Source organism: Chroicocephalus ridibundus, chromosome 1, assembly GCF_963924245.1.
Source record: "Chroicocephalus ridibundus chromosome 1, bChrRid1.1, whole genome shotgun sequence".
NCBI classification, from domain to species: domain Eukaryota; kingdom Metazoa; phylum Chordata; class Aves; order Charadriiformes; family Laridae; genus Chroicocephalus; species Chroicocephalus ridibundus.
The window spans coordinates 95,078,013-95,137,050 of NC_086284.1; the positions used below are offsets into that span (position 1 = coordinate 95,078,013).

At 42.4% G+C, this 59,038-nt stretch overlaps 2 protein-coding genes and 1 long non-coding RNA gene across 4 annotated transcripts; 2 read left to right on the forward strand and 1 right to left on the reverse strand.

The window, feature by feature from the left end:
- Positions 1–7,744: 7,744 nt before the first annotated feature.
- LOC134519470 (uncharacterized) lies at positions 7,745–8,799 on the reverse strand. The gene is made up of 3 exons (XR_010072231.1): positions 8,668–8,799; positions 7,998–8,124; positions 7,745–7,884 (listed from the first exon to the last, which is right to left on the reverse strand). It is a non-coding gene; the product is annotated as an uncharacterized LOC134519470 (long non-coding RNA).
- On the forward strand, positions 8,453–25,225 carry XK (X-linked Kx blood group antigen, Kell and VPS13A binding protein). 2 transcript variants are annotated; one of them, XM_063343702.1, is made up of 3 exons: positions 8,453–8,828; positions 17,315–17,577; positions 22,751–25,225. In XM_063343702.1, exons 1-3 carry the CDS (start codon positions 8,584–8,586, stop codon positions 23,575–23,577), a joined length of 1,335 nt encoding a protein of 444 aa, XP_063199772.1. In that variant the 5' UTR covers positions 8,453–8,583; the 3' UTR covers positions 23,578–25,225. The 2 variants fall into 2 exon arrangements, with proteins under 2 accessions (XP_063199772.1, XP_063199781.1); XM_063343711.1 differs by having other exon boundaries at positions 8,623–8,832.
- Positions 25,226–38,136: 12,911 nt separating this feature from the next.
- On the forward strand, positions 38,137–58,728 carry LOC134523898 (cytochrome b-245 heavy chain). Its single transcript, XM_063353445.1, has 13 exons — positions 38,137–38,238; positions 41,081–41,176; positions 42,610–42,720; positions 44,103–44,187; positions 45,446–45,591; positions 46,405–46,595; positions 49,797–49,926; positions 51,181–51,273; positions 52,728–52,981; positions 53,271–53,433; positions 54,272–54,418; positions 55,688–55,812; positions 56,497–58,728. The coding sequence occupies exons 1-13, from the start codon at positions 38,194–38,196 to the stop codon at positions 56,621–56,623; spliced, it is 1,713 nt and encodes a 570-aa protein (XP_063209515.1). The 5' UTR covers positions 38,137–38,193; the 3' UTR covers positions 56,624–58,728.
- Positions 58,729–59,038: the final 310 nt, after the last annotated feature.

Genomic DNA, 59,038 nt, shown 5'->3' on the forward strand with positions numbered 1-59,038 from the left:
ATGCACCCAGTAGGTTTTAAAAAGAGACCTGCAAAAACAGGTCTTCATGCAGCGATGCGCTTACTGGGGAGGGTGTCGCAGACATGTCACTGCACTGCACGAAGGCAAAATCTGGGATTTTTAACGTAAACCACATCTACTGGTTCTAGTAACATGTATTAGAAATACCCGTATCTTGGACCACCTTCATATGCATATAATGATAGTTATGTAGATAGCTGTGTATTCAGCCTGCAGTTTCTCAGGTTCATTTCAGCTAGCGGGGTCCCATGTGTGCAAATGAGAACTGAATTTCACCCTTCCTTTCAGAGCTCAGTCTGTGGCAAGGAGCTGGTCTCCTCACTGATTTACTGTAACCGTGTCACTTCTTCTCAATACTTTCCCTGTCACAGGGAAGGTGAGTGGAGCCATGGAGAAGACTTGGATCGAAAAGTTCTGTAGCAAAGATACAGCAGGCAGATGCTTTCTTCACGGTACAGCATTACTAGATAAGTATTGTTCAGTGATACAAAAGCTTCCTTTAAAAATTAATTACTTATAGCAGCATTTCTGAACAATAAGATACATATTTCTGAGAATGGAAAATCCATTTCCTTGATCAATTGTTCACGACAAACCCTGCAAACTGAATGCAAACCTTGGATGGCATACTGATCTTAAGAAAAACCTGATAACAAAACTGAAAATTGCCTCTTTTCCTGGTTAACAAAATAACGTATATGCCCAAATGATTTGTAGCTATAGAAATCGATGGGTTGCTCAACACTAGTTGCACTAGCACTTAAGGTTGCTGTTTTATATGTATTATATATGTGACACGGTACTTGAAAACTAAAGAAAATGCCAATGTAGATTTGTACTTAAAAAACTATAAAATCAATATCTGTACTTTAAATATATTTAGTATTTATTTCTTTTTATTTATATGCGAATAATGTAATGCTATTACCTTTAAAGACAGATTGGGAAGTATGTCCCAGTATGTCAAAATTTGTTATGACCAGTATGTCAAAAATTGAAGTTCGGGTGAAAAAGCTGACGTACATGCACTGCCAAACAATGCAGTCTCTCTTCCTGCATTCTCAGCTGGAGGAGATTACAATTTCTTTATTTTTAATGCCTAATGGATTAAAGTTCCCATTTAATTTCAGTGGGCCTTGATCAGGCTATAAGTTGGAGCCAGGTCTTGCAATCCTTCTGCATTTTAATACAGTAATCCCATTCCTACTTTTGGCGCTGTTATTTTAATGAGATGCTTGCATTGTTATGAGCTGCAGATTAGGATTTCTGCTATTTTGCCTTGCACTGTGCAGCTCTAATTAATTACTTAATCACAGAAGTAACCATATTCCATTAGTGACTAAAGCAACGTATTTCTCTATCAGTTTGTCAAGAACGTAGGGATTTTTTGCTGAATGGAAATGTTAAAATCAATATGCAGTCATTACGTGCTTATTATTTGTGGGATAAAAGGTCTTTTAAGAAAGCCATTAATATCACTTACTTTGTTACTCTGAGCAGTGAGATGTGTACGCGTAGGATGATGTATTTCAAAAGGAGGTATGTATGTGAGGCTAAATCAAAAAGTTAATGGAGAAATGCACGTGCTCTGCCCAGCCATGCTGAAAGGCTCCTGTTAGAGCAGAGCGAAGTCAATTGTCAGTAGTGAAGATCCTAAGTCCATTAGGGTTTTAAATCTAGTTGCTTCCTGTAATGCAGGTGGCTCATATATTTCATAACTGGAACCTTTTTAAGAAAATGTTTAAGGAAGGTAAAACTTGGCCTATCCACTTGTTCCCTGTGGTCAGTAGCTTTTCAGCCTCAATTTTTATTGTAGGGTAACGCCACTCAGCTAAAACACACTAGTAACAACATTTGTGCCATAGCATTTAGGTAGCTACTGAAACTGTATTCTACCTTATTGTAAGACAGAGAGATCGGTTCTGCCATGAACTAGGCTTAAGCTGTTGCAATCCTACATTTATTGCCAATCCTTTTATTTAGAGATGCAAACATAAAACAAAAACACCTAGTGTTTTGATAACTACACTGTCAAAAAAACCCAAACAACTCCAAGCTGAAGCCTTAACAGAATCTACGCATATTGGAATAGTAAGCATAACCTTTTAATTTTCTCCCCAGTGCCTACTTTTTAATTATCAGCGGGCCACAACATTTAATTGTTTCCAGTTAGTTATTTCTCAGGAGATGCTTGAAGAAGAAAATCTTTGCCAAAACCTCAATAAATCTAGAGCACAATAAATTAATGCTGTCAGTTAGATCCTGACCAAGTCATGAATGCTGATACTGTGACATGTACCACATACATGTTACAATTTACCATAATTGCAGTAGATAAAATCACTTCATTTTATTATGCTTAACTTCGAATGGTCATGTTTGCATTTATCTTTAATGTAATTCTTCACAGATGCCAGGAAATATACATTAAGAAAGCAGTGACAGTTTTCTAGTGGTTTTCACTCTGTGTCTCTTTGCAGAATTAATTCCTTCTGATTTATGTTCGGAGGAGACTCTGGTCTGCTCTGTGTTGTGTTCAACAGCAGCCGCAAAACAGATCTTCTGTCTCCGCAACCCTCCTCCACACATGAAGCCACGTGTTTGGCTTCATTTGACGCTAATCCTGTGAGGAAGAAAATCATTATTTGACTAAGAGTTAGTCCATTCAACAGTGAGAAAACCCATGCAGACACCCAGTTTTCAAAAACTAGGTCCCGAACATCTCCCTGCAAGTTAGGCGAGTTCAGCACTGACTTCAGCAAGTCTGTTTACTGACACTTAAGATCAGTAAGAGGAACTTAAACATCCAGTCTCATGGGATACATCTTGTAAAATCTTGGAACGTAATTATTCATCTGTTTCATCAGACACGGCAGTTTGAGCTCATTCTTAGAGCTTTGTGGCTTTTCTTACCTGACCCAGCTGGGTTAAGGTGCTGTAGTCACAGCTTCTGAACACAGTGTACATATACCCCAGGGCTCTTCTGAAAATGCCAGTGATGAAACGAGCAGGATCTTTTCATCTTTTTCCTCCTCTTAATTGTCTGTCTGCTTTTTTTCCTTTGTACTATATATGCTGTTACATACATGCTGTTGCAGCCTTTATTTATTGCTTTTAAGACATTGACAGGAAAGTAACCTGAGCGGAGCTGTCAGAACTTTTCAGTGTAATAAAAAAATAAGGTCCTTTGTGTTCCCTCTTTACTGCTTCAAGAAATCAATCACGCGACCTTTGCTAGACATTCTCAGTGGGATGCTGTCTCTTCCTGCTCCCGAATTGGGCCCTAATAGACTGAAAAAGTGTATTCCTGAACAGATTCTGCCATGTGACGGAACAAAAGACTGTGTTACCAGAATCTTGAGAAGCCTCTTTCAAAGTGTAAACCACAAGTTACTACGTCACGTTTGCACATTAGTTTCTTGACTGTGTTTAGTTTTTAAAGTGTAGGCAATAGGAATTTAAGCGATACACAAGTCTTTCTGATTATGCTGTTAAAGCAAAGAGGATGCGCTGTGTGGATATTGGTGCTAATTTGTGATGTACCTGTGTTTGTGTGGTGCAGTTTGTGAGTAAAGCTGTAGATTACATATCAGCGTAAGGAGCTATATATACTAGTCACGACTTTTGGTAGGTCATCCTTAGATTACTGTCATGCAGTTTGTGAGATACTGTGCAGTTTGTGAGTAAAGCTGTAGATTACATATCACTATAAGGAGCTATATATACTAGTCATGACTTTTGGTAGGTCATCCTTAGATTACTGTCATGGAATAATTTTAAGGGAAACTAGATCTGTAACATCCAGATTTAGTGACTTCAGGATTCATGGAGCCAGATGCAATAAGTCTAATCGACAGTACAGTTCTAACAAATATATCTTAATTTTTTCCTGCTACTCACAACTCCTCAGCATAACAACATACTCTTTTTGCGCCACTGCTTTCAGTATCTGCTTTGTTTGCATTGTTGTTTCTTTCAGTTTCCCTGCCTTTCTTTCCCAACCTATGCATAACTTCAGAAGGCTGAAGAAGCAGCCCAGGTCTTTTGTTCTTGAAAATAAGATTGATTAATTTTGCTTAAGCGGGGTGTTCCACTTATTTGCATTACATTATTTTATGCTCCCAGATGGTCTCCTCTCACTCGCTCTGCAGTTTCCCACCTGCTAAGGAAAAATCATTATAACGTGTAACATCTGTCACTGATGTTTTACATCATTAAATAAAACAAGAGAGAGACTTTCCGGGGAGCATGTTAACTTCTTTCGTATCTCGATTCTATTAAGACAATCAAAACCAAGTGAAATGGCTAAACATCCCAAAATACATGTTTAAATAGTTCTGGGAAATAGCACAAACGAATGCAAGTAAAGTGGTCACCGTTTTTGCAACTCTGTGAAATTAAATAATGCCAATTTGATGTTCTAATAATAATTGTATGGACATGTAGAGATTACGCTAAGAATACTGATCAGTTTTTAAATTACCGTGGAAAAAACAAAATGGAGGTATCTATCTGATGTGTTCAGAAGCACACACAGGTGCAATATGTGCAAATGGAAACTTTCGTAAGCAGTCAAATTTTTGTACTTGACATCCTTATCTGCATATACAGTTATAGCATCTGCATATAGCATACTGCATGTTTTATGCAAACAGTGACCTATTTTAGTGTATGCATGCACTACATGCATAGCCTTGTTACTCGCACCTATAAGATCCATGGACAGAGTGCATCTCTGAGGTTTGCCAAGTAAATCTCAGGTGCAGTAATCTTCTCCTACATACCTTGAATATTCACTGGCATGAGTGCATATTCTGATCTGTAGGAAGATTAGTGTATCAGGAATAAGAATTGCCCTGTAGATTTTAAAGAGTAATCTTCCTTTGAAGAACTACACCGATGAGCAATTGCTGGCTAACAGCACAGACTGGATTGCTCTGAGAAGACATTTCAGTTTATAGAAATATGTCCTGGACTAAGTAGCAAGCAGCAGAAAGCTAAGAACTAAGAAAATGACCAAAAAATCACATTACTGAGGAAACAACGTACTTCAAAGCCATAAGCCAAAAATGCTCAGGGCCCACAAAACAATACAGCAATTTGGGGATGTGAATAGGCATTTTCCAAGAGAGCACAGTTTGCTTCATTGCACAGATAGTGGCATGGTGCGCACTGTACAGGTTTTAGCTGCCTTGAACAGCGCTTCATTGCCATTATAGCAAAGTCATCATATGCTGAAAAAAGCCTGCCTGTGAAAGAGTTGCCTGTAGCTGAACCTACTGCCTACTCCTGTAATTTAATGGAATAGAAGTAGCGTACACTATCAATACCTAGGCAGTTTAAAATAATAGATCCCAGAAGCCAACATGCACCAACTTTTCGACCTGCCATTGAGTTATTAAACCTCCTGACTAACTTGTACTGTCACTGGTGTCACTGTTGGTTCTGTACCCTGTATATTTAAAATTTTACGTCATGCTGTGAAAACAGTCACTTTATAAATAGCAATCTGCTTGAAAATACATAAGGCCATATTTATTTTTAATACTTACAAGGGAGTCCCTTAACTTTGTTAATTGCATGACTCAAAGAGAAGGTGGAGGCATTTAGGTCAAGTACAGCAATACCAACAAAAATGGCAGAAAATTAATGAAAAACTCATTTTGCCTAGTGGTGTAATGATATTTGAATAAAAGATACTTCATAATGCAGTGATATTCAGCAACAGCACTGCATGACTATACATGCATACTACCCAGAAAATTTTATGTAGATGTCCTGAAGTCAATTACATCCCATAGTGAAAGAAAACAAATCCTATTCAAACATTTATTTTTACTTCATATAGAAGAGAAAGGCTGGTTGACTAGAAATAGAACTCTGCTGCTGTCTTCATTACCAGGACCACACATGACAGAAGAAAGATTTCCTCTAACAGTGGTCTGATTTTGCACCGATTTGGCCTCCTGCGCTCATGTTAAGGGCCTGATGTGCCACCTGCTGATGTCAGTGGTGAATCTCCACTTGATTTCAAGCATGCAAGGTTAGGTCCTTCCACACATGTGAAACAGGGGCTAAAACCACATCATTCTGGACCCCAAGCCTACAAACTTTCCTTTACACAAGTCCCACGGAATTAGTAAGGCTTGTTTGTATAGTAAGAGGAAAGCACAGGTATTTGCATATGCAGGGCCCTATTTGATAGCAGTTTTATACCCATTTTCCCTCAGTATTTCTGCAATATACATGAATGCCAATACCAAGGAAAAGTACAGGGAACTTAAATAGCATTATTTCATGTCTAGTTTGTGTGGTGACACTTGATTTATTCAATATATTCCAACATCTTGTGTTCATTTCTTGAGTACATGCTGCACCCTAGATTGGTTTCTCAGTGTAATAGCCATTCGCAGCCATAATATGGTACAGGCCCTTAGAATCAAGATTGATTTGATTCTTTAGAAATGCACCTTATTGTTTAAAAGCAGGACCCCTGCTCTTCTAATGTTTTAAACACTGTGATCTTTCAGAATGTGTTTATTGTATTAGTTTTGTATTGTAGATTACAATAGAAACTAGATTTTATAGCTTTTTAAAAGCAGTGATAATACTAAGCTTCATAGTGGCAGAACAAACTCTGTGTATATCCATATTATAAATATTAAAGTTGTGATTATATTTTGCCTTAAATAAAAGCCCAACCTTGAACAGTATGATTTTGCTTCAGACTGCTTATTTCTGTACTTATCTTTCGTAGTGCTGGCAACTTTTCCTTTTGGAGCTGTCATGACTCAAGGTTCCAAAAGCTTTTCAGTGGTACTGTGTTATCAAAGGTAAAATCATTCGTCTTAGAATTAGATAAAACATCCAGGCTGCGCATAGCGATTAGGTAAAACTACCTCATGGTAGTTTCCCACAAAGTAAGAGAAGACAGGTTGCTTTTGGCCTGTAGGTTAAAGTTTCACACTTAGTTGTTTATTTTCAGCCTGTTTAAATCCCCATACACACGGCCTCTTCTCTTTCTAGAAAGACCCCCTCCATTCCCAGCAAAGGGCATTAGAGCATTAAATTCACCTACGCCCGCCTGTAACAAGGTTTCCATCTTTGCCATCATGAGCTGAGTTCAACTAGGGGTGGGTGCGCAATCCCATTTGCTCAGGTTTGCCAATGCAGCAGTTCAAGAAATGGCCCAAACAAAAGGATACTGGCATTTTTTATATAAACATGGTGACAACCTAAGTTGCATTAATAGCAGACATGCAGAAGTAGCCATTAGTGTAATCCCATTACTAGGCTAATAGCATCTCAAACACTGCATCTTGCCTTCCTGTTGTGCTCCTGGTAGGTTTCTGGTCTGTAGCTAACTTCCTCATGCAGATCTGCAGTCACCTGGGAACAGGCAAGGAGGAACATGATCTATCAGGGCAGGCATCGGAGCCAGCTGAGCACCAACCAAAAGCACCTGCACTGCGAGGAGGAGAGAAGTGGCAGTGGCTGGAGCCTCCCCCTGTGCAGGACACAGGCACCATCTGCCAACCTGCCATGGTACCTCAGCAGCTTTGCTTCTTGCCAGGTCCTCAGATTGAGGATGTTGCAGAGAGACTGCAAAGGCTTCTCTTGCCCTCAGGCTATTAGACCTTTCGCTGCTCGCCCATGCGGGCATCGGTGACACTGCCAGGGTGACCTTGTGCATGTCCAGACTGACTCCAGAGCTCTGGTGGCAAGGGAGAAAGGCACGGGGTGGTCTTCTGTCTCCTGCTGCTGAAGGGGAAGGCCCAGGGATGGCAGGCGAATGCTGCTGGCCAGCAGCGGGTGTCACAGCAGGGCTTTTTTGTCATCCCAGGGACCTCTGAAGAAAAAAGCCTGACAAGCAAGGGTGAGATCCACCTGACAAAGTGGTAACAGGGCAACTCTGCCAGCAGGTTTATTAATCTGGTGAGGAGGTCTTTGAACCAGGTGTATCGGGGGAGGCTTACCAGGACTCGCAGCTCTTTTTCTGCCCTTATCAGATGTCTCTCAGCCTTTATCGCGATTTTCTCCCAGATGCGGGGCTTTGCCCTTGCCTCTTCCTTTCAGGCTGTTTCTCCAGCCTGCCGAGAAAGGCTTAAAAAAAATAAAATAAAAAAATAGAACCTAAGAGCACCCCCACGTTTCCACCGAAAGCCCCCTCCCGCCGTTCAATCATTTATCTTATGGCCACAGGCGACGTGACGAGGGGGGGCGGCGCCCCCTGCGCTACCGGGGACCGTTCCCCCACGAACGCCCCAGCCCCGCCGGGGTCGAGCCCCAGCGGCTCCATGCCTCACCCGAGCCGGAGGGGGGCCGCCGCCGGAGGGGTCCCGCCGACCGACACCCCCCCACATCCCCGGCGCCTTCCCCGCTCCCTCCCGGGCGGCGGCGGCGGGGCGGGAGCGCGGCGGCGGCGGCGCCCCCTAGCGGCCGCCGGGCCGCACCGCGCCTCAGCGCGGCTGTTGGGCGGGCCGCGCCGGGCCGGGCCGGGGCGTGAGGAGGCTGCGGCGAAAACGCGTTCCCCCCTCCCCAGCCCGCGGGTGGGTGTCGGCGATGAAATTCCCGGGCTCCGTCCTCGTCTCCCTCGTCCTCTTCGTGGCCGAGACGGCGGCCGCCCTGTGCCTGAGCGGGGCGTACCGGGCGGCGGGGGACCGCATGTGGCAGTGGCTGACGCTGCTCTTCGCTCTCCTGCCCTGCGCCCTGGTGCAGCTCAGCCTGGTCTTCATCCACCGCGATGTCAGCCGCGACCGCCCGCTGGTGCTGCTGCTGCACCTCCTGCAGCTCGGGCCCATCGTCAGGTCGGTGAGTTACCCCCCACGTCCCCTCCCGCTCCCCCTTCCCGCCTCCGGGGGGTCGCACCGGGCGCCCGGAGCAGCCCCGGCCTCTCTGTGCGCCGCTCCCGGGCGGCGGCGGTGGCGGCGGCTCCGCACCGGTGTTGGCCGCGGTCAGATCCTCCCCGGTCGTGTTTCTGGAGGGGCGGGAGGGATGACTTCCTTCGTAGAGGTCCCCGTAGCCAGGGGAGCGGCGCCGCCCGGCCCTCAGCGGGCGCCGGGCGATGGAGGAGGTGGGTGAAGCCCCTCCTGAGGGGCAGGTGCGGCCCTGGCCGGGGGGGGTGCAGAGCCCGCTCCCCCTCCCCGGCCCCGTGTGCTGCCCTTGCTTGCTACCCGAGCGGCTCTTTGGAGATGGCTGTGGCTGTGCGCGGCTGGTTTGTCCACAACGCGTTACTCTGAGGTTACTTCCACGAGAGAAAGGAAGCCTTCGCTCAGTTTGAAACAGCCATAGTGCTCATCCCATCTGTGCATCTTGGAAATACTACCAGTGCTTTCGGCCGGGCTCTTCTTGCCGAAAGTGAGCTTCTTGCCCCAAATTGCTTTGGAGATTTTTGTCAGCTTCAGTTCAACTTCTGACTGAAAATGTCCTTAGGAAAAACAAGCACACAGATGAAAAGTTACAGAGGTGCCTCAACCCCATGACAAAATATTTGCTGGGGGCTTTCGTTTCAAATTTACGTTCAAATCTCTTCCTTAAAAAGAAAGGGAATTAAATACAGCATCTCTGTAGTAAAGGCTAGGAGAAGTATCCCCAACTTCTTGAAATTCCTGGACAATGCGGAAAAGGAATATTTGTTCACACTAATAAGGGTAGAACAGTTTGGGTGTTACAAAACATCTTACATTTCAAAATCATTGAATTCCTCTATAACCATGGCTGGATTTTATTTTGTTGTTTAACTTACAGCTTAACAGTGAAGTTCTTCAAGAGCTCTCATTTTCTAAAAGCTGAGAACAAAATATGTCCACGTTCTTTGGAAAATAAGAGTGGAACCAAAGGCAAAGCAGCTAGCAAAATACAAATCATGTTCATGACTTTTGTCATTCTAAATCAATTTCTTGAGGTCAGACAAGGAAAGAATGTTGTGTAAAGCTGAAAGGTGTGAAGAAGCAAACAAAGGATGTGAGCAACAACAACAGATTAGAGGATTTTCTTTCTAATTATCTGGAAGAGACATAGACTTCTGCTTTGACCTTAACCACCAAGCATGATTTCACTTTCTCTTTCTTACTCAACATCAAGTTTATCTGTTTTTTACAACACAAGTCTCATTTTGTGCAGAACACACTTTCTGCTGTGTTGGCGAGCTCCCAGCCGCAGTCGCTGCTGTAAAACGAGTGGGCACGCGGAAGCCTTCTCCTCTCCTCTCCTCTCCTCTCCATGATACCGCAGCATAGGAGTCTGTCGCCAGCTTCTGCCTTTCTCAAAGATGTACGGACTTGGCATTTCCAGGAGGTCTGAAGATGTTCTGGAAGCGTTGCAGCATGCCTGTGCCACAGTCCCCACGGCATCATTTAGGCAGTACGAAGTGATGCATGTGAACTTCTCTCTAGACCCAGGATAACTGGAATTATAATTATAAAAGAGGGTATTACGTTCATGCCGCCTGAAAAACTTACTTCTTTCTAAAGGCTGGAAGGGCTCTACAAATTAAGGGGAAAAAATTCATAGAAAACAACCTCTCTTTAGATTCAGGGAAATGTGTCTATTTGTAGGATACAGTACGGAAGCGTGTGAAGGTAAAGTCTGAGATAGACATTAAAGGTATTTTTTCTTTTTTTTTCCTTTTCCTTGTCTCCCTATCCACTGCTACTAAACATTGTTGTATCTGTCGGAAGAGGAAACCATTTGCTTCCCATCAGGTGTAGATCTGCTCTGTAGAAGTTGAAGTGTTTTCAGCAGATAAAATACCTTACCCTTTCCCTACTTTGCACAGGAGGCTTTCTGTCCTGGGTGGACTGGAACATGCACGAGTCGGCATCCCATCCTTTTAGGCAAACCACTGCTCCTTTGCATCAGAGAGTCCTGCTGCTGTTAGTCTCTGCTTCCCCAACGTGAAGCTTCCCTCCGTCCCCCGCATTCGGTCTCTCTTACATCTCACTGGCACAGATTAGGTCAAGGAGGACACAGGGACAGTAGAGCCGCCCTAGGGTCTGTCTGTCTGCTTGCGGCATTGGAATGAAATGTTGGAGAGCCTTTAGGCTGTGTGAGATGGCATGCTTCAACAGAGGGCAGCCTGCTTCGGCTGGCTTTAAAAAAAGCTAACACTAACTTTTTAGCCATCTCTGTTGGGTTTGTGACGTGATACAGGATAGTTCAGACTCCAGTACTATCTGTGCGCTGCTTTACTGACAGCCCATGTATATTGCGTGAGTTCTCTTCATCATCTTAAAAGTCAGACATTTTTATCCCCTTTCTTTTTCCTTTAAGAAGTTAAGTTTAAATTTTGGGGAATGGTTTGAAAACATCTTGGCAGAGAAGGAGGGTATTTAGCTTTGCAAGCCGAATGATCCAGCCTATTTCTAATCCTCTGTGTGACAGGGGTGAAAAAAGTACATTCCCTTACAAAACCTTCTTGCATACCACCACCTTCCCAAAACACCCACGCTCCTCCTGTTCGGGAGGCACTCGCTGTCCTGCTGCTGCCACTGGAAGCACTAAAATTAGGAAGCATCCCTTTTCCTGGAGAGGACTTTTGCTGTACTGGGAGAGTACTGTTAATGCACACTTTTTTAAAATTCCTTCTCCCACTCCTGAAGAGTTTCTCTATATATTTGGAGCAATTTGTAGAGTAGAAATCCTACCCTCCTGGGTGACCTGGCTCTGATCCTCAGGATGTAGGCATGCCGGAGACTCTTTAGAGAGTTGGCTGGAAGAAAGTGACTGCAGGTTTCTGGGCACCACGTGTGATTCCTGCAGCATTTCAGGTCAGTGTCACTCCTTGTGAGCACACTAATTTGTCTGGATGCTTAGAAAATATAGTTGGATACTTTCTCTCTTTTTTTTTTTTTTTTAAAGGAGATTCATTTATCACATAATGTAAATTATTACACAAAAAAAATAACTTAAAATGATAGCCATTGTCAATGAGAGATTTAATACGTTCTTCTTTCCTTTAGAAAAGACCATGATGAGCTTTTTGGCTCGTTATCGGCAGCTCCTGAGCCAAGGGCTGTCTCTTTGTTCCCTGTTCAGTTGGACGGCACCTGTAGCGCCGCCGTTGTCTTGAGGTTGTTGGTGCTGCTACAATTCCAATAAACAATAACTTTTTTTGCTAGTGTGCTGCTCTGCACTTAGGGACTTGTTCAAAATGCAAACAGCTCTTCATGGAGGGTGCCAGAGAAACCCCTGTTAACCTGCTTGCTCTCCTCTATTCTGCAAGCCATGAATAGGCCAGGAGCTGAAGTGAAGAGTGCACATTTCCAACAAACTGAATTAAACAGTCAGGGCTTACAGTCACAAGCAGGGTATTGTACCGTGTGTCTGCTGGATGCGGTGCTTCCTTACTATCTGATTTACTGAAGTGGCGTATCCAGAAGGGACTGGTGTGAACTTGGCGGTGCTTCCTTCTGATACCAGCTTCATGGAGAGGAAAGCTAAGTGACTGCTGGTGTCTTTGAAACTACCATCCCTAGTGCTTTGTTAGCTGAATGCCAGCCTACAGGTTCTTCCTTACAAGGAATATGCAATTAGGAGATGACATCTGTCAGATGCAATTAGGATGATGATCCTCTCTTGTGGGGAAAAAAATCGAAAGCCAATATAATAGGCCCCTATATATAACACTAATATCTGTTTTCCTCATATTTTAATGGGGCAAGGATAGAAACAATAGACTTTTTTTTTTTCTTAATGGGATTGGGCTTTGTTTCTCAAGGCATAAGGAGAAACAATTACATGTGTAGACAGCAGCAAAGTAGATAAGCAGATGCAGTAGGAAGTTTGCATCAAACCGCCAGAGGAGCTGCTGTTACAGTCAAAGTTAGATTCCGTGAGCTGCAGGAAGTAAAAAAAAGAAACAAAAAGCCCAAACCCCCCCGAAAAACCAAACAACAACAACAAAAAATATTCCAAAGCAAAACAACTATAGGCTGAAATTATCAGAGTAATTAATGTTTTGGGCACCTAACTCTGCAGTTTGAAATCGAATAAGCTCTAATGGTGCAGATAATGCTTCAGTCCCATTGTGCAGAAGCATTGTCTCTTGTGGGTAGTCTCTCGTTCCCAGTGACCTGCTTTATAGTTCAGAATAGAGTAGGTCTAAAAACCACTCTTCCTTGTAGGACTTCATTTGGCAGACCTTACTGTAGGAGATTCTGCTAGCTCTAAGCTTTACAACTGTTGATGCATCTCCCTCTTTTCCAGATGGGAAGAATATGCCTAGACCCTCTTCAGGCTTTTTTTTTTTTACTTTATTCTTGAGCAGATGTGTTAGGTGTCCAAGATGCGATGAACAGAAAGTCAGTGCAGATGGAAGGTAGAACAGTGAGTGAGGAACAAATCTTTGTCTGACACAGGTAAGTAAATCTGCAGGACTGATAAGTCTTTTGCACACTTCTCTAAAGAAAAGGAATTAGTCAAAATTGAGTCATTAGAGAAACCTGCTTTTACGTTTGCAGTGAGCATGTGTGGATAGGTCTCTCGAATAGACGTTTGCTCTTGGAGTGCTTGGTGGCTGTGGGAAGTTCCCTGTTTTCATTGCCTGATCCCTCTTCACACCACCATTATTTTGCCTGTGTTTAAATCCCACACATCCATGATTAAGAGAGGGAATGAGATGCTTGCTCTCGCCAGGCGTATAAGGATAGGATTATTCCTCCTACTGACTGTGTAGAAGACTAATGTGTTGCTGCTGAATCACTCTTTGTAGGCACCATCAGGATTCTTGAAAAAGTATAGCTCTTCTCTCTGACAAGATTTGGCAGCAGGGGAGAAAGCAGCACCATCTTTTTCTTACCTTTTAACTTTCACTGTAGAGAGTAGATCTAACGCTTTTTTTCTTCAAAGTAATTTTAGTTCCTTCAGAGCCCGTACTGCAACTGTCATTGCTTTACGTGCAGTGAAACCAGCCAGCTGCCTGCCTTCTGCTGTTGATGCCGTATGAGGATCTGTGGAAAGGGCCCTAAACATCACTGCATTGCAGGAGGTGGATTGTGCGTAAGTTGGGATCTCCCAGTCCTGTTCTTCCAGAGCAGAGCAGGAATGAGCAGTGAGAAACGGGGTCTTCTGGGGAATTCCTTGTTCTGTAATGGAGTTTGTAACTGTGGAGGAAAACTGGCTTGCAGTCATCTTCTTGCATTGTCTTTTAGTTGTGTTTCATACTAAAAAAGAGCAAGCCAATTCATTTAAAGACAACCTTTCTGAATGCACTTCATAGACAAAGTTGTAACATAACACAGGTATGTGACGTGAATTGATTCTTCAAGTGTCTATGCCCCTCTTATAATTTATGACTTAAACATTTAGATTGGTGGTCTTTCTTTCTAGTGTATCAGCTGCCAGTCTGCTCCTGTTAGAAGCTGTTGCTTGGGCAGTGGCATCCACTAGAGCACTGAGTACATTTGTTATTGGCCCCAGAAAGCACGATCTCCAGAGACACTCTTGCATGGGATGGGCAGGGCTCGGAAGAAGATGGGCATCGTTACTGATGTCATCTTGAGTGCTTGTACATACCATTTTTATTGCTCTGTTTTACTGGTCAGTCCCCTTTGGCCCTAAGGTTTGCTCATCAGACCATTCATTTCACATTGCGTTTGCTGTTCTATATGGACATAAAATTTCCCATTACAAACAATATACTGCTACTTAATACCTAGCTAATAAATACAAATCAAATGCTTGCTCCAAAATCCAACATCTTGTTGATTATAATATTTCCTATAGTTAGTAGTTTATGAATCTTATAATCTCCTTTATGAGATTACTACCTATCTGTTCGATGGGCCCCTAGATTATACCTGCTTCTAATCACACACGGCAAGGGTTCAGAGGCTGATGCCGAGATCTCATTTTCCGTAATAGCTTCAGACTTGCCCTTAGCTCATGATGAATAGATGGCTATGAATACTAAGCGAGACAAAAATGTTCTGGGATCTTTCTTTTGGAATAAAATCAATTTGTTGCTTTCAAAATCTCTGTTAACTTCATAGGCTGTTGTGCTTTATTAATTTTTCACACTTTATTTTTGGCTGTGTGGATTCTTTCACATGGAACAAAGCTGGCAGGGACTGAAAAGATTAACAAGGGGAAAATAGAAAGTCACCACTGTGAATGGAGCCTCCAGCACACCAGGCACTTCAAATAGCTTTAGCGATAATAGTAGCTGAAGCCTCGTGAATCAAGAATAGTACTACAAGATCCTAAAACTTCTCTCCATCTAGAGAAAGTGAAATTTGCTAGTAGTCCCGTTAGGGGAAAAAATGAAATCAAGTTTATTAAAACAAAAGTCAGTATGCTTTTATTTGCATTTCTGTCAGTGCTGCTTTACGGTTTGGTGTGTGAGCTTTGTGCTAAAAGGCTCTGTTAGACTCTGACTTGGCAATTGTTGAAAAAAAATCAAGCTGAGAAGGAAATGGGAATTCAAAGTCTCAGACAAGCATAGTTGCGTGCTTTGTGATCGTGAGATAACTTTAAATAGAAGATAAGCCTTATTTGTACATTACAAAAACTTACTGGCCAAATCTGACCTGTCAGAGAGTTGGAGATGCTGCATTCCCGCGAGTATTACCTACAGAGGCAACCAGGTGGAGGAGCTGAACCCCAGCAGGCACTACAGAAGGAAAGGAGACAGCTCAGTCCTCATCAGAGCATGGTACCTAAACAAGAAGAAGATACCGTGCGTGTCGGGCCACAGGAGGAGATGTGACCAGAGCTGGTGCCACACATCGTCCTTGCAGTGGGGGTTTCTCTTCCCTGAGCTTCTCTCTGGGCTGGAAGCCAGCCCTCACCAGTCCTGTTGCTCACGCTACAATTGTTTTTCTTCTTGAAGCCTGTACCAGTGTTAGACATAAAAGAGAAAACAAGTTGTGTCTGCACTGGATTTGGGCTTTTGGGGATTTTATTTTTCGGTAGTCAATGCTATTTATCCTTTATGGTCCTGCTGTATGTGGACTCCTCCACAGCAGGCCCTGTATTTTTAGGTCCCTTATGCAATGTGACAGAAATAGTATTTTTTTCCTCTCTCTTCCTTCCCTTTCAGCTTGTGACTTCATCTGTACCTCAGTAGATCCTTGCTTGGTATTACTTCCCAGAAAAGGTTGACTGCTCCCCTTTGTGTTTTGGGTCCTGCTTGATGCCCAGTCACACCCTTGACACCTTGATACTCAAGCAAGTCTCTTAGAATAGTTTTTCTAAATTTTTTGGCAAACTGAAAATAGGCATTGGAAGGAATTTTTAGAAACTTTCCTTTCATAAATATGTCTGAGGCTATATTATCTTCTTTAACACTCAAGGAGAAAACTTGTCTTCGTTGCTACAGCATTTGCCGCTGTCAACTCCTTTAATCCTTTTCCGTACCCTCCCAAATGTATGGATTATTCTCTGTGCATGGGTAGAGGCAGCGTGTATTACAACAATATGTAACTTATGAATAGAAATGTATGTTCTGACACCACTTTTTCCTTTGGAAGTTACTCTGTGGTAAGTTAGACCTACATAAGCAAGAGGGTTTGGTTTGACTCTGTTTAAAGTACAAAGAACTGTAGTAACTGGAAACTCTGCATCTTCTTATTTAGAATATTTTTGCAAGATTGTGTTGAATGTTCCTTAAACAACGCAATAAACGTAAGCAAACATAAGGGGTAAAGCTCCTATTTCTCTGTCTTTTTAAAAAATGTTAATATCCAGAGTTGTGAGGCTCTAAACTACTTGTTCTTGTTATTGCTGCTAGGGCTTCTTATTTGTGTTTTGGGACCGTTGCTTGGTAAAGCAAGGATTAGAGTCCAGCTGTTTGAGTCCGCTCGTACCCTGAGATGCTCTCCGATGCCTTGAGGTTGTTTGTTTAAGGCAAAGGTATGAGAGCAGGTTTTATTGCCCTGTCACAGATGTACAGATTTCAAGAGAAAGATGTGAGAATCAAAGAAACTCTTCCAACTTGGGTCCTGAGCTGAAAGCCTATGAACATTGTAGTGGATGAGTAATTTAAGGACTTTAATAGGACAGCAGCGAGCAAGGGCTGTTCATAGGAAATAACTAAACCGCCTCCTGTGTCTGAGTACTACAAGCAGCCCAAAGGGCACTGCCAGATTCTTGCCCTCTAGTCACATGTAGTTTGTGTTTTAAAGGGTGAAATATGTCACATTCCAAATTTACCAAGAGGAGAAAACATACAGGCTTTGATCTGTGAACAAATAATTTAGTATGTGATGACTTAAAATACTAAGGAGTGGGAAGACCTATGCTTTTCTTTCTTTTTTTTTTTTCGCTGTTATTGTATTTACTGATTTGCTTGTAGGTGTGTGGAAGTCTTTTACATTTACTTCCGTGCTGGTAGAGTTGAAGAGCCCTATGTCAGCATCACGAAGAAGAGGCAGATGCCCAAGGATGGGTACTCGGAAGAAATTGAGAAGGAAGTGGGTCAGGCTGAAGGCAAGCTGTGTACGCACAGGTCTGCGTTCAGCAGGGCATCTGTGATCCAGGCATTCCTCGGCTCAGCACCCCAGCTCACGCTCCAGCTCTACATCTGTGTCCTGCAGCAGGAGATCACGGCTGCCAGAAGTAGGTAGAGCTGTTGTTATCACCTCCATGTTTTGGTGGGAGGGAGAGGAGAAGGGTCAGCAGTCAGATTTAGCTGCCCTGGACGAGAACCAAACATATTACAATGGGTTTCATCTCTCTGACAGCTTTTGATGGTGATGTTGCTCTCAAGTTTATCTATACCATCATGTTTTAGACTATGACGCTTCCTGTAGCTGCTTGGGTTGCTATAAAAACATTAATTTGATAAGTGGCCATTATGGTATGAGAGGGAGGCAGCTGGACAGACTAAGGAAGAGGGAAAAAAAAATTTGCCCTGTTCCATTTGGGTTTTTGAGCAAACTTTCTGGAAAATTCCTTGGGGTACAGTGCAGAGCATATTTTGCCATGCTGCACTAAAGAAGAACTGCATTCTTTTAGGAATGCAGTTTCAAATATGGACCGAAGACGTGAACTGTCTTTACTTGTGCCAGACTCTGAATTTGGAATCAAAAGGCAGGACTCAATAAGGTGGTATGCAAATGTGGCCATCTCATCTCTGGACACAAGCTGTTAAGCCTTCACCAAGCAGTGATACACCACATGGACTTACCAGGACACATCCCTCTTTACCGTGGGACTCTGCATTTTGCTCCATGATATGCTCTATCTCCTTGAAAAAAAGGTCTTGATTTGCTGGCTGGCTGCTAAATGAAGAACCTACTCCAGCCGGTCATAGGACACCAGCTTTTTGGTTTAAGGACTTTGGCACCTGTGTGAACTAGAGGTGTGTTTCCACTGAAATACCCAATAGCTTTTGTTATATCTCCAAGGCCCTGAGAGGCCAGGGATTTTTACCAGCTTCACAGCCAGGCAGGCTGAGGCTGGGGTGACACTGTAGGAATCTGAATGCTTTCTTCATTTCTGGTGCCTTGGTTGGCAGTGTACCAAGGTAAGGAACTAAGATTATTTTTTTTTTTGGAGAAGCCTTTATAATAACGTCAGTGTTCTCCCCTCAACTCAGGGAATGGAAAACTTTAGCATGCCAAAGGGCAAGTCAGCACATAAGGATATTACAAAAGGTTAAGGTCTTTATACAAAAGTACTTGTTGAAGGTCATAGCAGTAGTTACTTGAAAGACATTGTTCCTGACAGTTCGTGAGTACTTCACAGCCAAGGTAGGCGCTTTGAATACCCATGGCATTTGTGACATGGGATGCGAACAAAGCAGCTGAATCCTTTGCTGAGCAGTGCAATTAGCAAAATTTCCAGTCACCTTGCTGCAGATGGCATTTGCTTGAGAAAGGTCACCTTTTTATTGTATTTCTTGTATTACTCGTGTTGACCTTACTGGTCATGATTGCCAAGGAGAAGCGCTGTATTCCAGATGATCAGTGAATTGCAAATTTAATAACGGTTTGTAACTCCCTATTACTTCTGACTTTTATCAGTCACTGCCGAGGTAAATTCTGACTCACAGACTGGTAAGTGACCTTCTGCGGGTGAAGTTAAACAACCAGAGATAAACTGGCTCACCAGGGAGTGCAGTGAACCCCCACCAGCAAATGCAGTAGTTGTCTCTTGTCTCCCAGAGGCCACCTGCATAGCAGGTGCAATTCTGAAAACATAGAAATCAAAAGGAAAAAAAAAAGGTTTTGGCTTTTTTCTTTAATCAGTGATTTAGGAACAATGGCAATATCTATTAGAGTTCATTTATCAGAAAAACAAGAGTCCTAACCATATTCCTCTTGTGTGTACTTATATTCTGAAATACTGAAACTTTCTGCACTCTCTTTAGCCCGCTTATTTCTGCAGTAATACCTTTTGTCCACCAGTATTATTCAGCCTCCAGAATAAACAGGAATGATGCAGAATGCAGTTTCAGCTTGTTTGTTGTGTGTACATGGGCAATCACATGTATGGGGACAGGACTTCAACCTTTTGATCTTGCAGCATCATCAAAGTAATTTAACAGCTAGTACGGCTATTCCACACTTCAGATCTCTTCAACCTACCTGTTCTTTGACACTGGTCCTCCAAACTGCACACTCTTTTCCATTTGTCTCTGTCATAATTATCACTCTTTTCTTGTATTTTTATTTCCATGTTCTTTTTGTTTTGTCTCCACATCAGTCTCTTATTTTTCTGGATTCCTACGCTACCCTGTCTGCTGTTCTTTGTAAATTCTGCTTGGTCCATGGTAATGAGGTCGGTGTCACCTGTGAACGTAAAGCTGTTTGCCATCATGCTACATAGCATGGTTTGTCCCTTTCAGATCTGTTTGAAACTCGTTATTGCTTCCAGTATTGAAGTGAACAGTTCTGAAAAGAGTGTGCATCCTTGCCTAGCCCTTTGTCAACCAGAGCCATGCTGCATCTGTTTTCTGTATTTCGTGGCATTCATTAATTTCTCTGGATGTTTTCTTCTGGATGATCGGATTCTTGCCAGTGTCTGGCATTCTCCAAAACTGTCATTTTACTGTCTGCCAAGAGTGTAAGATCAAGAGAACTAAAGAGTTGCAAAAGCAGGAGACAAAGCCTCTAGGTTAGTGATGAAAGACATGAAGCTTCAGTGACTGTTTAGCATGAAATGCTAAATGAAATGTTGCTGGATGAAATGCAGCATTGGAAACCCACATGTAATAGCCTAATCTGAGTCCTAGTACTAGCCATTCAGCTCTTTCTTCGGTTACAGTGTAACTGGGAAGAAGTTTATAACCTGTTACAGTATGAAATGCCCAGTCTGACTTTGTAATTGCCACTCCTAGAACAGACACTGAGGTCTCTCTTGTCCATTTGGGCTTCGCCCTGTACTAAATGCTTCAGCATCTGTCAGTATCATGCGTTGCCTTAGAACCAGCTCTAACCTTGGTTGGAAGAGGTGGCCAACATCAGGCTCTCGTCCACTTACACGCTGTTGGGCAGCTATCCAGACCTCTTCAGTTAGGTAGGACCACCTGGTAGAGCACAAGGCCAGGGGGTGCCAAAAAGACCTGAGTTAGCATTAATTACAAAACCAGCTAGTTGGAGGTGGGCGATGTATGACTTGGCCTCTTGCCCTTGAAAAAGGGCCTGTTGTCAGTGTGCAATATTGAATGCAGAAGATCCTCTTCCATCAATGGAGGAGTACCTCTTTTGAAGGCTTGAGTTTTTAAGACAAGTTTGAGATTAATATAGAATTCTTAAAATGAAATTGGATAATAAGATGAATGTCTAAGCCTATCAAAGCAGAAAGCAAGCAGAGTTCCAGGATAGCAGCACCCTGTCCCCAGTGAGTAGGGTTTTTTGTTTCCTTGGCTCTGAGAATGTTCTTTTCCTTCATTAGCTGATGGAAGTTATTTGTTCTCTCACAGCTCTAGAGCCAGCTCAAAACTACAGGAAAGATTTTGTAAAGAGCCATAGGATATCAAGTGGTATTCTTGACTGCACTCACTTGCTCTTCTGCTTTCAGCCAATGTTTTCGGAGATACAATGTTTAAAAAGTCTCAGATCAAGTACAGTGCTGTAAGAAAGAAGTTTAAAAACACACAAGCAAATACATAACCATTTCCAGAGAATATACGCACCACCAAACTGGCATGTAAAAATTACCATATAAAATGGCAAATGTTTTTCAGCTTACTGAGTGCTATTGGAAATTTAGATATAAAGGATTAATTAATTCATTTGTAAAGGAATTCAGAGGTGTTTGGGGATTGGGGTGTGAGAGAGGTTAGCTAAAATGATAGAGAAAATCCTGTTAGCAAGTTGTTAGAGATCATAACATACACTCGTTTCTTTCAAAATCATGCTCAGAAATTAGTAACTTCCATTAGGGGAAAAAGAACCAACCAAACAAAAAAAACCCTTACAGTCATGGCTAAATAGCTATAGGAAAGCAGGGAATCCAGTCCATTTGTAGGATATTGACACATAAACTAATTGAAGGCTCCAGAAAGCACTGGTTGCTAAGCATTGCAACAGTAATTGACATAATCAAGAACTCCCAGCTCTGAGTATTTTGTTTTATCTGATGCAATATAGTGCCCTGAAGCACGACCAGCTAGCTTGGTTAGTTTCGTTGAAAGAAAACAACTGAGTCATTTTTACTGTGCTTAACTAATTTGCATTTGAAGAGTTCCTTGCATGGATAAAGTGCTAAGATTGAAATGAAAAGTACTGATTGGAGGTGCCAAAAATTAGTCCCCTAAATCAGCTATTCAGCGTATTGGTAAAAATTGTGAAGAAAGTCTGCAAATGCTAACAAAACCGTGGGCAGTTAGCATTTCTCTATGGCATATTCCTATGCTGTGCCTAAGGTACTTCTCTATGAATGCTTATTCTATGCATCCAGGGTTCTTATACATCAGTACCTACTTAATGTACCAAGACAAGACGCCCTCCTCCAGGGCCAGAAAAGCTTTGCCCCTGCTGCGTCTGGAGGGGAGGCCAGGTAACCACTTGGCCTCTGCCTTTACTTTCTGCAGGATTTAAATGCCATGCAACTTTCACTTGAGTGATTCTGGGAAGGTGAGAGATACAGAAAGTTCATCTGAATTTAAAGGCATTTTTAAAAGCAGGTTTTTAAAATTATATAGGTACGTGTATAAGCCAAATAGATGTATAGGAAAATACAATGTAGACAGGTGATCACATCTGTCTACACAGGCAGAAAAAGTGCAGATGGTTCTGGGTTTCAATTGCCTTGGCTTTCGATTTGGAGCTCCATCATGGAACTCTTCTGTGAGCTTAGGCAATTTGCTTCGACGTAGAACTTCACAATCACTGAGGTATCTGCATGCCTAAATAACTCCAAAATTTCAACTTCTGTTTTGCAGTTTTTCATCTGTACAGAGGGGGAGTAGCATCTTGGTGCCTTGTGGAGTACTCCGAGAGCCTGAGAGCAACTTGGATACACTTACGACTGAGCTGTATAATTAGCAAAGACAGTACATGTATGAACAGCCCTGGGTGGAGGGAGGAGGGAGAGACACCTGTGACTGTTAAGTGCCTTTTTTTCTTTCTAGCCACTTGGAAAAGTAATAGATCAAGACCAGAATAGGCGGCAGGGGTAGTGTAAAAACCCAGAAGTGTATAGGAGGAATGGCTTTTTTTTGGCATTACACCCTGCTGGGAATCCCCAGAAGTACGATGAAGACAACTACATCTGCACTACCCTTGCAATGTCTTTAACTTCTGCTAAGCTGAAAGTCCTGATCTGTGTTTTCTCTTTGCAGGTATTTTTATGGTCCTTTCTCTCCTGTCCATTGTATATGGGGCCTTACGCTGCAACATCCTAGCTATTAAGATTAAGTATGATGATTATGACATCAGCGTGAAACCAGCTGCCTACCTCTGCATATTCATGTGGAGAAGCTTTGAGATCGCTACGCGAGTTACAGTGTTGGTCCTTTTCAGTTCAGTCCTTCAAATCTGGATTCTCCCCGTTGTGCTCGTGAATTTCTTTGGTTTTTTCTTCTACCCATGGATTCTCTTCTGGCAAAGCAAGTCCCCATTTCCCGAGAACATAGAGAAGGCATTGAGCAGGGTCGGCACCACCATCGTCTTGTGCCTTCTCACCTTCTTGTATGCTGGCATTAACATGTTCTGCTGGTCGGCAGTGCAGGTGAAGCTCAATGATCCTGACTTAATTAACAAATCCCAAAACTGGTACCGACTGACAGTGTATTACATGTTGCGATTCATCGAGAACGCGTTCCTCCTGCTGATGTGGTACATCTATAAAACCGATGTCTACCTGTATGTCTGCGCCCCGTTGTTGGTCTTGCAGCTCCTGATAAGTTACTGCATGGCTGTCCTCTTCATGTTGGTGTTCTACCAGTTTTGCCACCCATGCAAAAAGCTTTTCTCATCCAGCATTTCCGAAGGTTTGCTGTCCTGTTTCAAGTTCCTCTGCTTTATTTGCAAGCCTCCCACATCCACCATACTGACAGACAAGGCGGAGGTGAAATGTCCTGAAAATATTGATGAAGTACGGAGCAGTAGCAAGACAATAGATTCTCAAAAGGGGATTTCTCATCAAAGTGTTTCTTCCAATGCCTAATACAACTGGAAGCAAGTAGGTGCCTTTGGAAGGTGGCAGATCACCTGCTGGGAACGTTGTGTATATTGGACATAGTGTCTTGTGGATGCGATTTCTTTCTTGCAGGTGCAGCGCTGCACGACAACTGACAAGCGCATCTTTGTGGAAAACTTAGTGTCTGAGTATGTGTATCTGGTGTGCGTTTGTACATGGAGAGCAATCATTGTTTGGAGACTTCTGTTTCAGAGTTTTTTGCACATAGGTTTATTATCACATGCGTATTTTGAAATCATTATAGGAGACATCCTTCAAAAACTGGCCTGATGCTCATCTTACTCAGGAAATCTGAGGATGGAAGGAAATGCATTTTATTTCAGATAGGATGTCATTACAGCATGCCACCCTAGCATGGAAACAGGGCATAGACCTTGACTATACATAATGACTGTAGCTGTGGTCTGCTTTGATCAAATTGCAGTTTTTTACACTCTAATCAGTGTAATAAGATAATACTTCTCTCTGTGGTATTAGAATTGGACTTCTACAATGCACTGTAGTCTGGGTTGCCGAGAAACAGACAATTAGCCAGCACTAATACTGAAATGTGACTGTTACTGAGAGCGGACAGAGGGCTATTTGTTTTGCACTGTTTTACCCTTCATATTTGCTGCTTGTTAGTAAGGGTATTAAATTTAACACATTAATTGTGATGTTCTGAAATAGCTCGTTTTTCTGACTTCATCATTTATCTAATTCTTTGTGATGTTCTGCTATTAGGGTGGTGTTCACTTTCTATATCTAGAGGTTGGGCAGATAGTGTGAACTAATCATGTAGGTGCTCTCCAGAGCGCATCTCCAGGGAGTAATTGAACCCATTGTAAAATGTGCTCTAAGGGCAGGTGATACGAATCGTTCTCTGGAGACCTATTACTCAGTGTTAACCAGATGCCTTGACAATTAGTTTTGACTATCCGTCTCCCTTTTAGATGGCTGAAGTTAAGAGGTGATGAGCACTACCCTGATTGTCAGGGGGTTTGTAGTACACCAACCAGGCAGCTCAGTGACTTGTTACATGGGGACAGAAGACACCGAGTCCTTCTTTTTGAGGCGGTGATACGTTATCGTTAGTTTAATATCAGTAGTTCAAAACCCTCTGACTACCTCAGAAGTACCACAGGCTTGAAATCAGAAAGAGATAAATGGAAGTCGTTGACTTTTTCTTCTATGCACTATATCACCACAAATAAAAGTATCTCAGTGTTTTACAAGTTGCTGAGAAAGCTTTAGCAGATGAATACCCAAGAATTTAGTGGAAATACACAAAAACAACTGTCTTCTCAAAAATTAAGTGAAAGCTTCTTGCACTTTATTTGCTTAGCACCTTGCATTTCTTTTGAGTATTAGACATTATGGCTGCTAGTGGAAACAAATAACTCATAACCCAAAGCACCTCCTAGTGTCCTAAGCTTAGTCTCCATCCTGTCACCATGGAGGATGTGAAGTTCTTCAGTAGGGATGACATCAGCATCATTGTATTAGAAGTGTCTCAAGTTTGGGTCACTTATAATGAAATATGTCACATGCAATGCTGCAAAGAGCTAAGGTGCTTTTATTTTTTTCTTTACTGCACTGTAAATAAATGTCTTCATACTTCAGTTTTATAATGGAATTATGTTTTTTACTTTGCCTAATATGTATCTCTGTGTGGTATGTGTATGTAGATCTCCTTAAATTATTGGGGTGGGTGGTAATGGGAATTTTTGTCCTGAGCTTGCCATGGGAATGTACCTCACCTATCTGGGGAAGACACGAAACATCTCGGTTCTAATTTCTCTCTCTGAGGAGCATAGAATAGTGAAGTGACTCCCTGAAGACACTATAGTATTTCTCTGCACTTCTGTATGTAGAAGTACAGTGTAGTATTTCTCTGTACTTTTTTGGATGTAGAAGAGTATTTCGGAGTTTTATCTTTTTTTTGGTAGTGAGGTTGAACAAGTGAGAATGTAACCCTTGCTTCCAAACCTGCAAAGTTCAGCACATAGGGCCAAATTTTCAGGTGTCCTTAGCTAAAACGAAGTATCTGACTTTATAGTTGGATACTCATCAATAATCAGGGAATTATGGTGGTTGCCTATCTGTAGATGTACCTAGGTATGAAATGTTAGTCTTAAAAAATAAATAGATAAATAAAAAGGTGGCTTCATATGTAGAAGTATTTCGTATCTAGAGAGAGAATTCTCAGATCCTTAAAGCAGACTTTGGACGCTGTAAGTGATGGTGCAGTTGTCATTTTGCCATTTGGAAACGATGGAAGCTTCACAACCTCAGCTAGTGGAATGCTTGTGTTACAGTGAAGTCAACAGTAGGAGAGTTACACAGCCAGGAGTCCACTATGTATACGTAGGTAGTCAGTACCATTTAACTTCACATACCAATGATGAAGACTACTATGTATGCATATTTTTAGAGTGTGCGCCATAGTACTGCCTATTTTTATACCAGGCGTCTGAAATGCATGCAGAGGGAACTGAATATTTAAATCACTGTTATAAGAGGAAAAAAAAAAAAAAGAAGAAAGATTTGTATGGATTATATTACTGTCGTATGGATTTGCCTTAGTTGTGCAGACTAACCAAATACAGTTTTAACACTCCATCAACGTGAGGGCTGTTGCTTTTGCTGTGCCTCATGTCACCAGAGCATGGAGTGCAGAGTAGCTAAGAGTACTGCTGCTCTATGTATGTTTTGATCCAGCTGTGCTGCCTGCCATTGCTGGTAGAAAGGAGGAATCAGAGGGAGTCATAGAGACAAAGAAACTCTCTGAAGACCAGTGTTTTAAAGGACAAGCTTATTTTTCTAAAGTGTGCTACAGTGCTAGGAGAGGCAGTTTTTATCAGGGTGATGATGGTCTAAGAGAGTGTTGTTATCAGTACAGCCAGTGGCTGCACTGAGAGGATAGTATTCGCCACAAAGGATGTGTGGGTGCGAACGACTGGTCTCTTGCTGCAAGTTCATTGTAGTTTTACTCTCCTTGATGAACGTTAGAGGCGTATGTGTTCAATGGAAGGGTACAGGGCTGCTGTTAAAAACTGTACTCACTTGAGTAGTCCCGAGTCACGCAAAGGATTGCTCAGTAAGGATTATTCACCTGTATAAGAGATCTGATACATAGGTTTTCTTTTATACTTGTAAAACAACACAAATTAAAATGTTGAAACACTTCCTTAAGTTGTGTCGGTATTAGTTCTTAGTCCTCTGCTTTCAGAAGTCCAAGGTAAAGGTTATACAGCATACGGTCATCTGTTACCACACAGGAGAAGAAATGTTTTCAAGCAGACCCGACAGGAGAATAATCTGCGATTGATTTGGGAGTTCCTTACCTCCAACCAGTCGTGCTTCCAATGCCATTTAGCTGGCTGGGCTCTCAGCAGAAGCTTTTGTAGGAGGCAGTTTCTGAGACCAGTGTCTCAGAACAAGATCAGTACAGATTATGTATTGTCAGGATGAGAATATTGAGTAGGTTTACATTGGAATCAGAAAGAAACCATTACCTTATACAGGGTCTTTCAACTTTTTTCTGCAGCCTTGTTTCACGCTCCTCTGGATTTACCATGTTCTTGTCTCCGACCTCAGGCATAGCCAGCAAAATCTATTATGGAGGCACAGGAATGCATAAAAACTTTGTAGCACATTTAAGTGTTTATAAATATGTGCATTTTATAAATATGGGTGTAAGTAGACACATTGTAACAAATTGTAATGTGTGCACATGGCTTAAATGAGGAGCAGTGAGAAAGGAATGTAGAAGGCCTGGCAGTGATGGACGCCGCTATCTGCCAGCAAGAGCTGCACTCCCTAAAACATAGAAAGTAATGAATTCTTTCTTACAGACATTGTTTTTATTCTCAAAGGATGATTTTTAAATGAGTATCCAGCATATATATTTTTTTAATCAAATGTAGATTAAAACCCCAATGAAAAATTTCAGATTTAGGCACAATGTAGATAACTTCAGTTTTCAACATAGTTTCTTAAGGAAAAGCATATGTGACCACAGTGTTTCTCTGTCAGCCCTGTTCTCCTCAAAACATATCAGACTCACTGGACACATTGAAACTAAATTTTTCTGAGGGCAGCTATCTGAGGAAATAAAGCCAGTTTATACAAACTTTGTGAATACTATCACCTTCAGGGGGAAAAGATGGGAACTGATAAAACGATCCTACTGATAAGAAATTTTCAGCATGAGCTATCTCCTTGGACCTTGCTGACCACTTAGCAAGCCAAGCAATCGGCACATTTTAGGTGTTGTAAACCCGTGTATCATCAGCGATCCACATATCTGCTACCTCTTGCCCTTAGCGTGAAAGAGGACTAAAAGTTGTGGGGGTGAAGAGATGCAGAGGGAAAGAGGAGGAGGAGGAGGACATCATAAAGTCATGGGAGGTAATAGGAGTCACTTCGGTTGCAAGGATGCAGTATGGACTCTACAGGAAATCATACTTCCTGTATTGTTCCGCTGATTGCAGAACAACTCATTTAAAGTAAGTTTCTAATCAGTCTAATAAAAGACAGGGTTTAGTTAGGCTTGACAAATGCATGACAATTAAAATGAACCCTTTATTAAAAAGATTGATAATTTGCAAGCCAATCTGGTGACATTTGCAGCCTGACTCAGAATTGGTGAATACTTGGGGTTGGTAAACTGTAATTTAATTTTCTAAAAAAATAAAAATTTTGTTTTGTTTTGTTTTTTTTAATTCCCCAGTAGTTCTTATATTTTTTCCTATAGCAAATGATAATATCTAAACCAATAAACCATTCTCTATTACTTCCTGCCTATTTGAAGGGCTTACGTACCAAAGAAAATGTGATTTTCAATTGAGATATTTGCAAGCCAAACATCATAGTGGATATATATAATCCTGTATTTTAAAATGCAGTTGAGGTGACTGCCTCCAGTCCCTCAGGAATTATCACAGAAACATGAATATATAGTAATTTGGCAGAGATGGTAAGTTTGATTCACTGGAGACAGAAGACTTGAAAAGTAAGAGGTGTTAAAGAGTATGTAATTCTTACTGACCAAGGAAGATGATTATAACAAAACTGTTAGGTCTCTTGGCTTCACCCCAAAAGTAAAGTCGGAATGAAAGGTAAGTGTGTGCTTGAAAATGACAATGTGAAGTTTGCTGAAGCTCTCCCTTGAATAACCAACAACTTCATATCCTGGAAAAGAAGAGCAGTTTCATCCTCTTCTGGATTTCTCAGTCATAAGGAAAATCTCTTGCCACCGAAATTCAGTTTTACAGAAAGAGGTGTCTGTATTCAGGGATGAAAGTTTCGCCTCTCAGATGTGAAATTCAGATATGAATGCTGCTGCGTGTAAAGGCTTCTAATCACAGACTGGCATTAATGGGTAAACACATCTAAGCAGGGGATGGATGCTAATTAATTGGATGTTGCTTACTGAGATTCTTCTGGAATAACATCATAGTTGTAACATTTTGGCCCTGAAGGTGAAAACTGATTTAATGATTTAGAAACAGCCTCTTAAGCACATGTTCTGTGCCTTCATGTTCTTAATTGCTTAAGTTCCTATCTTGACAGAGCAAACAAAGTGGCAGGGAATAAACGTTACAGATATTAACTTCTGAAAATTCTTTCATCGGGTATTCTTTTCATCTGATTAACGTGCCCTGTCAGTACAGAGCTTTAATCAGCCACAGATACTTACAGGAAAATGATCAGGGACGGATTCAGATGGAGAGCACTGCCAGAAGTAGTCAAGGTGAAGATTAATTGATATCTGGCTTCTAGAGTGGGAGCTAAATACCAAACCAGCAGCACAGCACCTTACAGGCGAGGTGCCAGCGTTGCATTTTATTGTGTTTGTGTGGATTTGCAGTTCTTGTAAATCAGTGTTGTAGTAAGATGTGCATTAAACGCAGCAGATAGCAGACGAGGGAGGTGCTTGCCATTGCTTTAGTTTTGCAGTTGGTGGCCCTCATAACACCGGTTACGTTCTTTAGAGCACGTGTCCAAGCTAATCTTCCTTCATCTCTGCTGCGTTGTGGTGGTCGTTTTAAATAGAAATGGAGAAACAAGGGACAGTGAAACACTCAGATGCATTTTCCAGTGTTTTTGTGTTTGTGGATTATGGATGGGCCTCCTCCCCCACCCTCCCTTTTCTTCTTATTTTTTTAAGCAATGAGGAGAAAAAAGACCAAACGTGAGAAAAATAAATATCGTATGAGAATAAAAAAATGTCTTTGCAAACCTCCAGAAATGTATGGGGCAACTCAGAAACATGTGCACCAAGATTTATCCGCTGGTGTTCTCTCAGGTGCATGGCGCAAATCCCAGAGAGGAGTCCAGGTAGAGCCAGGCAGTGTACCCACCCCCAGAAACTGAGAGGGTCTCCCTGACCTAGACATAGCTTAATTTTTTAAAATTTTATCTTTCTTTGTAGTTTGACATTTAATACCAGCATAGTCTTAATTATGTACACCGCGTTGCAGTACGCACATTGGTTTTGATTCTGCATCTCAGCACAAATAGGTAATTTCCGTGCTAATGGTCAGAACAGAAATATTTCCACTGACGCAATAGATGCAGTTTGCTCAGCTGAGTCCACCTTCCTCACGCATGTAAAGAAAAACAACGACCTGTGCAATACCTCAGAGACTTTGTAACAGCATGTGGTAGCTGGCTGGTTCCTGCTTGGGTCATGTTTTCTTCATCAGCTGACAAGATGTGATGCCCTGAAAAATCAGTGTCTGTTCTTTACGGAGAGATAAAATATTATTGATTGGAGAAACCTAAGGGCTTGCACATGCTAAGTCTTATTCATGGCGATTTGGCTTTGTACACTGGAAATTAACCAAACGACTTTCCAGTAAGAGGAAAGCAAAAACATTGCAGGGGAGATGGGTTATCAGTTGGGAACAGGCAAGGAATGCAAGAAGTTAAAAATTACCTCTGTCTCGCCGTAAAATATGAACCTCAGTAATGATGTTGATGTTGTGCCGTAAAGATTGATAGTAAGGCAAATTCAGGGAAGGCTAAAGAGTGTGGTGCCATTAACTTATCAAACGACTCAACTGCCAATTACACCTGACTCTTCAGCGTAATTCGCCATTGGTACAAAATGAAATGGAAGCCACCAAGGGCCCCAAGCAGGAATCCATTAGCAAACACCTATAAATCACTCGTCCTGTAGCAATCACGGGCTTACGTGTTTGAGCTGCTGTCTTAATAAACCATACATCACTGTTCTGTCCAGGGTATAACAGCAAATGAGCAGTTGTCTCATCAAGAAAGAAAAGGAAAAGAAAAAGAAAAAAAAAAAACTGGCAAGGGAAAGGGAAGATTTACTCATGGAAGACCTAAAATTAAAAAACACAAACTGTCTATGGTTTTACACGTATCACTCATTCACAAGAAATTCCAGTGTACTAGAAAACTAAATGCAATTTTAGAGTGTGTAAGAGCATATTTGTATGGGAAAAAAAATATTGGCAAAGGACTGGAGTATGATTTGGCAGACCCTCCCTGTCAGGCAGCAAAGGTCTCAGTGAGGTGGGGTTGTGTCCCAGAATACAGAAGGACGTGTCGTAGGTCACTATAATTAGCAGTGGAAAGCTCTGATTTTGATCGAGGTGGACACGGTTCCTTTAACTTTGGCAGAAAACTATGTGAGGGAAGGCTCTAAACCCAGCTGAGAAAGAACTGAGGTACCTCCAGCCTATCCCTACTCCCATGAAAGCCTGAGCAATGGAAATAGCAGCATACCATTAAGCCATCAAACCTTATATTAAAAGTTCATAAAAGCAATAATGAGAATGAATAAATAATATTGTGGAAATTGTATTCCCCAATCTAATCCACTCAATTTCATTTCATTTTTAACGGCATTTTTTTCTGGAAGTGCTAAAAATGTATTACAGGAGGGAGGTATGTGTGTATGTATAAAGTACTGTAAACAGTCTTGCAACAGGAGGCTTCAGTAGCTATCAATCCAATGGTAATTCAGCCTGGAAGAAAGTCATCCCAGTTCAAAATCCAGGTTGTGTGTCATTTGTGTCTTCATTAAGTTTGCCAAAGAGATGGACGGATGCCTCCGAGCTTCTCCTGAGTGTAACTTAAGGCAGGTAGGGCTTCGCAAGCTACTTTCAGACAAGTGTCAAAGTTATCAGGGCAAATCCAGAAGCTTCATCATGACAAATGAGCGAAGGGGAACACATAAATCCAGTGACTGTGTGGCCGGAGCAGTGTAATTCTATAATAAGAGGCAATTTAAATATGATTTAGCAGCATAGAGGCTTCCTGCTGAGTCTTGGCACAGGGATGAGCCACATTTTAGTAATCTAGCTGAAGGATAACTTTTAAGCAAAGGCTTTAAGCAAAAGCCTATCCCTTAGTGCCACAGTTCATTGTGTCGTGTTATCTTACTTAGACATGTGCATTAAACATGACATCGTCCTCCAGTGTTCCCCCTACTGATATTACTGAAAGCTAACAATCCTCGGTACAAACAGGACTGAGCCACAGGCTGTATCTGTCAGGTGTCTGGCCGTGGACAGGCGTCTGCTAACTGAACTGGATCACTCTGTCACCCCCATGCTGAGGACTGGCAGAGAGAAACATCAGCAAAAAGCTGTCACAGGACTCATTTGGGATTTTATAAGACAAACTGCAGCGATGTAAAGTAATATAGAGCTGTGGAGTTAGGGCGAAGGCACTCCGGTGCTCACACCTGGGTAGCTGTTCCTGTGCGTGAACGGGGATACTGGAATGCTTCTGTGGCTGCGTAGCCACATGACATTGATGTCATTTTTTCCACTGCTGTAACACAGACACTAAAACACCCAGACGGCCAACAGATGAAGCTGTATCAGGGCACGGTGCAGGTTGAGCTTAGACCTGGGATTACAGATCCTTCCGTGAAGTGATGGTTTTTGTGTGCACGTGTGCGTGCTCCCAGGCTGCCTCCCTGGGTGGTATCATAACACGCAGGCAGCCGAGTCACGGATCCAACTCTAGCCACTGTGCAGATGCAGTAAAAAGACAGACTCATTTTCAAAAATTGTTTTCCCAAGTCAAAGATGAGAGACAGGTGACAGATGTGGAGCAAGAGGGAAACCCTAGCCCAAGGCAGCTTGCCTCTCTTCAGCACCAGAAGGCTTGTGATGAGGCACGGCTGATAGATTTTTCCGATCCATCAGGGAGCACACAGCAGCAAAAGTCAGCAGTGGGCCATGTGAGCGGGAGCTGGGATCCTGAGGGAAACAGTGAGGAAGTGGCATTTGTAGTGAAAATAGAAAAAAAAAGCTGTTGTCTAGAGACTGTAGGCCGTGATGGCCAGTGAATCGATGCTGTGCCGATATTTTACCTAAGTTTCACACCAGTGACTTTCATTCTTGTTTCTGACTTGCTATCCCCTAAAAAATTTCCCCATGGAAGTGCTGATCCCTGAATGGTAAATTAACATTTAATACAAAAAGTAAACTTACTTTTACTGACAGCAGGCTTGTTTTCTTCCTCAGCTTTTACAGGTCTTTTAGAAAAATTTCACAGACTCCCCACTGTCTTTAGGAGTGCTGCATGTAGCCTAACGAATGAAAACGCACCCAAACAGACACCTAAGGAAAACCTGCCCTGTCCCTTCCCACTGCCCACCACCCTGCGTGCTACACCAGCATCCCGTGGGGAGCGGAACATCAAGGTCTCTCCCCAGACAAGAGCACAGGCAATTCACTGCCAGGCTCGGTCCAGGGACTGCTGCAAAAGGCAATACGTGCAGACACATGCAGATCTCACTCCCCGATGCCTGGCCCAGCCCACTAACACCATCCGAGCAGACCTCTCTTGTCATGTGTTTTTAAATGGACTCCTCTTCGCACAGCACCCTCTCGGTCATGAGCTACTAAAGCACAGCTATAGCGGGCCGTGAGGCACCTCACGCTTCTAATTGTGGAAGTGGTGATGTAAACATGAGTCGGGAGTGATACGGTTCCAGTGGCTCCTATTTGGAAGCACGGAGGTGGGCTAATTGATTTCATAGCACTACTTGACTGAAAGGACCCTACTTAATGCCAGAGCTGCACAAGGGTCAATTATCAGCCTGTATAATGTAGAGGCCCATTCAAAGTAAATAGCAAATGACAAACAGGTCATCATACACGCCACCAAGAGGCTGGTTCTGAAGCAATGATTACTTTTCCAGAAATTTTCCGGTCCGGTCTTTACATTTGCAAAGGACCTCTGGAGGTCCTTTCCCAGGCTGTGATCGTGAGCTGCTAATTAGAAATGGGATTTGACGCGCCAGCACTGAAAGAGAGATGTCGGGCGGGGGGGCGGGGGGGAAGTAGGAAAGAGATTTTGAAGAGGGATGCGACAGAGAAGGGGAGGCGAGGGCAGGTGCCTGCGCTGGGAAGGTCTGGGGCAGAAAGGGCAGGTCTCCTCCGGCAGCCTCAGCCGAGCCGCACCCCCAGGAGCGACGCGGGGTCCCGGCGCCGCTGCCCGCCCCGGGCCGGTGGGTGCTGCCCGGCGGGTGGCAGTGGCGAGCCGCGCTGCCGCAGCACCAGCCACCCCACCCCGGGCGGCCACCGGGTCCCCGCCACCTACCGCTCCTCCGGGGACGTTTCTGTTTGCTAGGTCTGGCTTGAAAGGTTTCTAGGCGATGCGCGGTGAGGGCCTAGGAGAAAACTGCCCTCCCTCTCGCAGCTGTCGAGATGTTTTCTTGAGCGGAGAATTGCTGGTCAACAGCGAAGTCCCTCTCTCCAGGCAGAGAGGAGTTACACCGGCATGTCACAGGCACGTGTAAAGGTGGTAGAGCTGAAGCTGTAAGACAAAAAGTCTAGCTACAGAGGGAGAAGGAAATAGTCGTCCACGTGCTAGTTGTGTTCCAGTCCCAGAGCCAGACTAGCAGATCATAAAGCCTGGTGGTACCCTGCCGAAAGCCTACAAGTTGGGCTCCTCTCCCTCAGCCCCACACAAAGCCAGGCTATTTTGGCCTCTTCCTTTATGCATGGGAGGTTGTGCTATCCTAACTTTACTCCAGCTCTACCTGGAAACTACCACCAGCTTAATATAATACAATTTCTACCTGTACTTAGACAGGGAACATCTCTGCTGGTGGCTCTTCCTTCCAATAAGACAGCCGTACGCAGCCATTCTGGCCTGTTTTGTGCTAGCGCTGTTTGACCTCAAGCCAAGACCAGTATGGCCAATAGCATGCGGATCATGCATAGATTATTTTGACTCCAGCACGTGGGTCTCTCATGATCATTGCAAAAGGCAGTGGGAGGAACTACCGGAGCAGGGAGCTACATTGAGGGCTACAGTGTAAAACAAAGACATAGAAGAATCTGTCAGTCTCACTGGCATTTTTTTCCCTGCCTCACTTCTATAGGCTTTTTTGCCCTCATTGCAGCATGGAATGATTTCTCTTTTAAACGGAACAGAAAGAGCAGAAGTGTCAGATTCTGTCATTCCTCTGAGTGAGGGCAAGTGCCCACAGTGACAGCCCCAGGCTGTGTGCGAAGGCAGTCCCTTCAGGAAAGACGGCTTGACAAGTCTCTTGTTCGCTTCTTCCTCTTTGGAGTAGAATCAAGGGAAGGTTGATAAACAAGGATTGCACAACATTCAAAATAAAGATTTCAGCCTACAAAATGTAAGATGTTAATAGAGGTCTCTCCTTGGCTTTTCTCTGGCTGCATGGGAATGGGCTCAGCAATCTCAGCTCAGCGACATCCTCAGCAATGCAGCAGCTGGGGCTCTTTCCCTCTGTTCTTCTTATCACTCTCTCTTTTGGGGTTTATACAAGCAGAATTTTACATTGTCCCTTTTAGGTGCCAGGTATGAAACCCCTGGGCCTATTGCAACCGTCCGGTTGTGCAGGAATACACAATACTATTGCACAGAGCAGGAGAGGAACTAAATTAATTCCTAAGCAAGGGGGTAAAATCACTGCGAGGAAGTGCAGAACCCCGACACCTGCATACTTTTGCAAAACTGCCATGCTGCAAAAGGATCACTGTTCACTGAACTTTTCAGCACAAAGAAGGATGAAAAAAGCTGCATGTAATCAGCTAGCTTGAAAGAAATATTAGAAACAGAATGAGATAGTGTTTAATTTTTTCCATACTCCAGTTTTACGCACTCCTAATTAATTAATACACAGCTGCCAACATTGCCTTTTCTTTTACAGGATGCTTTTTGTAAATTAGACCAACGTACAAAACCTGCAAGTAATATTATAGCGATGATATTTCACTGATTCAGAAGGTGCGAGCACCAGAATTAAATCAGGGGTGACGCGTGGGTGGTTTTGGTGACAGTTCTACTCACACCTGTGACCTGCAGGGACCAGGCCAAGTTTGCTGTACGTTGTCCCGTCACTTTTGAAACGAATGGTAAAACTCACAAACACCAGGGAGCACCAGAACACACCAGCTGCGGAAGGGCCCAGCACCTCTGCCCTTGAGTCCGGGCAGTGAGATCGGCTCTGTACCTTTGGTAATTGCTAGCCTGGGAGCAGCTGAAATATATTCTGTTTCACGGCCTGTATTCAGGCTGTTAAGACCACGTTAAGACTTTGTGACTGCTGTGACCGATCTAAGATCAGCCCCTGCTGGGTTTGTGGCCTGCCAGAAACCTCCGGAGCCAGTAAATCCGTGTTTCAGTGGCTCTGGTACCTGAGGAGCCTCCAGGCGAGGCAGGGCTGCCAAAGCTCAGAGCATCCTGGGTGCCGACACTTGCTCGCCCCAGAGGAGCCGTAAGTAACTTAGCCTGAACTCAGGGGAAGAAAAAGGCAGCGAGAGCACTGACATTTCTGGGCAGGGAGAACAGGCTCGTCTTCACAGCAAGAACAGACATCCACATACCAGAACTGCTCCCCTCCTTTCCTTCCCCAACCACTCTAGCTGTTCAGCTCCCAAAGGCTACCTCCATAAACAGAAATATGGGGGACCAGACCCTCTGCTGACATCCATTTGGGAGGGCCATCAAAGCGACTGATACCACGTGAGGGCCTGGCCCACCACAGAGTCGGCCAGACGAGGCTGCTGCAACCCCCGTTGAACAGGTTCTGAAGCCTTCATTCCGGTTTTCAGTTGCTGAAGCTTGTGGGGTTTCTGTGGAGGAAGGTGATTAAACCACTGCCAGTCCTGCCCATGTGAGGAGGTGAAGGACTGCTGTTTGGCCCTGAGCTATGTTTGAGCTGTTACTTCTATACGTCTCAAGAAGGGATAACAATGCAGCAGTCACCTCTATCATTCATATAGCTGTGTTTGTCTATTTGCCTCAGAAAAAAACGTAGAAATGTACGAATTTGTTTCTGCAATGGATCTTTGTTCAAGCCCCAGATGTGTCACCTTATGGAGGCCATATTACAGGAGACATTTAAAGGCGGCCATCGTATGTTGGCAGTAGAGGCAGTAAGAGAGCCGCCAGCCAGAACACAAGTATTGATCCAACTGCCCTCGGCCTCATTTTTACATTGTGATCAAATATCTCATCACTGCCAGAATCAGGCCCTAAGAAAGCTTGTTTCTAAGTGAATCTGGAGTAAGGTAGTCAGTGCTGAGTCTCTTCTCTGTCGGCCGTGAGTCACACAGGTTTTATCTGGGGGGAGATCTGTGTTTCTGTGGTGCAGTGGGTGCAACACACAGGAGACCGAGCCATTGGGAGGTGTGTCTGGACACCTTGCACCTCCCTAGGGCCTGCACCTTGCCGAAGGATGGTCCCTCTTCATCCCAAAGCTTCCTCTAAACTGCCATTTTGCACTCTTTATTGCAGGCTTGGGAGCTGTGATACCACAGAGGCAAAACATTCAGAAATCATTAAATTCCCTTAATTTTTTAAATTTTTTTTTTTTTTTTATAACAAATACACTTGGGATAAATATCCTGTGGCTTGTAAGCTCTAAAATACATTTGAGCAATTGCCCATATTTTTCTCTCTAATCACAAAAGCAAAATGCTCACTTTAATTTTTTTCTTATATAGAGGGATGTCTCCCGGGGCTGGGGACTCTGCGAGAGTGCAGAATATGAAAAATAGCCTATCTAGTGACACATGTCCTCAGTTTTGGCCCAAGCAGAGAGGAAGTGGCAAGGCTTGCATGTACCAGACAGGAGGAGTGTTAGAATACATTTGGAAGCTTCTGTGGACATTGAATTACTGGAAGAGAAATAATTCTAGTGATTATTTATCAAAGAGGATCAGCAGGAACAGCAACCCAGACCTGAGGCGATAAAAAAAAGGCAAGGCTGGGAAGAGACAACTCTTCTGTGCATTCTGTATTACATTTCAGCATTGAAATTTATATAAAGTGACACTACATTTTTTTAGCAGAAAAGCTGACCAGCTACTTTATTTATTTCATCCTCTGCATGACAAGGAAAAAATAGTCTATTTCAACAGTTTATTTATATTTGAATTATGAAAAGTTATACGTAGAAACATGTTTGTAACAGAACTATGGACATGATTCAATGGTTAACTTATTTCCTAAATGAATGAGAAAGGAAACAGGTTGCTGCAAGCTTCTACTCTCACTTCCTTATGAGAGAAGACATATTCGCCGTCCCAGAAAGAACGCGGCCGTTGTGCACCCTCGTCTCAGGCAATCATGGGTAACTGGGTGGAGAATGAAGGACTGTCCATCTTCGTCGTTGTAAGTACAATTTTTATTGTGATTTGTGTCTAGTAAGAAGTTCTACAGAAAGTTGTACTAAGCAGATCTCACTGTGCCAGTGAAGGATGCATCTGGTTATTCAGAAAACTAGGGCAGCAAGTGCAGTGAAATGCTTCAAGAGAATAATTTTTAAGGAGCTCTGTCTGGTATCTCGATTGCTGTAGGCTTCATTGTCCACTGAGAAATGATCGTACGTTAACTTTCGTTTGCTTTGTTAGAAATATTTACGTATCTGGGTTTTTCGGAGGCAACATTGACTTAAAGAAAACACAACATTACATCTCACTTAACCATGCGCACCTCAACAGAGAAAGCAATTACAACAAGTCTTTCTTGCACTTTTATAAACAAAAATGGGTGTAAGTGAAAGCACTGTGTCTTAATGGTATAAAATTCATATTAGAGTCAGATTCCAGAATTTAGAGCAGAGATTCATGAACCCTTCGTTAAGACAACTAGTATTTGAACTGAGTTTGTAGACAACTTGCATAGAACAGCTGTGAAAGTAGGTTAAATTCATTCTGAGCAAGATTTAAAAGTACTGAAAAACCCAGTCACATTTAAAAGTGTTAAAGAGTAAGGCAGGGCAGTCCTCGGAGAAAAATTAGGCACAAGTAAGTATTTCAGTGTTTTCTCTTTTTTTTTTTCACTTCACAGTGTGATACAAGAGCTATAGGTATACAATTTTATATAGCTATATAAATAAAAACATATAAAACACCAAAACGGAATACCAGTTAAGGGATTGTGGCCAGGTGTGGTTAGTATATGTTAGTACTGAAAGGAAGAAAAAGAAGAGAGAGAACTTCTATATTTGTGGTGACTGAAATGTGAACAACTTTATTCAGAAATGTATTTCTGCTGCTATGAACAATCAATAGTTACGTATTATCTTTACACTGTAGATGTGTAGCTCTAGTTTAGGAACATAACCCTGGCACTTTAGTGCTTTGAAAAGGAGTAACTGTGTTTGCTGTCACCTTCAGTGGATTGAGGAAGTTGAAACGGCCAAGAGGTGAATTCTGGCACGTTTTTTTTCCACCAGTGCTGAAATATTGAAAGAATTAAGTAAAAGGCCAGTAAGAGGCCCTTATTTTGTTCAAATAAGGAATTTACTTTTTGAGTCTCAAAACTATAACAAGGTCAGCTGATAGGGAAGGAAACTAAAGAAGTCACTGGTAAAGAAACTAGCTAAAAGGACAGTTCAGGTCACTGGAAGCCTTACCAAGGGGTTCTGCACTGTCCTCTGCAGCTTGACTGCGCACTGACTAGCTACAGGCTTATCCAGGGCTTGATAGAAACAGGACAGCCACAATTGCTATTGCTTTGCCCCAACAAAACAGAAACTTTGCAGCCTTAGCCTTAGCCAATGCTGCCTTCGCTGGCCCTTGCTAAAGAGCATGGACGGCTGCTAACTCTGCAAGTCAACCCAAGTTGCCAGAGGGTGTCACGGTGTTTTTCAAAGGGTCCGTGTTCCATATGGGTCAACAGCAAGAAGAACTGTGAGAGACAATCAAGAATCATGCCGAACTTCTTGGTCTTCTGGGCATGCTGTCAGGCTATCGTATATGGGAGTGGCACACTCTCGCTTTAAATACCTATCATAAGCACTTAATCCTGAGACGAGCTTAGTTTTTAAATGAGGTTTTGGGGATTTCCCATATGCTGCCTTACCCTAACGGAAATCCCTTCATTCCCCTGTACTTATGCCACAAGGGTAAGACAGTTTCAAGATCTGAACTAATGCCACGTTTTTTACAGCGTCAGCTGGGACAAAGAACTAGCAAAACGTATGGGTTAGGAGAGGTGAGGGAATGTAATGTCACAGTTTCTGGCATCTTTAACTTCTAACCAGAGACTGGGTTTTCTCCCAGTTCCCAGATTTTCTCTCCTCTCTTTTCATGCACCATGTAGTAAATGTACTTTGAGGGTGCAATGATACAGATTTGTTTCACTATGAGATGTGAAATCAGCCAACCAGCTCCAGAAGGGCAAATGGCCAAATGCAGTATGATCTCTGTGGCCAGCCAGGCTTGTAGCTGCCTTAGGTAGCTTTGAGAAGGCCTAGTAACTCCTCTTTCCCTAAAGAAACCTGCACAGTAGAATATGCAAATGTGAGAAAATACTGCAGCACAGCTATGAGGGAGCCCAGTTTTGCATAGTCTAAACACTATCTAAGTGCCTGTATTGACTATTTCCTGTTGGCTGATTTCAGACCTTCAGAGTCTCCTACTCAATAGAAAACATTAGGCCTTAGGTGTAATTTAGGCCATCTATATATAGATCTCAAGCTTCTTTGTCCTTTGGCACGGCTCCTAAGCCTTCCTCTTACATAGGTTAATATGTCTGAAGAACCACCATTTGGAGAGGCCCTAACCTTTAATGAAGTTTGGAGATTCAACTAGACTCGCAGGCTTAGCTAAACACCTGTAATATGATGGTCCTTATATAATCATAGAATCATTTAGGTTAGAAAAGGCCTTTAAGATTGAGTCTGACTGTAAACTCAACACTGCCAAATCCACCATGAAACCATGCCCCTAAGTACCACATCTGTATGCCTAAACCCTTTGAGCTATGGAAAAGTTTCAGCTACCCACTGCTGTATTTTGGTTTATTCCCATGCCTGTGTGCACACACTAGAGACCATTTCCACCAGAAAAATTTCCATCATTCCTGCTGAACCCCTCATGCCCTACAGTATGCCTCTCCGTGCAAACAGGAGCACAATGAACTAACTGACCATTATCCGAATTGTGTAAATTCAGATGTATGATCTCTAACAACAAACTGTAAAGTTTCCTGTTCATTTCTTTTTCAGATAGTGTGGCTGGGGTTAAATATCTTCCTCTTTTGGTGGTACTATCTTGCATACGATGTCCCACCAAAATTCTTCTACACCAGGGTACTCCTTGGCGTAAGTACAAAACATGTATTATCTTGGCATAGACCGAGCACATAGCAGTTCTTCCCTAGTTTTACTTGACTGAAACAGGATCAAGTGGCTGGAGCAGCAGGTTCATGTTGGGGTTAAAAGTCAAGTGCAAACAGATAACTTAATGCAGATAGATGCCCAGTGCTTCTGAATAGAAAGCTGGTAAGCAAAATAGAGAGGTCCCATTCTAAAGACGTTTTCAGGCAACTATTATGCTCCTGGTAATTACAGTGAATGTGCATTGTGGCTGCTTTGTTAAGCAAAAGATGAATAAAATATTGCCATTGAACAATCACTTCCCTATGCAATTATTTTTCATGGCATGAATAGTTTACAAAGCTATTAGCTCTGAAAAGCAATCATCATTCATATATTCATCAAGGCTGTGAACATTAGTCAAGTAATGAAGTGATGCTGGACCCTGGGCTATTCAATACAACCCAACTGGTTAATGCAGCATTATGTGTCCTACCACAAACTTGCTTCCAAAGCTACCATGGGTCATGACCAATTGGCAGAGAAAATCCATTAGTTCACATAATTAAAACCTGGATCACAGACATACAAAATCAGTCTAAGCTTCAAATTACAGAACGTGGCACTTTGTAAAAGGTTTGCAAAGCCATGGTTTAATTTAATAAAGCTTGAAATCCCATTCTGCACATGGCTTCAGATCTATGGATCAAATTCTGTCCTTCGCAATCATGGTTCAGTTGCCTTTGAAGTCACAGAGACCTGTGCTTGGGTAACTAGGTCTCAATGTAACCCGAAGTGAGCTACTGTGATTTGAAACCCGAAAGGGTTCCAAACAATGCAAGGAGAGCAAACATTATCTTCTCCTTCTCCTCAGCGTGTTTGGATTAATATGGTCATTATTCCCTCCTTTCAAACAGTCTTTGGCAAAATCTGAAATCATTCAGGATGTGAAAAGCAACATTAAGGGAACATATTCCTAAAAGATGAGGCAACAAATTTCCCTAGATTGCCTTTACTGACAACAGAAATCATAAAACCACTTCCCTTCTAAGCTGTCCTTCTGTCTACCATAACCCCCCAGCCAACTGAAACCACAGCACTGAGACTTTCTTTAAAGCCTTGGGAGAGAAAACTCTGCTCATGGCTTAGACTTGCATCTGTGCTTGGCCATTGATTGTCAGACACGACAGGGAGCTTTTTGTACAAGCATATTATTTCAAAACTGGAAATAAAAGGTGCCTATCTGGAGGAATATATTCTGTCTGCACAGGTGCCTCTGACTTGGCCAAAGCACTCTAAAATGTGAACATTGTTAATTAACTCTAGATTTCACACTCATGAAAAGTTGTGATATAATACATAAATGAAATCTGTGCCTATCCGCATCCTGGATAATGTTGTAGGTAATTCCTTTATTAATGGCATCTCTCCATTTACAGCGTGCTTTGGCTCTGGCAAGGGCCCCTGCGGCTTGTCTGAATTTCAACTGCATGCTGATTCTGCTGCCAGTATGTCGAAACTTGCTCTCCTTCCTCAGAGGATCAAGTGCGGTAAGATGAAGAAAGAATTTCAAACTTTATGAAAGATAACAACCCAAGTAGCCTTGCAAATATACCAAGAAATTTTGTCCAAGTTCCCCAAATATACCATACTTTGGGGATGTCCTCTTTTAAGAAGTAGATAAGCCTGGAGTTTTGTTATGAGCAGGACTGAGAACTATGTGTCAATGGTGTATCTAGAGCTCTGCTGAGAGGTTTAGCCTAGAATTACCCTCCTTTGAGTCTTCCCTTTTTTCTTGCCTCCTGGGCATTGTGCTGCCCTGGATGCAAAGTCCTTCTTCTGGCTGGCAGACACAAATTTGCCTTGTTTGTCACTGATACAGCACCCATTTATAGTAGGAGATGCTAGCCCATATCTTCTGTCTTTGCCTGTTCAGTTATTAAAGTAAATGTAGTCTTTCACAGACTTTCAGAATGGGACTTTTTTCAGCTGGTTCATAAATTACATTCTTTCTTGTCCGAGCTGCATTTCTATGTCAGGATGAAATGGTTTGCAGACCTTTTGACCATTTCTAGATCCCAAATGCAAATGTTATATACAGCACTGAGGAACCACCGCTTAGAAAAGAACAACTGATTCTAGGTGACAGCTGGAGAGGCTCCCTATGACAGCACTGACTGTATCACACTGCTGAAATCGAGATCTCTGGCTGTTGCAGAAGAAATAATGCAGACAATGCGTGCCATGGTGCAGTGAAAAGGCAATGTTCTCCTCAAGCTCATGAACCGTCCTTCCAAATATATGATTCCTCCTTTCTTTCTGTCCTCTTTACTATACATAAGGTCAACAACATCAGTTCACAGAAACTAGTTTTCATCTGTGAATCTAGTATAAATTCTTTCACACAAATGAGATGGCCTGCGGGGGCTGAAAGCGCAGAGCAAAAGAGGAACCAATAAAAGAGATGCAGTGTTTCAAGAGTCCTTCATGGAGAAAGGGCTCCCTGAGACAGCTATACCCCAGCTTTAGAGCCCATTTCTACGGTGTGAACCACAACAGGATCCTGATACTAGATGGCAACTTGAGACTCTACCAAAGCAGTCACCCTGCCATGGCAGACTGTGATCTCCACTTCTGTATATAACATGTAATTTAACACAGATAAGATATATACTTCTGTCATACTGGATATTAAGTTTTTTCTCATTGTCAAACACTTTGTTTCAATGGGATGTGTTAAAACATAATCTGTTATTCCCATATTCTGAAGTATGGGGGGAAATATTTTTGTCTATATTTAGGAATTCTACATTTTTGCTAGCAATGCCACCAATTGTTGTGGCCAGGGCCTCTGTTTTTGTCCCTGTGTTTAAATAAGTATGCACAGACATCACAAATAGTCTTCACATACTTTTTTTCTTCAAACCCAAAGTGCTGCTCTACCCGTATCAGACGACAGCTGGACAGGAACCTCACCTTCCACAAAATGGTGGCATGGATGATCGCCCTTCATACTGGTTGGTACTCCAATGTTTCTTTGTTTATAGCTTTCTCGTGCATTTTACATAGCAGCCAGGTGTTCTTAAGGATATGGGCAGAGACCTGATTTCATTAACCTAAAGAAGTCTGCATGTGCCAAGGCTTAAATTAGTTTCCAAATATTATTCTGCAGCTGGCAGAGAGCAAAAGATAAATAAGCAAGAATACTTTTGTCTTGAACTGTCGGCACCATTTATGACACTGGTTAATAAAGGGTGTTTAGCAATGCCCTGAAAACTAGATACCCTGGCTTTAATTCTTGTTTAGACGTATTTCTTAGCTGGCATGTCTGAAACAAATAACAGAAATGATGAAAGAAAAGGGTATAACAAGCTTGGACAGGCCACAGAAATATTTTCATATTTTATCCCTCATTTCCTAAACTAAGGGTTTTCTATCTCTTTTTTTTTTCCATCAAATTTGTCGCTTCTCAACACAAGTGCCTTACAAATCATATATCCTAGAACAGTCTTCTTATCAGTAGATTACTCAAGCTGAGCAGGTTCCCTTTTGGAGCTGTGGCCGAAATCTCACCACCACCTCATAGAAAAGGAGAAGGGCGATGCAGTTAACGTAAGGCCACAGAGGAGGCCTGCAGCAGAGGTGGATTGCTTGGGGGTGTAGATCTGTACCCATCAGGCCCTCTTTTGAAGGTATCTGGTGATACAAAAAGGGAAAAATTTTGAAAAGCATTGTATGGCTTACCCCTGCAATAATATGTACTGGAAGTAGTGTGAAACACCTCAGCTGGACTAGACTTAAGGACACGTCCAGCTCAGGAGGAACATTATTAGTGATTATTAGCAATAGAGCAGAACAAAGCATCATGAGCAAATGCGCTCATCATGTGCTCATCAAAGAGATGCAGATTCACTTCTTGGCTCTTCTATAGAAATCCTGGATGATCCTGACGAATAATTTAAGCCATCCCATGCTTCAGTTTCTCATGTATTAGGGTGCTACCACCTGAATTGCTGAAAGTCTTTGTTGAACAAAGATGTGCTGGAAACTTCCCTTTACTTCTTTCCTTCCCCCCACCCAAACAGGTGTAAACTTTCAGATGGTAAAGCTTTAACAGTAAAACATGTCAGTGAGCTGAAATTGTGATGAAGAGGGTGAGAGCGGCCAAGGTCTTAAGCTGCAGTCGACAAATGTTGCGAAGTTTCCAATGTTACCCAAATCACGGAGTGGTTGTCTTGTGCTTAACCCTGAGTATTTCTGTCCTGTCACTCCTAGCAATTCACACCATCGCACACTTATTCAACGTAGAGTGGAGCGTGCAAGCCCGTATTGAAGAGAGAGGAACTCTGGCAGCTGTGCTTTCTAGGCTTGGTGATGAGCCAAATGAAACCTATATCAACTTTTTTAGAAAAACTATTGGGGTAAGTGACATCAGGCTGTGAAGAGTCATTATTACATTTGTTTAGATGATCATATAAGACTATTTGAGTGGAGTACCTGTTTCTGGTGTGCACAGTCTGGGTTTGGGCCATCTTGCAGCAAAACCTTGCATAATTCATTCTTCTATATTTGTCAGTAATATTGTTGCTGAATTTTGGTAGTACTTTAAACTTTTTTTACCTGAGGATTTCAAAGTAGTTTTAAAACATTATGTAAAAACAAATGCCCTGTCAAGTAGTCTTCTGACTAAGGTAGACATGGCACACAGAGAAGTACACAGAAATCAAGGTAAAAGTCTGGAACTTGTGCTGCTTAAGCTCTGGTTAAAAAACCTCAAAAATAAGGAACTTCCCCATTCCTCAGAATCATCGAGCGTCCAATCTGTGTATGATTTACAAGACCCACAGCTGCACAACGCCACTGAAAAGGAGAGCTTTCATTTACCTCCCTCAATACGGATGTAGGACTCCAGCTCTTAAGAACAGAGCTGCGCAAACATGTTCACCTTCCCCAAGCCCGTACCGTTGAGCAGTGGCAGAGTAAGAAACAGTCTCGAATGTGTGAATCAGTGGAAAACCCCTTCTGTCTACTTCCACTTACTTTAGTAAAGGTAAATCTGCAGTGCAACAAAAAGAGAGTGGGATTTTGGCATTGTTGGCAGACATATTCACAGAGGACAACTTAAAGACTTACAAGAAGGTAAAGGATTTGGGGAGTGAGGCAGATGGCTGGTTCAGCTAGCTTTGCTTTGATGCAGCCCCTTCCTTAGACCAATGTGTGCAACTATTTTACAGAATCCTGTGGGGGGCCTATATGTGGCTTTCACATACCTGGCTGGTCTCACTGGCGTTATCATCACGTTGGCCCTCATACTAATCATCACATCATCCACCAAAACCATCCGAAGGTCGTATTTCGAAGTATTTTGGTACACCCACCATCTCTTTGTCATCTTCTTTATCGGCCTTGTCATCCATGGTGCTGGGTGAGTATTTGCACTTATCACACAATACGTGATAACTCCTGTATCTTAACGTAAAGCCCTCTACACGCACAAGTATAGGGACTTAAGTTGCTAAGCAGCGTGTGCCAAGAGGCTCTCACTGATACATGCAACAAGCTATTCACGTGCATGAGGCTGTATGAGACTGGCATACTTAAGCCCACTGATACTCAACTTCTTCCGATATTTTAATTGGAAAGCTCTTTTCCAAGGTTCCTGTTTCTAATTGTTAATTTATCTTTTCTCTCCTAAAAGGAATTGCATCACACACACGTATGTAAGGAGACTTCAGCATAAAAATGAAATAGAGTCTAGGATTTTGCTGGGTAAATGAAAACTATAATAACACAGATCTATCTTTCAGACTTGGATGAACTTCTAATACCAGCAGCATTTCAGAACAGATTTTTAGCTGTTGCAGCTCAAATATAGGCAACTGTAAGTTTTTGTAACTTCCAAATGTCAAACATCTTTTTCCACTGTGGGCTCATTCCATACCTCCATCTGAAATAGCTGAAAAGCCTAATGAAACAAATTTAGCACTATGCAAACAGAATTTAACCCTTAGAAAAATGAATGTTAGTTCCATTCTATAAAACCACAGAACTGATGCATAAAGAAAAAAAAGGCTACAGTATCCAAGCCACATTTCATAGTTCATAATTATACTATACTGTCCATTTTAAAGGACATTCTAGGTGAACTAGAAAGTGTGCTTTAAAAATGACTAGCAAAAATGACTATTCAAAACACTTCCTCTCGCTCCAATAATGCCAGAAAAAAGACAGAAATGAGAGTACAACAGGAAGAACAAAAATAGAAGGCAGATGAGAATTGTCACCAGCGTATTTGTCCATTTCGACTTCCAAAAGAAGGTTTGAGCAAAACCTGTTGAAGGAAAAGAACTAGTGGTTCATGTTTGCTGAAGCAAATATTGTATAGTTACTGACAAAATGTCCAAAATTTCAAGTAGTTACTACAAAATGCTATCAGAAAGCAAGCATTTCTCTTTCTAGAGGTCAATGAGGAGCATATATTTCATGAAAGTTGACTTTTTATTTACTTGGATGTTCAGTATACTTCCACCATTTTAATTGCACTGTACTGAAAAGACAAGAGTTTGGGCAGCACCGGGTTTGAATGTGGTTGTAAGTTCAGCTGTCTTTTGGAACGTGATAAACACAGGAATATTATTATCTGTAGAGGGAAGTATGCTTTCTGGCTGCAAACTCAGTGGCCTCGCTTATTTGGCCTTAAAGGCAAGAATGACATTTTGAGTTTAGAGAAAACGCTAATGCACTAAAAAATACTGGATGGGCTTTTTACACTCAAGGAAGGCATCTTAGGTGTACGAAGATGGATGTTATGGAATAAGTATGATCCGACAGTCTCAAAGTAACTTGTTAGAGAGAAACATAGATGTCAGTTTATCTCAGGAGGCAGAAGGCTGTGTGTCATACATATGTATATATAGGTATATATACGTATGTATGTACAGAAAACTGAACCAAAGATAATTAGTAGAATGGAAGGGGCAGATTCTTGTCCATTACAAGCTGTTACAGCACTTTCGTAGCACTGATGTTTTTTGTGCGTGAGCCATGTGTCACAGGCGAATGTCCCAAACCTCCCGTCATAGTAGATGTAAAGAGGAGAGAGTACAGAGATTCAGATCACCCTACCTTGGAAGCTAAAGTAAAACTTCCAGCCAAAAAAGAAGTAATTGGAAGGCTATACTACTGAAAGCTTAATTACAGTACTGGAAGAGCACCTACACTGAGTAATAAGGGAAAATACATCTTTTCTTTCTCTGCAGAGGGTACTGGCATTGTCAAACCTTGCATGGAGCACAGTGCAAGGCAAAAACCCTCAGGCCCACTTTGCCTTGAGCAATGGGGTGAGGGAGTGTCAGGAAATGGGCTCCTCCTGTTCCCGTAACTCATCCCAAAGGGCGGCTCAGCTGGGGAAGTAAACTGCAACTGGTGATGTCCCTGCAAATCGCAACTCGTGATGCTCCTGGGACAGTGTCATTCCTTCCCTTTATTTTTTCAGGCAGGATGTTAATCAAACCTTTAAGGAGGAAGAGGTTCATTAGTAATATTTATAAGCAGTGCAATCCTTTAACTTTGAAAACTGTGCACAGGCCTTTTAACAGTCCTCTGATAAATCTGTCCCTTAAAGCTAGACATACATATGACTTAGACACCATGTTTTTTTTGAAATATCAGAAACATAGTCTAGTTCACAGAAACTGAGCTAGAAAAGCAGAAAGAGAAGTCATGGGAAGAAGATGTCAACAGAATCGTCCTGGCATAAACCTGAACAGCCCGATCAGAATCAGACCGTTTCTAGGGAAAATCAGCAGGTCTTAACCTGAATTTCTCTACTATGACCCTCATCCTACTAATTACCATCATTTTTGGGACTCTCACACACCCCTGAGGTTGGGAGAACTCCAGTGAGAGGCAGGAAATAGTGAACGGACCAGAATATATTTTTCCCCCTCAAAACTGAAACCATCTTTCAGCACTAGCTTTGGCACTGGAAATAGAGCTGTACTGGAGCAGTCAGGCTTCTCTATAATAAAACGAACAACAACAACAACCCCTAACCAGGCAAGCATATAGAGGCTAGTTCATCAACCAACACAAGCTGGTATAGCTGGCACAGCTGCTTTGCCTCAGAAGCATCCGTGTTCATTCACACCAATGGAACAGCTACTCCACAGCTTTAAAGGGAGGGGAAGGGTGAAAGGAAGAATGTATGTTGGAAAGGGCTCTCCAAATTTCTAAGATAAACAACAGAAATAACTTCTGTACTGGTCACTAGAAAATTGATTACCTTGCCCACTCCAGGTCTTGGTTTTACTGAAGAAAAAAAATAGGATAACTCTGAAAAGAATGAGGCTTTCCTATTGCGACCACTTCCTGGAAATGGTAATGGGCATATCCCTCAGTTACTTGCCTAATCTTGTAGTCAGTATTTTCCCCTACCAATGTTCCTCCCCGTTTTTATCATTTTAATAGCAATTTTGTGGGTTTATTAGAGCAGTAAAGCTGTATCAAAGCTGTAGCACTGCAGAAGTCTGCAACTCCACATAAACAGAGTACACAAATAGAATAACAATAAGGGACAGAGACCTCCATTTTCATTTCATTTCCTTAAAGGTTTTTTTTTTTCCAGGCGTATTGTACGAGGGCAGACAGCTGAGAGTCTGGAAGAACATAATCCAGAGATTTGCTACAAGAACTTCACTCACTGGGGGAAGAAAGGGGCTTGCCCAGTCCCACAGTTTGCAGGGAATCCTCCTATGGTGAGAACAGCTGTCTTGAGTGTAAATCCCATTTAAAGTGTTTACAGTTTGCTCTTTTTTGTTAAATAATACATCCACTTGCTGTAGAAAAGCAGCTCTGTAACCCCCAGTGCTCTTCAGTGGCAGCTTTCTTTACATAATGCAATAGATCTTGACACAATGGATTATAAACAGAAATGGACTGGAGACAGACAACCCACTTCCAATATGTGATAAAATGAGCACAATTAACAGACAAAGCAAAAGAGCAAATTGTATCTGAGAACTGTTTACCCAAAATGTATTTTCTGGCTTGTAGGGATTTCTAGAAAGTTGTATAATCCATGTAATAAATAGTTTCACATTGTTAATGGACTAATGATTACTAACAGAAAATTAATGCCCCTGGAAATGTGACATTGAAACTTCAGCTTCTACTGACTAAGCAGATTGGTTGTTCGTTCGCATTTCAGACTGATCTGTTAACAAAAACCACATCTTTTCCCACAGTAATATGGACCCAAGTCTGTATTCAGAGCTTTACTCCATGTTTCACTTAGTTACCCTAGTTTTTAGACAGAAACAAAATCACTTGAAGAAAAATGATCAGAGGGCTGGAGCACCTCTCCTATGAGGACAGACTGAGAGAGTTGGGGTTGTTCAGTCTGGAGAAAAGAAGGCTCCGAGGAGACCTTATAGTGGCCTACCAGTATCTTAAGGGGGTCTACAAGAAAGATGGTGAGAGACTTTTTAGGATGTCGGGTAATGGTAGGACTAGAGGGAATGGAGTAAAACTAGAGATAGGTCGATTCAGATTGGACGTTAGGAAGAAGTTCTTCACCATGAGGGTGGTGAGACACTGGAACACGCTGCCCAGAGAGGTGGTGGAAGCCCCATCCCTGGAAGTGTTCAAGGCCAGGCTGGATGGGGCTTTGAGCAGCCTGGTCTAGTGGGAGGTGTCCCTGCCCAGGGCAGGGGGGTTGGAACTAGATGGTCTTTAAGGTCCCTTCCAACCCTAACAATTCTATGATTCTAAAAATAGCTTGCTGTAACTCTAGTAGCAACTAAAAAGTCACCTGAAACTCTCAACAAAGAAAGAAATTCTCTCTCTGACCAGAAGTAATTTTGAAGGTGTCATATCTCTTAAGGGTTCCTTACTCGGGTTGATAAACAACCTAGGTCACTTGAATTTCACATCTGCTCACAGCATTTCCAGGACTCGATCTAATCTAAATTCTCATCTTCATAATCTGACTTATTTTATTCTGTTTACAGACATGGAAGTGGGTAGTAGGTCCCATGTTTTTGTACCTGTGTGAGAGGTTGGTGAGGTTTTGGAGGTCGCAGCAGAAGGTTGTTATCACAAAGGTATGTGTTGATGCTATGCTTAACACCACACAAAAGATACCATTTTTTCCAAATGGTGCAGCAAAGCCAATGGCCACCACAGACAAAGATATCAGTGAAAGGCCTCTCAAGAATGTCCTGGGTGCTGTCATACAAAAATAATGCCAAACTCTAACATCTAAATGTAGCCTGACTCTAAAAGACAGCAAAAGGAGGAAGTTACCTAAGGCACAGGACTGAATCTTAGGAAAGAGAAATTAATTTTCTTTGTATTGAGTGAAAAATTCCACAATGTAGAAATTCCACAGCCTTAATAGTATTTAAGATACCAAATTTTTGTTTTCAAAACTACACAGATATTTAGGAATTCTGATTTTTCAGCAGAGCAAGTGCTCCTGAAAAGGAGAGTTAGGTTGTGCCTGCTTTGTGCAGCCAAAGCTAATGTTGAGCTTCCATTCCCCATGGTGTGCTGCAGAAATATTAACGCTGGTTCTGAAAGTCTTACAGCCAAGCTAGCATGGCAGTAAGCTCGAATATGAAAACTGCCCTGGCCTTTCCCAATGTAATTTCCTCACATGGCACTGTGCCTCATCGCGTGGACATACTCTGATCAAGTCATAGCACGGTTTGGGGGACGACATTAGATGTCTCTGCTGTGTCCTGGCAAGACGCTGACATGTTGGAAGGCTCCTATACACTAGTGTGCTTTTTGGTAATTTAACCAAAATATCGCTGAGCCATTTCTACACCATATGTCTATGGTGTCTGCTTAGTTCCCTGTTGCCAGGAATTTTCTTCCGCAATCCTAAGCACTATTATTAATACCTACGTGAATAGATAGAAACACTTGATTCTCCCTCTTGCAAATCTCTTCTGAAAATTGAAAATAAACTTGGCAGACAACTTTAGGATTAAAAAATCATAGTGACGGAAACCCCAGCCTTGCTTCTAGAAGATTGCTTCTATTTATTCTTGGCTAAAGATAGGTAGAATGCAAATGCCCATATTATAGGTCCTACCAAGTATAATATGAAAACATCAGTTTCCAGTGGTACCATCTATCCAATTCCCTATCTGTATGGTAGCCCTATGGTTTTGCCCCTATACATACAGTCATATTCATTACCACTGTGCTCTGTAACACTGTGTAAGGCGCATCTGGAATTAACAATGGGCATACATAGATCTGGCCACATGCTGCAGGATGCACCAGTCTGATCTGTCCCTTTTGGTGTGACTGCAAGCGTGGTGTGAAAAAAACACTTCAACCAACAATTTTGCACCTTCTGCAGCCTTTCATTTGGCTGTCAGGTGCTGTTCCTCCCTCCCAGTTCTGCTGGGAACAAAGTTTCATCTGCTTTCCTTGCTCTCATAGCAGAGGACAATGTTAGTGATGAAGGATGTAGGTGTATCCAGTGAACAGTGAAGATGGCCTTTTTCTTTTCCTTTTTTTCCCCTTATCCCTCTTATTGTAGGTGGTCATTCATCCCTTCAAGACAATTGAGCTCCAGATGATGAAGAAGGGCTTCAAGATGGAGGTTGGGCAATACATTTTTGTCAAATGTCCAGCAGTGTCTAAACTGGAATGGCATCCATTTACATTAACCTCTGCTCCAGAAGAGGATTACTTCAGCATTCATGTCCGTATTGTAGGGGACTGGACAGAGGGCTTGTTCAACGCCTGTGGATGTGATAAGCAAGAATTCCAGGAGGCATGGAAGATGCCCAAGTATGTACAGAGTCCCCACAGTAAAGTCAACCAACACATATGACAGTTCAAGTTTTGGTCAACCAGTTTGGTGGTACCTGTGATACAATCCTTAACTACATCCATCACAGATGTGGGTCTTAGATGACTCTTTCCAGTTTTCTCCCTTCAACCCCACCTCTTCTTTTGCTGACTAGTATTCATCCCAAATGTGCTTTGTAGCAGACAAATGCCTCGCCCTTTTACTGTTATTTTAAATGGTGCTAACAAATATTCACTATTGATTTATTAAGTGTACTTTCAATTTCAGGATAGCTGTGGATGGCCCCTTTGGAACAGCGAGTGAGGACGTATTCAGTTATGAAATTGTTATGCTTGTTGGAGCTGGAATAGGGGTCACCCCCTTTGCATCGGTACTCAAGTCTGTCTGGTACAAATACTGCCACGATGCGACCAACCTAAAACTCAAGAAGGTGCGTGTCCTCTTTCCCAGAACCCACGTAATTGTTCAAGGGCCAACAGCCCAAACCTAAACAGGCCCAGCAAAGGCAGTCTGGCTCCAGATATGCATGAGTCCTAAAAGAGGCCAGTTACCTCACCAGACTAGCAGGTAGGGAAGCAGGAGAGTCAAAAGCAAAAACATCATGAAAGGAGAAATAGCCTAGGAGCAAAATCACACAGGCAAATCCTGACTGTGGCCCTGGGGATTTCCACTTGCAGTGCAGATGCCATTCAATCTGCCTGAGAAACACAAAGTCCAAGGCACTAATACAGCCCATGCAAATATTGCATTCCTTCCTTAAGCACAGAGAGAGCAACCTTACGTCAGTGGAAGAGCACTGCTACCATCCTCCTCTGGCCTCCTGCCCCTGGAAACTCCCTGTGCAGAGGTGTGGGGTCACAGTCTGCAATTATGGTCGTATTCAGAGCACAGAACTGGTTTTGTTACCTGCTATAATTCACCTTGCCCGCCAGCAGGCAGGGAGATACAATCTACCCCTAAATCATTAATTTATGTCCTAACAAACTGTTTTACAAGGATGTAAGTGAGGAAACATCATGAACTAAAAATGTAACCTGCTGGTGGAAGAGAAATAGAAAGATGTTTCCTTGTTCTTGCAGTGAGCCATTCTGCTTTACAACCCTCCAAGCATTAAAACTCCTGAATAGCTTCGATACCAGCCTACTCACCTACTGAAGTGGTCAGGGCAATTTCTGCAAGAACCATCCAATCCTCATTCTGTCAGCAGGCGCAAAACTAGAAACCATAAGGGCCTATGTCCCCTGACAGCTCACTCTTGTCTCTTCCAGATCTATTTTTACTGGCTTTGCAGGGACACTCATGCCTTTGAATGGTTTGCTGACCTCTTGCAGTCTCTGGAGGCTCAAATGCAGGAGAGGAATAACGCAGAGTTTCTCAGCTATAACATCTACCTTACGGGCTGGGATGAATCTCAGGTAACAACACAGTGAAAAATACCACTTCCATATGCACTGAGATTGATGTTAGCAAGTCTGTTATGTTTTGATAAACGTTCAAATGGTCTTTATCCTGGGCCTCCATCTGGCTCTCAGGGGTTTTAAATGCAGATAGGTATTATCCATCAGAAGTTACATGGGATCAGCTGCTCATGTACACTCTGACTTCCTCTCTGGTTTACTCTGGCTGTGCACGCTGGGAAGCAGCCTTTCCTCACAGCAGCAACCTCAGCTGACCATGCAAGTATCTCTAAGACAGCTAATACTGCTTAAAGCATTAGTTAACGGCATTTGGAACTGGAGAAGCTAATGCCCAAGGTTTGAGCAATGGCCACACATTTGTTTCAGGACTCTCCTAAGTTCTCTAACGGGTCCCATGCACGTAGGTCGCTGTGGGGACACAAAAGAGCAGCTCTTCCATGAGCCACTTGAGAATGTGTGACTGAGTCAGCGAAGGTGTTCGCTCTATTTCTTTTAGTGATGCTTTATTTTACTAATATCTCACCATTGCAAAATTCACCATGTGCCTAAAGTGCTGTAGCTCAGCTAGGTGGACAAGGAGGGGTAGGAGCAAGGTAGGAAGTTATCGCACAGGCAGTGGAAAAACAGGAAGGAAAGAAAAGTCACACAGTTCTTGCTTTGGGAGAAAGTTACCTGTAACTTTTTGGGCATACAAAAGTGCTGCAGAACTCTGCAAAGCCTTGAACTTATGCCCTTAACCACATCTTCTCTTCCTGGCTTTACTTAGCTTAGCTCGTATAGGTGAAAGTTAGACGGGGAGGGTGGACGAGACCTCCTCATATGGATCAAACCTTCCAGAGATAAAACTGGCAGGATTTCATTAAGGGCAAATGACTTTTATTATTGTACCTGAATGGAAAGTTTTGTTTTAATTTAAAGCTTTATTTTACAGTTCTTAGACTAAACCAGTTCATTGCAAAAGAAATGTAATTAATTGCTGTGTTCAATGCTTCATAGCTCTAACTATTGAGATCTCCCAATCTGGGAAAAAGGGGGGAGATGAGATAGACACTGATAGTCAGGTCTTTACCAATGTTAGCTTTCCCTGCTAACCACCATAAATTTAACATTCTCGGTTTGGAAATAATTCAGTGCATATTGACATTATTTTTGTTGTTGTTATTGTTATCATCATCATTATAATTATCATTACCGTTATTATTTTTAACAGCACATAATTCTGCCATATCTAACTAGGTCTTTATGCTTTCCTTTGTTTTTCCACAGGCCACTCATTTTGCAGTGCATCATGAAGAAGAGAAAGATGTGATTACAGGCCTTAAACAGAAAACATTGTATGGCAGACCTAACTGGGAAAACGAGTTCAAAACTATTGCAGGGCAGCATCCTGGGTAAACCTGTACAAATTGATAGTGTCTATGGACTTCCTCTATCTAAATGCCATAATAGCAAAATCTTGTTTCTTTGGCTGATAAAGTTTGAGGAACGTTTTTTCCTAACAACCTCCATGATCTATGGACTTGACCAAATTATTTTAACCTACAGTTTTTAAAAAAAATCATCCTTTTGGTGAGGTCCTTCATGAAGTGTCTAACTAGTAGCAGAAGTTTTAGAAAAAACATACCCCATCATTCTAGCTGAAGTAGATAGGAATATCAGGTGACATCTAAATACCTCCAAAAATACTTTCTACCTCAAAACCCAAACCTGAATATGGATGACCTTTAGCTGAGCACCCAAAATTAGTAGGGAAAAAACCAGAACAGTTCCTTTCAAGAATTTGTGCCTTAAGCTCTTTAAAAGCCCTATTTCCTTGATTCCACTGAGGTCAATAAACCTGTCTTCACTGACTTTTGCTGAGCTGAGGTTTAGCCCACCATTTGTTCCAGAAGCAGCCGTAAGTGCCTTGCAAGTTTTTAGGGGTTATAAGTTTTAAGGGATAGGCATCCAGTTCTGCTTCAGTTCCTGTAACTGAGAAAAAAACCTTGCACTTACAGACCATAGGATCGATTTACATGAAGAACATCCAGCTGCTCCATACCTAGTTTGTGACCATATTTTCATTTTCTTAACAGGTCCAGAATAGGTGTTTTCCTCTGTGGACCTGAAGGCCTGGCTGACACACTCAACAAGCAGAGCATCAGCAACTCAGAAGCTGACCCACGAGGAGTACACTTCATTTTTAACAAGGAAAATTTCTAACTCCCAAACACATGGGAGTCATTCAATACAATGTCTAAAGACTGGATGTCGTCTTCTATTTGGAGTCTGGGAAGGACAACCCAGCTTCTAATCTCAGCTACACTAATGCAAATCCCTTTGCTTCTTGGGAATTATTTTGGCGCTGTGGTAGAGTAAGAAAGTCAAGTTTTACCTTAGGGAAGTTTGCACTGTCCCCCGCGTGCTGGCAATTTAGCAGAAATCTATTTTCTTTGTCTGTGTGAGGGGATTTCCCCTCAATTAACTGCTTTTATCCTCCTGTTATTCATAATGACTGCTGAAGGGTCTAGGCAGCCATATGCATTTGGGAGCCAATTCACACTGATAAAGCTTAATGCTATAAAACAATAAAGCCTCCTAGCACAATGCTTGCTATTAGGAGACTGCTTATCCTGGCTACAGCCAGTCCCTGGAACGAGGGGTGTTAGGGAAGAGTGACTGGGAAAGATTGCTCCTTACAAGAGGAAATCTCCTTTCCGAATACAAGCCTAAACGTCTTGTCCAAGAAATAGCGCAGGCAGCTGAAAAGCAGCCATTCCTCTTTAGGAAGGCGGAGAACTGGAAAGGAGCCACCTGGATTTCTGAGCGCCACCCCCAGCCCAGCTGCAGGGGGATGATGAGGACAGAGTCTAACCAGGTCCCACACCCAGCATGTGAGCCATCGCTTGGCTGCTTCGAACACTCTCAGTTTCACATCTTCAAATTCATGGCGCAGGGATCCAAACAAGAGCTTTTGTGTTTACAAGACTGCCATTTCTGATTTTCAAGGCTGAAAAAACTGTTGATAAATGATTTAATGAGTATTTTCTGAAGCATTCTTAAATGCGTACAGTGCTTTTGGGCCTGTTGTTCAGCTCCTCCTCTTTCATGATGAGACAGTTTTAAGAAAGCAAAGGTCATGTGGGCCGTACCTGGAATAGCTATGAATAAAGCTTCTGATGTGCACAAGACACCCATCCACAGCACAGTACTTCTGTATGTACACTACAGGTAATAGGTTCTTAAAAAAAAAGGAACCAAAACTTCTAATACCAGCAGCAGAGGGGAAAAAATATTATTTAAACCACCAGCATAGAAAAAAAATGAAAAAACAAGTGCAAAAAGCTTTGAAAAAGCCACAGTTCCACAGTTTAGTATACCACGTCTCTTTAATGTACCAGGTCTCCTGTTCAGCCCAGTCACCTGCTTAGTGACTTTTAAACTCTGCAGCCAAGCCCTGCGATAACTCCTACACATGACGAGACCTTGCTGACAGGTTCTTACAGTCACAGAAGGAAGTGGTAGCCTCCTTCTGCAATTTCAGACAAGTTTGTGCAGCCATCTGGTTGCATGTACCATCTCAACTTGCAAGATGGGATGTGTTCTCCCTTTACACCATTTTTAAATGTTATCCAAGCACCCCGTGCTACTTCAGAAGGACAGCTTACCAGTTCCTATTTATTAATATCAGTTTCTGGCAAACGCTGGAGAAGATCAATTCCTGGTGGGTAATTTTTCAGTTCTTTCCCTCAGAAGGGCCATAATTAAATCCACATAATTCTGTTTGAAACAAACCTATTAAACCAGAATTGAACAGAGGCAGAATTAAAGAAATTTCTTCTGTGGAATAAAAAATATTGCAACTGAAACATAACAAGGCTCTCATCCTGTGCCGAGGGCATTGAAATATTTGCTTTTGATTTTAATGGAAATGTGATCAGGCTTTCATACTCTTGGAAAGTGAGCAAACAGGAATTGCAAGGGGTCTAATGGAGACAGCATACTTGTCATGTGTGGAGTCTTGGAGGTGTGTGTTTTAACTCACCCATTAATTTTCTAAACACTGCCATGTTTGGTCTCAAAAATCTAGGGATCTTTCCTTACTCAGCCAGTTGCAATGACGCTCCCTGACATGCTGCACACTTGTACCAGGGGTTGTTTGTCACCTTGAACCCAGAAAAAGGAATTCTGTGTTTATTACTAAAGCACTGTTTTCCTAAAACATATAAAAGAACAAACAGGTGACAGCTTCTCAGTTTCTTTCAAAGGTCTGTTGTATTAAATCCTGTTAAAATGCCAAATGCCAAATTACCAAAATGCAAACAGTGCATTATTAGTCATGGCGTGAATATGAATTTTTTTTTTTAAATCTAGGATGCATGCGTGAAACAGAGTACTGAAATACAAACATAAGAAACAAACTAGCTTGAGTCCTCCCTACTTTCAGCAAAGCACAGAGGGATGTCAGTGGTACTGTTTTAAGTCAATGCTGCTGTCTTCTTGGGTGGTAAAGGAGTAACGCCCTTCCTCCAAATGCTTGCCTGGTCTATAGAAGTTCCTCAGATCAATGGTTTAACTGGTGACCCACCTCAGACACAGACCTTTTCTTAAAAAAACATCTTTTACAACACTTAAATT

Bases quoted from the DNA above. Each gene is read 5' to 3' on its own strand.
- XK (XM_063343702.1), top strand. From the start codon at position 8,584: ATGAAATTCCCGGGCTCCGTCCTCGTCTCCCTCGTCCTCTTCGTGGCC. The intron at 8,829-17,314 runs GTCGGTGAGTTA...ATTTGCTTGTAG, and splicing joins CAGCTCGGGCCCATCGTCAG to GTGTGTGGAAGTCTTTTACA. The intron at 17,578-22,750 runs GTAGGTAGAGCT...TTCTCTTTGCAG, and splicing joins GGAGATCACGGCTGCCAGAA to GTATTTTTATGGTCCTTTCT.
- LOC134523898 (XM_063353445.1), top strand. From the start codon at position 38,194: ATGGGTAACTGGGTGGAGAATGAAGGACTGTCCATCTTCGTCGTT. The intron at 44,188-45,445 runs GTTGGTACTCCA...TGTCACTCCTAG, and splicing joins GATGATCGCCCTTCATACTG to CAATTCACACCATCGCACAC. The intron at 55,813-56,496 runs GTAAACCTGTAC...TTTTCTTAACAG, and splicing joins ATTGCAGGGCAGCATCCTGG to GTCCAGAATAGGTGTTTTCC.